The following is a 68,753-nucleotide window of genomic DNA, read 5'->3' as shown; positions in this document are numbered from 1 at the left end:
ATGCATTTAACCATGTGGGACTTCTATAGTGAAATATTGCCTTATTTGGAACACCACAGGCCACCTGTTGGTGGTTTCGTTACATAAGCAATTAGTAAGAAGCATTTGCAATGCAACAGTTCTTATAGTGATGGGAGACACCAATAGACTTGTATTAATTTTATAGCATGTGAGACAGCAACAAGAAGGGAAGTGTTGCTAACCAGCTAAAAACTGTTGATCCACAACTGGTACTGCTCATTTCATGCTGCACAGCACTAGTGAATGTGTTTATAATGACAGGTATGTAGGATGGCCTGTGTGGTTGGTGAGGTTTCAACACTATTAGTGGTGTTCCATATAAGGTAACTTTGGATTTCAGCACTGTTACCACACAACCTCATTGAATTGAAGTTTCACACTCTTTTGCACCTTTGGCGCTTATAAGCTCCTGGTGACTATCATGAGTAGTTCAGCTAGCTTATACATGTAGCTATATATGGCATACACAAGACCATGTGCTTAGTAGGATAAGTGTGCCCATGCATGAGGTACACTTAGACACTACATGTGTAGATTCTAACTCAGTAACTATGGAGTATTCTTAATAGTGTTATGTAAGGTGACTGCTCTATTAGAATATTTGACTGACTGTTCTATTACAGTATCTGGATGTTGTATCTTCTTTGGGGGGAGGGGATGGACACACGCTCCACTGTGCCAGATCTGCCATACCACTGTCATACCACAGTGATGTAGGACCTCATTACACTTGACAGACATGTAGTCAGGTGTTGTTAATAGACCACTAAGCAAAGTTTTACTGAAGTTTTGATCATTTCTATCGTCTCCAATTACGCCATGCCAGTCACTGTATTTTGGTGGTCTTAAGTAAAAGGTTGATAGTACCTGTCTATTCTGTTTTTCCATATTAATGACACATACATGTAGTACACTTATAGCCAATAACATTTCTCATATAGTACATTAATCATTGTCATTTTATTCCACACAAAGATGATCAAGGAAGCTTTGCGGACAAGAACAGAATTAGTTTACCACAACATCATGTGGTTACAGTCTTTACAAAGTGTTTATTACACAAAGTAGTAGTAGTACTTGTAGTAGTGTTCATGGGATAGTGGTGAGGAGTTTTCTTGTTTACTGCAAAGGAAGAAAACCACAAAGTAAACAAACATCCATACATATAACAATTATATACAACAACAATATCAAGACACAAGGTAGTGTGTTGTGTGGACGCTAATGCTGATATGTTACACTAATGAGTTATCAATAGGTAGAATAAACACACCAATATCCATGTAGCACGTCTGTGGTTCTTCCATGGGACTACTTTATGACATAGTGTCATTGAAATACTCTAATAGAACATACACCTACACTGATGGGTTGGTTAATCATAGAAGACCAGGGCTAAGATATGTACATCAATGTTATAAAGGATACTTGTAATAGTGGTAGGTGATTTGGGAGAGTGAATCTACCAACATAGCAAAACATGTGTTTGTTATTTATTTCAACACTTCAGGTCTAAAGGATTTCAAGTTAAGGAAGAGTCTTGGTGCACCTAGCATCCAATTCAGCATTTAATTCTGCAGAAATCTATTTTTTTCATTTTAAAAATCACCAGAACACGATTATCATAATATTTATTATGTAAAAGTTTTCGACGTATGTAATGTTCGCGGCTGCTCAACTTTCTGCAACCTTTTCATCCTTGAAAATTAACAATTGTCAAGGTAAGCTCTGTTTTCTAATAGATAACCTCAGTGAAAAACAAGTGATCCTTGAAAATAAAACCGGTGAAATTCATCGATCCACAAAAATTACATACCTCAAAAATTTATACATACACGGCATTGGTCTGCCTACTTGCCTGCCTCACTAACTACACTCACAAGGCTAGGGGTAAAATGTACAGCTACAATTTTATGCCACAGTACTTAACTCGGATCTCTTGGGGTTTCAAAGAGTGTTTGCCCTCTGTGCCTTGCCTTTCACAGTACCAGCGTTGTAAGTGGGCCGGGTCATCCGGATTATCCGGGTCATTTGAGTCGCATTTTGTGTGGGTCAAGTGGGTCTTCTCCGCTTCACTGAATATCTGGGTCTGACCCGGATGAGATCGCATGTGACTATAAGTTAACAAGCTCGATTGTATTGGTGGAAATGCAGGTACTCAAGAAACATACGTGGAGCCACGCCCGCCATTCATAATCATAATAATCATTCGGAATATACTTTTGCTGTCTGTGCAGGATATGTAGAGCCACGCCCACTTATCAGAATTGTATCAGCTGTTCTCTGTGGGTATGCATGGCATTACCGAATCTGTGTTGCTACTTGACTAACTTCTGGAAATTCTTAATTGCTGTAGCTGCATGTAGACTTACGTGGAGCCACATCCACTTGATAACACGTGTGGAGCCACACCCACTTGATAATACGTGCATGTAGAGCCACACCCACTTGATAATACGCAGCAACTTACTTTTTGCAGACAATCCTTTCTATAGTGTAGGGCTAACTATTGGAACTTGTAAACTTTCAATCTAGCCCTTAAGGCATGCCTCTATTTCAATTAAACTGGGTCAGATCCAGGTCCCATCCGGATTATTATTCGGGTCAAACGGGTCAACAATACTGACCCACTTACAACGCTGCACAGTACCTTCAATCATACTGGTCATCTTCCTCTTCTTGAAAGGAAACAATACCAAAGTGTTAATTTCCCTTATAAACAATTTCCTGAGAGAAGCATGTTTAGACCGAACTACGTACATACTTGAAACACATACACTATTGTAAGAGGGAGTCGATACCTGTAGTTGTACTTTCTGTATAAAATAATTACATAGCAACCCTCCCTTTAACAGAACACACTGCCACACCCTTAAACAACAATCAGATCATGGTAACCACATTCCCAGCTACAGTTTTTACTGTAGAAAACAAGATATGGTAACCACGCCCCTTAATCTATTGTGTAGTTCACTTGAAATGAGCAGGGAAATTAGATACTCTAATAAAGCATATACTGGCTATAGCAAAAAGTTAACAAACTAATCATCTACTCTGATAGAGCAGTGAATCTGTATGCCAATACAGTACAGCCAATAGTGTCCTGATTACCAAAATTAAACTTATGCAGTTCATGATCATGTGATCTTAACATAATGCCTCAATTATGTGAATGTCCAATCTGTAAAATCTCCCACACTTGAAAAGTTCCATACACTACACACCAATGAGCCTTATCCGAAATTACGTCACAGACATAAAAATGGCCGCTGTAGTGTGGGGACATTCGTAAAATTTGTATGGGCGACTATGGGACGAAAATTTTTAAACGGCAATATCTCAGCCAAGAAGGAAAATATCGAACTGTAACTAGCAGGTATGGCTATAAGACATTACAATAAGTACGTAAAAGCGATTTTCGGTTGATTTTCAAAACAACGCTAGATTCCTATTCTTTCAGCAAATTTATCACCATACCTGTTGGTTAGAGCTCGATATCTTCCGCCTTGGCTGAGATATTGCCGTTCAAAAATTTTCTCCCCATAGTCGCCCATACAAATGTTACGAACGTCCCCACACTACAGCGGCCATTTTTATGTCTGTGACGTAATTTCGGATAAGGCTCATAAGTGATACAACTACATACAGTATAAACACTGTATTCTATGACCTTATATGTAGTTACTTCTACAAAACTACCACTTCAGAGAGTATAGGGTTTCTTACATCATCCCATTAACATACCATCCTCAACCACAGCTTACACAACTACATCACATAATACCTTATGATAATATTATTATTATTATTATTATAGGGTTTTGTTATGTGATTTTTGTTACACTTTTGTTCTGCAGTTTCATTTTATTAGGCAACACAGTAGCCAATTATCTCAAGTTACATGATCACAGCAGAGGATGGTATGAACAGAATTAATTGCTATTAGCAAGTACTGTAGTAGTGACATCAACTAGTGTAACTGACTATAGAAACTGAACAAAATAAATAGCCGGAGTAGGACATGGTGTCATAACACAACTGATTTTTGCGTAATGTAATTGAATTTCAATGATAACTGCATGATGAAAAACTAATATACTAGCTACTTGCATCATTGTAGACACCGAAGTCGATTGCATTTACTAGTAGTGACTAAGAATACATCAAACAATAACACAGGTACCTGAAAATAAGATCAGATTTTATTCTAAATAACACTCTATTGTAAAGTTCATTGTAAAATCGCTGGAGCTCAATGAAGCTCATCACATGAAACGATTTCTACACTAGTGAATTACTATTTCTGACAATAAATCCAGCGCTAAACTTCAAAGTTTACTAGAGCTATACCATATGCTAAAAATGTACAGTACGCAAATGTCATGCAATTATTGTGACATCATGTCCTACCTCCTCTCAACTGATAAATAGTTGATAAAACTTATAATCCAGTTGTTGTCATTTGTATCATTTGTACCTGTAAGAACGGTTGGGTGGCTGATATCAATGCCAGAACAAATTGTGTGTAAACAAGTTTTGATCAGCACAACGAGTTGTACTAATAAAACTTAATCAGTTTTACAAAGTAAGCACATTCCCTTAAAGCCGATATGTGTAGTATACAATCTGAATATCTAACAAATACCCACTTAACCCCTAGGGGTTTGTATTGTGTCTATTGGGGCTCAGTAGAAAAATACCAAACACTATACAAATACAGAAATATATTTAGGTGGTGCTTAATTAAAGCATCTTCAACATGCTCAGGCAGAGTTGACACTAGGTACTGATAAGTGAGACAAAGTCAGTTCTATTGCACAACTTTTAGCAGCAACAACATAGCAATAGAAGATATTTGCACAGCCTAAATGCAGCATGTTCACTTGACCACACAGTGCTTTAATGAATTTTAAGAATTAGTCAGTTTTCATGTTGTAATAATTATAGTAGCTGCTAGAAATATTATTATCATTTCAACTAATCACACAAAATTGAATTTAAGTATCTCTGCAAATTTACTGAAAGCCAATTAAGTCGCCATATTTTGAAGTCTACAGTATACACTGTACTACCATACTTACCTCAAGTCAACCTTCACATGTGAATAAGTCACTTCTGGTACTGGTACTGACATGACTATAAGTGTCTTGTCATCAAAACCTGCCAACTCCACATAGTTGTTGTTGTGGTGTTTCTGTTAGTGACAAGAACATGTATAAACGTTAGTAGTGGTTAACTTTTGGTCAAGTAATTATAAACATCACTAACATTCAAGATGTGCACCACAGGGTCATATTGCTGGAGCTTACATAATAAAAGACACTCATTTAATACTGACCAGTTTTAGGGATGTACAGGTGATACATTTAAACTGGGTCATGTGAGCACAAAACCACAACAGAATTACACAATTACAGGTGCACAAAGTGACAATAACTTGTTCATTTTTGCATTGCTAAATTACATGTACTTATGATGGTCTGCTTTCTATGGTTGATTTTATCTTCCTAAGCAATAACCTACATAATCAATTTAGTTGTCTCTAATGTGGTGGCTATCAAGCAGTCTTGTGCACTTCTGGCTTGTAAATCACTTTGTCTATTACCTTATCTTTAACATAAAGTTATGGACCAATTTCCCATCCCATGAACAAGGTATATATAGTGAAACAGCACTTGTTGAGTAGACATCCTTGATGGATTAGACGTTTTAGGTTCTTTAGCAATGCCACGCCTACTCACGATTAGTGAAAGAGACAAGAGTTAGAGAAGGAGACAAGAGTTCATCGAAAATCCTCCTTGCTCAGGTGAATGATTCTAGGCACTTGTCAGTATTAGAGACTTGAAATCCTTGATGGATCAGACGTTTTAGACTCTATAGTGATGTCATACCCATCTACTCGCGATTATTGAAGGAGACAGAAGTTAGTAAAGGAGACAAGAGTTCATGGAAAATTGCTCAGGTGAATAATTGTTGGTTGATTTAAGCACTTGTTAATAGAGACTTGTTTACCGTTTAGATATAGTGCAACCGGGCATGTACTTCCAAAGTTAAATTTCATATTTTTGGTTATAACTTGAGACATACACCACACATCTTAATTCTGTTGTTTGCACATGGTTATACTCATGTATCTGTACATATTTGTACAAAAGTCACCATGGCAACAACCACAATTATCTCGCAAATGGTATATTTATGGTTTTTGGTTTTTCGTATCTAGTTTTATATACTTTTGAGTTTTTCAATAATTTTCTAGTAGATGAAAGGTCTCATCAAGCCCTACAGTTTGTAGAGCCAGATTTGTAAAAAAAATGTTTTAAAAGTAAGTTATGGTGATTTTTGTGATTTTCATAGGGTTTCGAAAAAATGTATCTAGTTTCACATACTTCAAAATTTTTACATATACTCATTATTTTCTGAAAGGAGATAGACATGCCTAAAATTCGTAGTTGGGGTTTTATAAATTTCTTTTTAGTTTTTGTTTTATGACATCAAGAAGTCAGATTACTGATTTTTCTGTGAAATTTGTTGAAAACCACAATTTATAAAAGTACGCTCTGAGACACTGCAAATATGCATAACCACATAAAAGCAAAAAAATATGAAATATTAATGAGCAAAGTAACACATGAAAGGATAAAAACATTACAGAATGTATCTAGTGGCATATAGAAATAAATGTGTGGGCGATGAAGTAAAATAAGTTTGGAGGTTTATGCCCGGTAGCACTATAAGGATTTCGCAGAATGAGTGGAGTTACACCATATTTGGTAAGCGTACCCACAAAGCATGGTATATCAGTTATATACCACAGTTTGCTGTGGTATATACCACAGCACGGCGCTTTTGATCTCAACCACAGGTGTGATATATTTGGCTATAAATTATGTTCCATTGTCATGTTAAGAAGCACAGAGGGTCATGGTGTATGAAGCCATGTATGTGCAATACATTATTTCTATTGGGTGATACCTGTACTTTTAACATTGAAATATTGGTTCATTTGAAGTGTTTAAAACAGGTTATTTTACCACATTTTGAAAGATTTTTTGATTTCACCTGTAAATTTGAGGTACATTTATGCTATTTAAGCAAAAACAAAAGATTTTGGATGCACTTGTATGGTTTCTCGAGTAGCTAGAAATGGGTTTATAACCTAGTTTAAAAGTTTCAAAACATGCCCTAAGGCAATGATTTTGATGTGGCACCATATCTCAAATGATTTAGTATACTTTACTCTATTTCTACATAAAATTTAGTACTTTTATCACAAAGTGAATGATTTCATCAAAATTTGTTGCTAGCTGCTCTACTAAAACAAATGCATATATCATACAGTTCTAACCATCATACAGTATGGTAGTATTATACAGTATATAGGAGATATAGGTTTGCCACAAAATGTTAACAAGAAACTAGCCTTGTAATACTTCTATGAGAGTATTACTGATCCCAAATGAACCTCATTGTTGGCTGGTTTTGTACTGTGATTATTGAAACTCATAAGATAATAATACGTAAATTATTCAATGAATCAAGTGGTGTACAGTTCATGTCCTACCTCCTCTGGGAGCAATGACCCACAATGTACTACACCACCAAATCACATACGTATAAGACAACGTTGAAACCGGGTCACTACTGCTGACCCGGATGACCCACTGACCCGGATGTGACCCGGATTAATTAAAGCCGAGACGTGTTTCGGCTAGTCTCGGGCGAACGAATGAGTCTACATTTTGAGCATTTGATTCGTGTTGAGTAAATATTGCAACTTCAGCCTAGCTGTAGGTGGAAGACCAAAAAAAAAAAAAAAAAGGGTCTTCACCTACTGACAATAGCTACCCCTCACCATAGATACCCTCAATTTCGTGCTACATACTGCACTTACTAACAAATAGGCGTGGCTGAGTATATGTTGGTAATGCGATAAGTGGGCGTGGCTCACGAAAGAGCTACGCGATAGCGTTTATAAGTTCCACGTCGTCAAATGAACAATTTCGTTTCTCACGTGATCCAATCCGGGTCAGACCCGGATAAATTGTAAACCAGGTCAGACCCGGATGACCCGGAGAAAATGTGACCCGGATGACCCGACCCGGTTTCAACGCTGGTATAAGACAGCCAGTTGTTTTGATTAACAATGTGTTGAATAGCAGGACGCAGAGCAGATCAGTGATAATCGGCAATGTGGAAAATGATTGTGGGTTCACATTTTGTGCAAGATGATGACACGATGACGTTGTACTCAACCCACGATCAATCTATCTACTAGTAGGGACCCGCCGATTATGCTGGCATAATTTTGAGCATAATAGGTACCTAAAAGCATTGAGCATAATGCCAGCATAATAGGTTAAATATTTGTACGATAGTGTAAATTCTTGCTGGAAAAATGACAATTGCAAAAAAATCGATATACTCTAATAGAGCAGTCAGTAACTCTAATAGAATAATCATCAAACTGACTGTTCTATTAGAGTATATCGATCTTTTCTCTTACATGCTGGCATGCAGCAAGAATTTATTATTTGCGTTCCAGCCACTCATTTTTTTCTTTCTATACAGTGTTAAACTAGTAGCAAAGCATATGAACTAAGGCATGAACATAGAGCATAATCGAGCATAATAGGTAAATATTGAGCATTAATTTAAGCATAATAGGTGAATTTTTGAGCAGTGCAGCATAGCATAATAGATAAAATTATGAGCATAATCGGCGGGTCCCTATCTACTAGTCCCACACCATTTTCTAAGTCAGTTAGAGGCTGCCCACTCAGAAAAATACCTTGGCTTCACCTTGGATTTTTAAAATCACAAAGATCCTCATGGTAGGTCTCTAACTGTTACATATGGTCCAGTGACTTGAATAGTACACAATCTCTACACACCAATAAGCTGAACACTGTATAGCCATGAACTTTAAAGAACAAAGGTTCTGCTTTACAAGCACACCCTCCCAAGGTATAAACAATATTTAGAACGTAGAGCTGCGTAATTAAAGCCAGCCAATAGTGTCCTGATGATCAAATTAAATTTATGCAGTTCATGATCATGTGATCTTAACATAGTGCCTCGGTTACGCAAATGTCCAATCTTTAAAATCTCCCACATAAGTTCCTTACACTATATTATAGTTAAAGCACTGTTGCACGTGTGTATGGAAAATACAGCATGAAGGGACGTGTCGAGAGTCTAATACAGCAAGATGCGAAGCCAAGTGCTGCATTTACCTCAAGGCACCCCCGAGTGCTGTATTTTCATATACACAGTATTTTCATACACACAGTATTTTCATACACACAGTATTTTCATACACACAGTATTTTCATACACACAAACATACGCGGTGCTTTAACTGTCATAGCTATTGTACTTCCTGGTCATCTGGCTCAGACCGATTTTCTCTAGTACTCAAACCGTGGCGATTTTCGGTGATCAGGATATCAATAAGTGTTGAACTAATCTATTTCTAGTCGTAGAACGAACTAATAGGATTGGTTTGGCTAGTTTTAGCGATTTACAATGTCACACACATGATCAATCATGCTGTCTTAGTAAAGTCATGTTTAAAAAGCTTCGTGATCAGACGATCAGTAAGTGTTTATACAATCTATTCCTAGCTGTAGAACAAACTCATAGGATTAGTATGGCTGGTTTTAGCGATTTACAGTGTGTTGGTTACTTAAATAAATTCTCCGCATAACTGTGCTGTATTTGCCCAATTAGCTGCATAACTGTACTGTATGACTCATACAGTACAGTTATGCAGTTGATTAGTACTGTATGGACAATACAATACGCGGCATTGCTTTGATACTCCCACACAAAGTACAATATACACCAATAAGTGATATACACAACTACATACAGTAGGTCCTATATAAACACTGTATTCTATGACCTTATATGTACTTACTTCTACATAACTACCACTTCAGAGAGTATAGGGTTTCTTACATCATCCTATTAAAATACCATCCTCAACCACAGCTTATACAACTACATCACATATTACCTTATGATAATATTATTATTATTATTATTATAGGGGTTTTTTTGTTACGCTTTTGTTCTGCAGTTTCATTTTATTAGGCAGCACAGTAGCCAATCATCTCAAGTTACATGATCACTTAAAAGCATTAAGAAGGAAGACGGAGGATGGTATGAACAGAATTAATTGCTTCTAGCAAGTACTGCAGTAGTGACATCAACTAGTGTAACTGACTATAGAAACTGAACAAAATAAATAGTCGGGGGGACATGATGTCATAACGCAAATGATTTTTGCATAATGTAATTGAATTTTAATGATAACTGCATGATGAAAACTAATATACTAGCTACTTGCATCATTGTAGACGCCGAAGTCAATTGCATTTACTACTAGTGACTAAGAAAACATGGAACAATAACACAGGTACCTGAAAATAAGATCAGATTATATTCTAAATAATGCTCTATTGTAAAGTTCATCATAAAATTGCTAGAGCTCAATGAAGCTCATCATGCACATGAAACATTTCTACACTAGTGAATTACCATTCCTGACAATAAATCCAGCGCTAAACTTCAAAGTTTACTAGCACTATACCCTATGCTAAAAATGTACAGTATGCAAACGTCATGCAATTATTGTGACAACATGTCCTACCTCCTCTCAACTGATAAATAGTTGATAAAACTTAGAATTAGTTGTACCGTGTGTTATATCCCTACTGTGCTCAAGATACCATAACAGAAATGCACAGTAGGGATATAACAGTTCTTATTGTTTTACAGTGATTTAATATCATGGACTACTCCAACTTGTTTCAGTACTTTTCATCGATGTGCTATGGTCCTACTCTAGTTGAAAATTCCAAATTTTTCGTGTACTTGTTATTACCATTTCAACCAAGAGTTCATAATATAAAGTAGTAAGCGATATATATAAACTCTTGTTTCAACTAATCGCACAAAATTGAATTTAAGTATCTCTGCAAATTTACTGAAAGCCAATTAAGTCGCCATATTTTGAAGTCTACAGTATACACTGTACTACTATACTTACCTCAAGTCAACCTTCACATGTGAATAAGTCACTTCTGGTACTGGTACTGACATCACTGTAAGTGTCTTGTCATCAAAACCTGCCAACTCCACATAGTTGCCCTTGTAGTGTTTCTGTTAGTGAAATACAAGAACATGTATAAACGTTAGTAGTGGTTAACTTCTTTTGGTCAAGTAATTACTAATGTACAAGATGTGTACCATTGGGTCACATTGCTGGAGCTAAACATAATAAAAGACACTCATTTAATACTGACCAGTTTTAGGGATGTACAAGTGTTACATTTAAACTGATCATGTGAGCACAAAACCACAATAGAATTACACAATTACAGGTACACAAAGTGACAATAACTTGTTCATTTTCGCTTTGCTAAATTACATGTACTTATCATGGTCTGCTTTCTACGGCTGATTTTATCTGCCTAAGCAGTAACCTACATAATCAATTTAATGTGGTGGCTATCAAGCAGTCTTGTGCACTTCTGGCTTGTAAATCACTTTGTCTATTATCTTATCTTTAACATAAAGTTATGGACCAATTTCCCATCCCACTAACATGCCTGAATTCAGCTTTCTACTAAACACCATAATTATAGCTCAAACAGAGTGTACAATATGTACTGTGGATGTGTCCATGAGGTCCATACACAGCTCTACTAGCTGTGTAAGTTTCATGGACTTAGCTGTACCAATTGGGAAGTTATTATAATACACTGAACATGAATTCTTACTATGCTTGTGTACACATGGTCAGTTTTGTCAGGTCCAGACTTTCACACAACAACTACTCCACATTTTAGTATACTTGTATTACTCACCTTTGTCATGTCAACTACTGTATAAGTGTCTGGTATTGTCAGCTGTATAAAATAAAATGAGTGTTACATCAAATGGTTATTGACATCCAAACATGTGGTACCATGTTCATAATAATGTAAGTACAAACCAGATAGTTGTGTGGTCCATACTAAAATTATTAAACAACTTCAATTACACAGTATGAAATTAATTATTTGAAAATAAGTAAACATTTCAGTCCAGTAATGATAAAGAATGACAGTCACAGACTTCCCATGAAGGGTTACAACAATCTTTTAATGACCATATACAATCGTTCATGACTGATATATCACTGTGAGGCTGTACCAGAAACCAGAAGTACATTTCTACAAAATACTTTTTGCTAGCACTCTGGTACTTTACATTATTTGATAAGGCCATTTCAACTAAATCTTATGTTTCTCGGGAAAAATTTAGCCAAATAAAGGTCGGTAGGTCAGTAAAATTAAAATAAAAAATATACAATTTTGCTAGCTGAAGAGTGACTTTGCAAGTCAAATGGTAACTAAGCTACATTACAGTTGCTGTATCACTTGTGAGCAGGCAGTTATATGGTAAGATATTTAGTGTTACCTACTTTTTGAGAGCTTAAAGGTAAATTTGCAACTCCTTCGTGGTTATCACTCTTTGCAAGGTGATCACGTGATTAACATCATTATTTTATGCTGAAAAATATAGGGTCGGTCAGGCCCAACAAACAAAAGATTTAGTTGAAGTGGCCATAGCATTCATATGCATGCCATACCCCCCACCCCACCTGATTGTACAGTATCTGAAGTTGAGTTTATGTGGTCATAACTCTGATAGTAGAAGCTAGTCAACCCTGGCATGTGTGCCACAAATGACCACCTGCTTGCTGTCAGGCTTTGTGTAAGGACCTGCTGATTGTGCCTTTTGTTTTACCTATTACACTTTGACCAGTGTTCAAAAAAATTTTCCTGAAAAATTAGGCCACAAAAAGTTAATTGTATGTTTCTGGTTCCCTTCCTGGTCATTTTTTTGGGGTGTAACTAATCACTGGACTGGACTACTGGACTGACATATTTTTGGTTTTTACACATTCTGAGGTTGGTTTTATTGAGTCTTGCTAGCTAAGGGCCTTCTGAAAACTTGCAGTCTGCTACTAGAATGATGAGTATGAGGAGTGGAGTAAGCAAAAACTGACTTCTCACTGCTTGTTATGCTCTACAGCATTTATACACTTCGTAGTATTGTGTTTTGGAGACTGTAATATCTAGCAATAGCTAACCAAAAATCTTTTTACTATATTTGTATTGCCTATGATACACTTGAACTAAATAGCTCAGACCCCTGGGACACAACCTATCCTTCCTAAGACAATGTATTGTAACTAAGTTTATTCCTACATGCAATATACAAACTCCTTGTACAACTGTAGGGTTCTTCTGTTATCATGATTAGTTCTTACATGTGCTGGTTGGCGTACTATAAAATGTTACCAAATTTATTACCATTGTACAAGCTTGCTACTATCTCCCAGACGTTATTGTTGGTTAACCATAACTAGCACATTCCCTGCAGCATACTGATAAGGAGTATATGTACTGTAGAAGAATATAATAAATAGAGGTGAAATCACTAAAGTCAATTTTTGCTTACTCCACTCCTCATACTCATCATTTTAGTAGCAGACTGCAAGTTTTCAGAAGGCCCTTAGCTAGCAAGACTCAATAAAACCAACCTCAGAATGTATAAAAACCAAAAATATGTCAGTCCAGTAGTCCAGTCCAGTGATTAGTTACACCCATTTTTTTGCTGGATGAATTGCACCATCACCATACAATAATTTATATTTTATATCTGTTGAAAGGTTTTCATGTCTTGTAAACACTCTTTTCTTATAAAGATACACTAACTTTATACACTGACTTGTAAGTGTACAGCTATATTGGTTACATGTCAGAGACCAGCTCCTGAATAAGTACATATACACAAGTACAGTTCATTATACAAATGGAAACAGGGACCGGGGGAATTGGTAGAACTAGAAACCTATAATTAACTTTGCATGGCCATATGCTCAACATTAATTTTATGCCTCAATTTCTAAAAATCAGGTTGAAGTGATCATAGTATTCAAGTACTCTCTAGAGTTAATGATTAAGAATACTAGCTACCTGTAGTCATACCCATTTGACATGTTTTATACTGACTTTAAGCAGTTTACAGATTTTTCAAGTAACAACAAATGAGTAAATAATAAGTGGTTGAAGTAGAGACTATAAATCTTTCCTTTGCTTGTCAAAATGCATTTCAGAGAAAATATCGATATACTCTAATAGAACAGTCAGCGGCTTGAGAGTTATTGAGTGTTCTATTAGATTATATCAATCGTTTTCTGTGATTTGTATTTAGACAAGCAAGGATTTATAAACAGTCTGCCTTTATTCTAGCATTATGCTCAATGCTTTAAGGTACCTATTATGCTGCCAGCATAATCGGCAGGTCCCTAGCTTTGTGGCCAATATAAATGATATGTAGTACGCATGTACTTGATGACTCGGTTAGAATTTTATTTGTTTCCAGCTTGATATTGAGGATGTCCGGTGTTCTAAATTGATAATCTTCCAAGTCAAGTATTAAACTCTGCAGTAACAAAGAACAACTGAGGAGCAACTGTTACAGCATAGCAGTGTGGTGTTCAAATAAGGGTATCTCTAGCTGGAGAAATAACTTTGAAATCTATACACAGTTACTATAGATCTCATGTGCAGCTTAGCACTGCAAAACATGTTTTCAATATTATATTGATGTCTATATGAAGATGAGCATGTGTATTATATGTGTTTTGTCCAGTGTCTGAACATGACAGCTATTCTACCTGTCATCTCTGCCTACAATAATGTACAGATACAGTTCTAGACATCAAGACCAACTCTCAAGCTTTATCTGTTTCCTAGGTAGTCCATCCCTTGGTGACCATAGTATATGGTACTTGTGTGACTGGAATGCAAATGTGGTTTAAAATTGTGTGCAACATATTAATAATATGTAACTGGATATGTGAAACCCGCCACAATCATCTACTCAGCCAAGTGTATCCTCAGGCAAAGTTTCAACCTCATATTCCAATAAGTTTCGGAGTTACAGCACTACAAAGTAGTAACAACAATAAGATGGATTTGTACAGCCAGTATAGGAAAAATAAATTACAAGCACTTACTAAAAATAATAAATGGAGTTGACATTTGCACCACCATGTTCACCATGAGTAGAGGAATCAATTATTGGGTACATTTTTCAACTTTCTTCACTGCATACAAAGACGAAATTTGTGAACAAATACCAATCATGTACAATCGCTTTGACATGACATAAACAAATGCTCATAACTTGCATGCCCTTCAGTCTACTGCACTATTGTTAGTCCCTTCCTTCATCAAGAAATAGACATTTATAAAATTTACGGAATGTTTTTAATAATATGGCAAACAAAGCGCCTGTAACAAAACCCATCCAAGTCTTAGTCGCCTAATGGTTACAAAAAAAACAGACCTCCGGCCCGTGCCAATTTTTTGGGGGGGTTGGTGACATGTACATGCCACCAACCCCAAAAACCAACCTAGTGACACTAACCCGGTGACATGTACATGCCACCAGGTTGCCATGGTGTCGTTAGTTTTCTTCACTGATAAAGTAGGAACTCTTTAAGACGGTAACATCACAATTGTAGTTTATGTGGTGATGTTCCTTTGTGTAACCATGGCAACAATAATAGTTGTGTGAGTGTGGTTGGTACTCACCTGTCCTGCAGCAGCTTTGATCATGTGGGTGGACACTTTGTTATAGTCAATAAATGCTTCCCTTATCCCCTTGGCAACACAGCCATTCTGAGGCTGGAGAAGTACACTGTACATGGCCCTCACAACACACACCAAGATGGTAACAACACACACCAAGATGGTAACAACACATCACCACACCCACCTTTATGGTCCATGCTACCACACTCCCACTGGGCTCTGTAGTAAGGCTTCAATTATGCTTATTTGATAGGCCTGTTACGATGGCGGAAATGTGATACAGTAGTACGCTGTTGTCATGCAAACCTTGTGTTGCAACAGCTATCACTATGGCAACATGTCACATAAATCAGGGTAGCTACATTTCGTGCTGGACTAGTTGAGGTGTCCGCAACCTTGCCTAACAATGGAGTGGCACAAATGATTGTGTGAAAAAAATCACACAACTTATCATACCAGTGTCTCTGAAGTTGTCATCATGGTGATAGTGCCGTACAATTCATCTCATTATGAAATACTACAGTCAATACCTGTGACAAGATCACATGACCTCACAAGATAATACACAAGTAACGGTTCCCCCATATCACCTTTATTTTGTACCATGTGATTTGTCACAGCAGTTGCAACAGTATCGATATGCTGCACAAAACGATTTGCTAGACAATGGCTTTGTTAGCTTACAGTATAGTTGAAAACACCCACAAAAAAATTCTTTATATCAGCCTTCCCAAATAGCACTAGTAACAAACCAACTGCTGCCACAATAAACATATCATAGGAGTGGTCATTAATACAGTACATGAGTTTTCATGTCCCAACAATGGACCAAGTTAGACACCAATTAGGACCTATATACTTGACATGGTCACTACTGTATATTGAGGTGGTCTTATAAATGAGGTCATGAAGTACATCTCAGTTGTGTTTGGGACCTATATACTTGACAAGGTCACTATAATGAAGTGGTCTTACAACTCTTGGCCTAGTGACATGACCGTAATTGTCATAGTGGGTACACTCATTATATTACAGCCACACAACACCCAAAACACTACAGCAGAACCCCTCTATACAAGATATGTGTGAGAATAATTATACTTTATAGTTTACACCAGCACAAAGGAAGAGAAGTTCCACTGTATCACACAGAAATGATAAGATCATGCACCTCTTTTTGCTGTCTAATTCAAGTCATCATCTGTTGTACCTGACTAGCTCTCTCTCTTCCTAACAACCAATCAGAATAGCTCGAAGTTTAAAGACGTCAATGCTAATTACCATTTTCTTTTGAGCTTAGTCCAGTTATTGTTGCAGATTGATCTTGTCTTCTAGTTCCTGTGATGATGTCATATAAGCTCATGTGATGTCACATGACAACAGAGTACACACCTTCTTATCTGTGTCCCCTTGTGTGATGACCACTTTTACTGCTGTCCATTGTTTGTGCACCTCTCCCTCCTCACGTACAGTGTAGCCTTGTGGTAAACAAAGTGTGACTTGCATAACCACCCACTTAAAAAGTCCACAAATTTTGACCTAAAATCAATGTCCGTTTGCCATACACTACACTGTAGTGAGGCCAGCCAAGTTAAGTTACAATAACAGATTATACTCACTGGCTTCTTCACTTACTAACTTGCTACTTCTAGTTATTCCTTTAGTGACACATTCCCCTGTACAACAACAACAAAGACAACTTCACACCGCTACAAATCTCAAGAAATGTTCCACCAACTAGTAACAGCTTTACTACTCTCCCCCTAATGACTATTTACACATTACATTAGGGTTACCGGTAGCAGGATGCTCTGGGAGCAACAATGTTTTTGAGATTAACAAGTTGTCTTGCAACATTGTAGAAAACCACTAAACACTATCTCTGTCTCACATGACTATCATCAGTCTAGCCCCACCCCCTTACACTGCAAGGTTAAGCTCGGCTATTTGGTGATACCCGTCTCGTTCCTTAGCTCCTCTTTCAGCAGTGTCATCAGATGCCTGCCTTGAAGCAGGTCTTTGCCTTCAGCTCCAGTGTCTCCTGAGTCATCTGCTCTATATCAGTGCATCCCTGTGACAATTTGAAACAATGAGCAATATTAACACACATTGTGTCATCAAATATGCCAACCACATAACAATTATTCAAATACGTGATTAGCAGCACCACTTCTAACATACAGTAATACAAGCATATAGACATGCCCGGGGTTATGATGCATGACCAATCTCCTTTAGTAAACATAAAGCTTCACCATGATTACAATACAATAATGGTATATGTTATAGCTCCCAACGGAACTGCTTCTAGAACACCTACTACTGAAATTAGTACTGCATGTGCACACTAAAAGGATTAGAAAATGGCAAGCCATAGATTATATATTCCCTAGGTGGGGAATATATAATCTATGCCTGAACAATGTGACTTCCGTAAAACAAACAAAAATGGTAAATTCACAAAATGTAAAAATTTTCTAACTCAGAAGTGGGCCCACAAAAATGATTGCTTCCCTGCCAATTCACCTGAGTAAATGATGCAAACTTAGCTGTGCTTTTTGTGGGGTCACCAAGCTGAACTCTCGGCTGAACTGGACACTGAATGACTGACATACTGGCATATCAAATGAAGATAGCTACTTATGTAGTCTCAGGAAATCCAATTAACCAACAATTGCAGTTTACACTATCATACCATATAGATATATTCAGTGTTCACTATTTCATGTTCTTATAGCCTTCATTTCCTCCACTCCCAGCAAGTTCAGCCCATGGCGAATCTGTTTCAGTCATCTCGTGTGTTGTGAGATGGCAAAGGAAATCTTCACCTAGTAAGACTATAATCGCTCCTTGACTTCGCTACATCACTTGAAAAGAAGAACCCCGAGGAACCCAGCTGGGTTGATTCGAGGGTTTTGTCCCCGAGATTCACCAACCCCCTGAGTAATGTGACTTTACGTAAAACAAACAAAAACGGTAAGTTCACCAAACGAGAAAAATTTTCTAAGTCAGAAGTGGCCCAAAAAAAAAATTGGCCCAGCCCGTCAAATTTGATCTCGCCCAAAGCAAAAATTTACCTGGCCCTACATTTTGGCCAGGACATACTGAAGCTTCACCACCTTCACTCACTTTGTAAACGTCTCGGAAGGTGCGTCTCGGGCTGTATCTTGGGATCTCATGGAGTCTGCTGAGCTGCAGGCCATTTATAGTAATTCTTCGCATTCTTGGAAATCCCTTCACCTTTTCAAGAGCTGTAGACAGATGCGTAGAGAAACAACTGGAGCGCGTTACATAGATCTATAAGCGGCCAGTTCGTGTTTTGTTGGGATATGGTTAATAAACGGTAAAGCGGCGCGAAGAGCAAAACTCAGCAAATTGCTATATTTTATGCAAAAAGTACATTAATTATGATGCATTAAGTACTCCTGGGATGAAGGTAGTACTAGATAAAGTCACCTAGTGGAAACAGATAGCATAACACATAGAGACACATATAGTAATCTGTAAGTGATGGTTATATCTCACTGTGGTATAGGAGCCATGAATCCACTGATACAAATGACAATCAAAACAAGAGATAATAAACATCTTAATGATTAAGACAAAATATACATTACAAGCATACAGGGGCCTAGACACAAGGGTACCATGTGCTGATGGATCAGTACAGGAGCCCTGGAAAGACTTACATTAACTAAAATTAAATTAAATTACAATACACCAAAAAAAATCTACATAATTATATCTATATGTAATACTTAAAGTTTACCTATAAGGTGGTCTAAAGGATCCCAGTCCAGGGAGGCTCTAGAATTAAAAATTCTGTAAGAACAGGACACAGCAATGCGAGCTGCCTGCTCAAACAAGGATCTTACGATTTTCTTTGGCACTTCACAAGCAGTAGCCATTTGAGCAATTGTTTCTAACAAAAAGTGGCCTAAACAACCAATTTCAATGGGAACAAGATTGACAGTTAACCCAGAAAGCTGAAGGTCATATTGCAAGGAGCTATATCGATCTTCCTATCTAGCTCTAGCAGCAAGAAGATGTTGCTGGGTATTAGTTGGTCAATTCGAACAAATCATTAGAAACCAATACCAAGTCAGGCCTGCTGAGGGTGGAGGAAAGATTGGTTGGGATGGTACTAGGGGGGCTGGAACTAGCTAGATAACCTGGAAGGTCTGTAACTATACAAATATGCATAGCATGAATTCATTTTGCACAACACAAGTGATAAATTACTGGAGCTCTATATCTTTAAACACTGCACACCAAAGCTATAGCAGTATATATAAGGTCATGCTAATTAAGTTTTGCATTTAATGTTGGAATGTCTGAAAAACTTCATATGGACATGGATATTTACATGCATGTTCTATTAGATTATACCCGACTGCTCTATTAGAGTATATACCTGACTGCTCTATTAGAGTATATACCTGACTGCTCTATTAGAGTATATCGATCTTTTTAACAAGTTTTGAAGAGGGCTCATGTTACCTCTGTAAATCCTTCCCTGAGAGATGAATGTAAGTTTTATCAATTGTTGTGCTGTGCCATTACACTATATTGCTCACTCATTTTGTCCTGCCACACTAAATGGTGTGTTAGAATCCTGCTTGCAGAAGTCTAAATTTTACAGGGGGTTCCTGAACCCCGGGCCGGAACCCCCTCCCTACGCCCCTGACGGTTAGCTAACAACTACCGGGTAAGTACCCGGATAACAATGCGAGAACCGGGTGCACCGGGTCTGGTATAGTTCGAATAGCAAAGTTGTTCTGACACCCTGAGCTTTTTCAGGGTGTTAATGAAACACCTGGTTAACTTTCATCACTCCACTGCGGCCGACTGGTGGCTTACTGTCAACAGAAAGGAATTTGTTAACAACCCGCAATATGACGTGGCGTGATGAAAGTTAACCAGGTGTTTCATTAACACCCTGAAAAAGCTCAGGGTGTCAGAACAGCTTTGCTATTCGAACCTCTCGCAGCTAGGCGCTTATAATTATCAATCGATAAGCGCCGCGCGAAGAATGGGTCTGGCCACGCGAGACTAGCTGCGACCCTACAGGTTTTTGCAATTGAATTCGGCGACTTTGCAATTGAATTCATCCCGTTTGCAATTGAGTTCGTCGCTTTTGCAATTGAATTTGTCCCGTTTGCAATTGAATTCGTCGGTTTTGCAATTGAATTCGTCCCGTTTGCAATCAGTTGAGTTCGTCGCTTTTGCAATTGAATTCGTCCCGTTTGCAATTGAATTCGTCGCTTTTGCAATTGAATTCGTCGCTTTTTTCGTCCGTAATAAGAATGGCAGCTGGAGGAAACACGAAAACATGATGTAGCAGCTGCTACAAGAACTTGTTCAAGTACAACAGTAGTAAACAACTCTTTATAAGGCAATAATTCTTCCTCTACAGCCTATAGACTATGTGCGATCTAGGGCGTGGCACTTATTACATCATTAAAAAATCACGTGAAGAACGCATCCGCCATTTTTTGAGGGCAAAAGCGAATGTTGAAATTATGACTTCTGAGTATTTTAAATCGTTAGATTATTTAGCACAAAGACGCTATGTTGAAAAGCTCACAATACGTGATGAAGTACTACCTGATCCATACTCTATTGGCGAGGAATCGTGGACGGATGATATGACACAGTGGCCAGATCTGGTGTATGGTGATTTATATTCATATTTAATCGAAACCAAAGGGCCTTATACCAAGGAAAAGTTGAAAGCCCACAAGTCTCTGGACGCGTACAACTATTTTTGCAACGGTCATGTCCGCACTGTCTACTGCTATGGGCATGGGAATCATGTCATCCTAAAAGCTTTGGTGAACCCCAGTCAAAAGACTCCAGATCAAGCCCATAAGGCCTGGGTCATATTGCAGAAGGCTGATGCTGAAGTTATAACAGCACATTGTACTTGCAAAGCCGGGTAAGTTCTACATGGTAGTACAGATATATTGTCATTCTTGGTTTAATATGTAGCCTGGGTGAAGTGTGCAGTCACATAGCGGCAATACTTTTCAAGGTTGAAACTGCTGTTCGATTGGGTCTTACTAAGCCATCGTGCACCTCCACAAGCTGTAATTGGAACAACTGGTATAAAGAAAATGTGAGTTATCATATTGCTGTATTTACGAATTAGGTAATAGTGTTTATAAATTTTTATCTTTCTACAGATAAATCCTGCTGAAGTCAGAAATATTAATTTTGTAAAGCCTAAACACAGTTCTAAAAGAAAACAGACTTGCAGTGAGTTTACTTCTTCAGCTAAAAAGCAGCAAAGAAATTTGTCACAAATACCACCAGAAACACTCTACAGTGCAATCAATAATTGTTTGCCCCATGCTTCTGTCTTTACTATTGTTCCAAAACCTGATGACGATTCTCAGCTATCCAAAGTGACATCGAGTGTTGGTACACCAATTGTAGCTTCTGTAACTGACTCAGGAATGATATCCTCAAGTGTTGATTCATCAATTGTCACAACACCCGTGATGGAATCATCAGTGAGTCCTGATACATCAACGGCCACTACACCCATGGTGGAATCATCATCGAGTCCTGATACATCAATGGTCACAACACCCGTGGTGGAATCATCAGTGAGTCCTGATACATCAATGGTCACAACACCCGTGATGGAATCAACAACATCCAGTGCTGATGCATCGATTTCTTCCTTGGTGACTACACAAGTAGTACCCAATATCCCAAAGCCTTTGCTTGAATTATTTGATCCCAAACACAAAAAACTGAGTAAGGAAATGTTGCTTCAGTTGTCAAAAGAAGTGTTTGTAAGCTTGTCTGTTACTGATGAGCAAGCTATGGCTATTGAATTAGCAACACGCACCCAAAGGCTAAGCAGTGACTGGTATAGTCAACGACAAGGTCGTATTACTGCTTCTTTGTTCCACGATGTCTTCACTTTCAAGGAAAAAAATAGTCCTGATAGTCTTTTAAAGAGGTTGCTATGTAATGTGGACATCAGTCACATTCCGGCCATTAAATGGGGAGTTGAAAAAGAAGACACAGCAAGGAGAGAATACATTGCCAAAATGTCATCATTACATCAAGGATTCCGGTGTACATTGACTGGGTTGGTTGTTAACCCCCAATATCCTTTTTTGGGTGCAAGCCCAGATGCATTGGTAGAATGTAGTTGCTGTGGTGGACAAGGAATTGTGGAGATTAAGTGCCCTTTTTCGGGTAAAGGTACTCACCCATCACAGCTTCACAGATTGAAAAACTCATTTTTAAATGAAACTGGGCTTCGTCAGAATCACAAATATTATACACAGATACAGGGACAGCTTGTAGTTAGCTGCAAACAGTACTGTGATTTTGTTGTATGGACACCCGAGGGAATTCTAATAGAGCGAATGGAAGTAAATTCTAACTTCACTGAAAGTTTGATTAGAAAGCTAACGAAGTTTTATGTAGAAATTATGTTACCAGAAATCCTAACTCGCAATGTATTAGATGTAAGTGAGTTGTCCAGCTCCACCACTGTAGTAGCCACCAGCAATGAAGAAGTTACATACTGTTTTTGTCAAGAAGGTGAGCATGGAAAGATGATTTGCTGTGATAATTCTGAGTGTAAGATTTCATGGTTTCACTTCAAATGTGTTGGCATAAAGCGAGCCCCTAGAGGAGATTGGTTCTGTCCTAACTGTAATATTTGATTTTCTTAATATGTGATTATGTACTATCCCATTTTATATTCTGCATCATAGTTCAGTTTTAGATTTGTGAATTCTTTATAACATACTGATGAACTAAAATGTTGTGGCGTATATAATTTCTTCACATAATTTTAAACCAAAGGTGGTTGCAAGTTACATAATGCAGCACATACAAATAAGATCTTATCAATGGTACAAAATTCTTCATCAGTAGCAGATTTCACCAGGGTGATTGGTAGAGTTGACTGTAAAATTCTGAAGTTTTTGAGCCTCCCAATGGCTCGTTCCACATGGATCCTCACCCTAGACAATTCTCTAGCTGTCTCCACTTCCCTCTGTGAGAGTTGGGGTTTTCCCTTTGTGAAAGGAGGAATTGCTAGTGAAGCACCACGAAGAGCTAAAGGTTCGGTTATATCAAAACCTCTATCAGCTAAAACCAAGTCACCGTGCATCAGCTTGTCCAAAAACCCACTGTGTGCAGTAATGTGTTTGTCACTGGCACGTCCTCCCCAACACTTAGAAACAAAGATAATTGCACCCGTGGGGCTAATAGCAATTAGAAACTTCACAGTGTTATGACTTTTGTAATTAGAATATGTCTCGGCTCTTGCTGCTAATGAAGATGGGCGTTGAATAAAGATTTCTGAACAATCAATAATACATGTTGTACGGGCATACTTTGGCTTAAAACAGTCAGGGATAGTGGTCCGGATCATTCCTCTTTCTGGCCATTTTACTAGAGGCTTTAGCTGAAAGGCCATTGTATCAATCCACTGATGAAAAATTTTAGACACTCTGGTTACATCAATTCTGAATCGATAAGCTAGATCCTGATTCGTTGTTGCCCGTCTCAGTTTCATCAAGACCATCAGAAGCTGGTCACTATGACTTATTCCTCTGTGCTCGTACGGAGGTAAAACAGTAGAAAGCAAAGCAAGTAGTGTGGTAAATGCAGAATATGATGGCAAACCAGAATAAAAATAAGTTTGTTCATCATCATCCTTCATTCGGAGAGAGGGGCTGAGTAATACAGATGCAGTCTGCAGCTCTTCTTTCACCATTTCAGTTAACTCTTTTTGTTCATCTAGACATTTTTCCAGTGACACCTTTTTATCATTAAGTGCATCAATAACGTGATGTCGTTGCTGAATAATCTGCTGCTGCTTATGAATGATCATTACAAGTGAAGGTATGTATCCCTTAAGACATTCTTCTGCTAGATGTGAAAGCGTTCAGGGCTGATGTAACACAGAAGAATCGTCAGGACCATCACAATGCTGCTCATGGTCAATCTCCATGGTCTCAACAGCACTACTTAAAATTTCATTATCCATTGTTTCAGTGCTATCAGTTATATCATTTCCTGTCGACATCAACTCCTCGGCATTTTCAACTTGTGGCACCTGATCACGAGTAGTAGTTGATTTGCACTTTCGTGATGCCTTACGTGTACTCGAGCGTGTACTTGATGCATAGCTCCTTCTCCTGTTCTGCAATCTATGACTTCTAGCCAACTTATCTTTATCTGCTTCTTCATTTCTCTCTTTAAATGAGAATATTGATGGAACATAGTCAGGATCCCATTTCAACCTGCAAGGTCTTCCTGTAAAATACAGAAAAACTTCAGTAGTGGTTGTAGTGCATTCACAAAATATTACACTTAACCAAGCAGCATTCTGATTATTTACAGTATAACTATTACACACTTTCATCCCGTGTCTACCTGAAATGAAATGCCTTCCACAGACCCGAGAATGCTGAGTTGGTTCCCAAGCTTCACGGTGAATAGCTTGTATCCACTGTCTTCTTCGCACCAGATTCTTAGGGAAGGTGTACAATGTAACTTTTCCCGCTTTACAACGATTTCGGCACTCAACAGCACAGCAACTCGACGGCATCACTTGTTCCTTTTTGCCCTCAAAAAATGGCGGATGCGTTTTTCACGTGATTTTTTAATGATGTAATAAGTGCCACGCCCTAGATCGCACATAGTCTATATCCAGTAACATTCCAAACTCTACTACGCCATTCGCGATGGGTGTGGTCACTCGCGAGCAAGTTAATTAACTTGTCAGACAGCTATCATCAGTCAACTTCGCGTACTACCAGCTCCAATTACTTTCTAGTGTCTCAAGTGTAACTCTCCAAGGCATAAATAGTTCCGTCATCTCTTAATGAACGGGTTGGTTTCTTGAAGCCGTTTTGTTTATGACGAATTGTAATGCAAACGCGACGAATTCTATTGCAAAACCGACTAATTCAACTGCAAAACCGACGAATTCAATTGCAAAACCGACGAATTCAATTGCTAATACCATACCTGTTTCACTGCCCATACAAAAGTCTCAATAGTAGCAGTGAAATTTATCCCGTATTTCACTGACAGCAGTGAAAAAGTTGTAATTGCAATTTCATTGGCTAGAATTTATGTTAACAATGTAGCGCCAATTAGTGTCGACGCGTGTTTAGTACATAGTGACAAATTGCGTACATGGCAACGCTAATGGACAGCATGCGTATATGCAGCGAGTATGGTATTAACTGGGAATAGCATGGGTAGCAGTGAAATTTGGGATAAATACCACTCGTGTTGTATTGGAAATGGTAAATTTCACTCGGCTTCGTCTCGTGAAATTTATCCCCATTTCCAATACAACACTCGTGATATTTATCCCAAATTTCACTGCTACCCATGCTATTACTAGTACAAACGGGACGAATTCAATTGCAATATCAACGAATTCAATTGCAAACGGGACGAATTCAATTGCAATATCAACGAATTCAATTGCAAACGGGACGAATTCAATTGCAATATCAACGAATTCAATCGCAAAGGCGACGAATTCAATTGCAAAAACCTGTAAGATGACCTGCAGACGTACGGCTTCAAAATTTTTAAGCGCGCCTAGTACTAGCTGTTTATTCAAAGGGTGTGCCGTGCGTTTGGTCAAAATGGCTTCTGCTCTCCTTCCTTCCGTGTCGAAGTGTCAAGTGTTGATGGAACATTTTGATAATCCAGACCAACTTCAAGATGCTATTAACTGTAGCGAAGAGTGCGTCGCTCTGTTGAAGTATCCCGCCGCCACGCCCGTTTCTGAATATTGTCCTGTTCATCTACGAAGAGAACTTTACTATGTTTGCATACAATGTGGAACTGACTTATGTAGTCATTGTTGCTCCAGTGGTCACTCAACACACCGGTATACTACCATTACAAGTGTGACTAATGAAGAAACCAGGAGACTGGGAGAAGCTGTGGATCACATGACGGGTTTACTAGAAGAGACGAAACGAGCAGTGTCCGTTGTGAAGGAAATGAGACAACGTGTTAGGGGCAGAAAGGAGCACAACATGGAGAGGACAAGGGAGATGTTTAATGCTCTTAGAAAAGTCATTGATAAACAAGAAGAACAAGTCATAGCAGATATCACCGAAGGAGCAGACAAGAGGGAGAACGCACTAAAGGTATTATTTTGTAGTTGTAACATGAGTGGTCTGTCTGATATGTCAACCCTCAGACATATGGTCCTGAGACTTCAGGTGGACTTTGTGGCTCACTTTGTGACTTTCAACAACACTACTGGCATTTTCTTTAACATACTGAAATTAGCCATTGGGATGCAAACCTAATAAGATTTCCTGATTTTAGCAGAATTCCGCATATCTACCGATATGGTAAGTTCAAAAACGTACGAGAAACCCACTAAACATTGGCTTAGAAAACATGGTGTCTGTTTATATAGGCCTACAGAGACTAGAACAAGGCTATTCTAAACTAAGTTACTCACGCGGCACTTTCTTGAAGCGGCTTTCCTTAATTTTTGTCTTTAAACTGAATGGCCCACTCGAGGGTAACAACTCTTTGTACAATTCCCTCGAATTGCTGAAGTATTATTCATGTACATAATGTTCCAGACTGTTTTTTTTTTTTTTGTTTAGACTAATTAGTTTAAGGTGAATTCCCATAGTCTTGGTAACAGGTGAATCCCACAATACATTACGCATTGGGAAAAATGACGAACCGGGTTCAGAAACAGTGCTGGGCCCACATATCCGCTGCAGCTACAGTCTTGAAAAATATTCCTTAGAATTATGTGCGTAATTAGCAGACCGTTTTTTGTTGGTATCACTACGTAATGTTATGGGCGCTTCAAAAATGCATGAAAATCAGTGTTTTTACACCATTTTATGCATTTTATGTACTTTTGGGGGGTGTCCCTTTCAATATTAATGTATTGATTATTAACCAAATAAATTCAATATGATCTGCCACACAAAAGTGTTATTGTCTCAGTGACATGATACAGTAGTTCTAATATAGATATTGTGTGACAACAAATACCAGCAAAATCATGTACACAAGATTTCGACCAATCAAATTGATTCATTTTTGAAGTTTAAACTATAATATTAATTACCGCAAATGACATGTGTTGTCAATTATAACCCCTGTACAGGTTTACATACCAAACCATATCATGTAATAGATGAACTCTGCCCACCTACCATTTAGCATTCTCTATTAGAGAAAATTAAAGCAAACACATTATTTTTCCGATGTCTTAAAGGTTTGAAACTGGCTTGAAATTGACAGTCAAAGCTAAACCACCAATGTGAATATCAGTAATTTTATGCTGCAAAGTAGTTCTTCCTGGGATTGGTAGTGGTAAAGATGTATCTCCAGTTATTGTTGTTTTTGTTTTGATATTAGCTACAGCTGGAGAGGTTGTTGTTACTATGGACACAACTACAGAATTGTCTGGAGCTATTGAAGAAAACAAGAGAGAACAAAGTGACTACCACTGAACTGGTTAGGAGGAGGAAGATACTGGAGCGACGAAAAGATCACCTGACGATAATGAAGAGGAGATCAAGACTGGAACCAGTAATGAAGGAACAAAGAGAAGTGGGGCATGAAGAAGTGGAACGTCTTTGTGAGGAGGTGACCAAGTTGGGAGAATTTGTACCTCTGGATCCCAGCAAGTGTGAAGTGACCTTCCCTACAACAATGACAGTAATGAACAACGAGACGTCACTAATGGTAACACTTAGAGATGTCAATGGTGACATTGTTGATGACAAGAGTAGTGAAGTAGAAGTGTCCGTGACCACCAAAACTGGAGAAGCCATAGTAGTGGGACCAGTCAAGGATGTTAGTGGTGGAAACTATACAGCATCCTTCACTCCCAGGACACTTGGAGATCACATGATATCAATTGTAGTTGATGGACAACACATCCCACCTCACAAGTAAGGAATAGTGTGTGTTCTATTAGAGTGTTTTGTGGATAACATGTGAGGTGTGATTGTATTACCGGATCTGCGAAAACAGGACATAATCGCATTTTTTCCGAATTCCTGTTTATTGAATATTTATAATCTATGTAGCCAAGTGTACCCACTGGCAAAATTTCAGCTTCATATGCCAAACAAGCCCTACAAAGTAGCAACAACAGAAAAATCGATTTGTACAGCAAGTATAGGGAGAATAAATTACAGGCGCCTACAAAAACAGTTGTAACTTACCAACGGATCGAGGTACAGAGCTAAACGTTTCACCATCGTGTTCGCCATGAACAGGGGAATAAATTACTGGGTAAGTTTTTCCTTTACTTGCCCTTCTTCACTGCATAAAAAGGCAAAATTCATGAAGAAAAGTCGATCGCGTACGATTGCTTCGACATGACGTAAACAAACGCTCATAACTTACGTGTTGTTGGGTCTACTGCAACAAAACAAAGATTTTCCAACTCCACTTGAGCAGGCGAATAAGATGATATCCAGGTTTTTATTGTTAGTCCCTTCCTTCACTAAAAAAGAGGGGTTAAAAACATTTACGGAATTTTTCAATAATACGCAAGTATTTCACCCAATGTATTCAATGCTTTATACTGTAAATTTAGGTTTGTGCGATTATGTCCCTTTTTCGCAGATCTGGTCACTTATACTTATTCAGTTAGTGTATACTAATGTTACACAATGACTATACATATTAACACTACTACACAGTCAGTCTATACAGTCACACTACTATACAATAGCTATACATGTATTATTTTCCCATACAATGTGTCATACATGCAAAACATACAAGAGATTATCATTCAAACTTTCCACTATAATGTTATCTCATTTCCTGTACATACAGGAAGTGACATCACCAGTATTATTAGTGTACAGTAGATCATGTGATCCTGTCATGTTACTGCAGTATATCAGTTGTACTGAGAGACTACAGCAAGATGAGAGAAGGACACTGCCAAGTGATGACTCATTATGGAGGGAACGAGTTTGGTGAACTCCTTGATGTTGCTATAGGAGTTAATAATGAAGTCATCATTGTTGATGCTACTAACAAGTGTGTAATTGTGCTGGACTGTAACTTTGCCTTATTAGCAGTGATTGGACAAGGCAGTGGTGGCAACAGATTGGTCGATCCTCACGGTGTAGCAGTCAGTAAGGATGGCATCATAGCTATCAGTGACAGCAGTAGTCATCAAGTGAAGAAGTATTCCCTACAAGGAAAACTCTTATCAATAATTGGTAACAATAGAGGGAACAACCATGGCCAGTTTAATAGACCTAGGGGACTAGTCTTCAGTAGTAATAAAATGTTGTATGTTGTAGATGGGGGGAATCACAGGGTCCAGGTATTCCAACAAGATGATAACTTTGAATTTACATTTGGCAGTTATGGGTTCGAGCCTGGGAAATTTCAGCGTCCTGTTAGAATAGCAATTGATACTGACAATAGAGTGTTAGTTAGTGACCCTGTTGGTGATCATATTAGTCTCTTCAGTCATACTGGCAGTTTTATTAGTAGGTTAGCATGTGAATCATGTGATGAACTATATGATGACCCATGTGCCATTACTGTTAGCCCTGATGGTCACATCATAGCTGGTTTTAATGGTAGAAACAATAAAATTAGAGTATTGAGCCCCACCCATCAGTTAATAGAACAGTTTGGAAGGATGGGATCTCAACAAGGAGAATTTTATGGTATTAATGGTATGGCCATGAACTATTCTACTGGTAGTGTTTATGTTGTGGAGTATAACAACAAGAGACTACAAGTTATCAGTTAAATTGTTATATTGTTTGTTTTGTATGATGTAATTTATTATTACCATGGTTACTAATTGTTTACACGATATGATAATATTCTAACTAGAGAGGTTGATTGGTACATATTAGTGTGTGAGGGATGATGGTGTGGTCGTTTTGTTACTATGTAGCCATGACAACCACACAACTACTGTTACTAGGAAGTTACCAGTAAGTGTTGGTGATGAAGAGCTGCCATACAAGTGTCTTTTCTGTACAGATGGAGAAAGTAGATGTGTACAATGAAGATCATTTGAAATGATGTCATTGGGGACTTAGCCAATCAGATTGTACTGTGTGTACAGAATAAAGTAATCAAAATGTGTACTTGACAATGTGTGAACTTTATAAATCGCCAGTGTCCTGATCATGTGATCCACCCAGTGTAGTGGCGTCTACATGAGGGATTTGTTGTGGTTGTCAAGTGATTAAATCAGACAGTTCACCTTAATAAGGTATGTGTACTACCTTATTTGTATGTGTCATTTAAATGTGTTTAATTCAGGATGTGTTACAACATGTTCTCCTATTTACCCACGGACTACTCACACACCACACCACACCTCCACACTAGGGTATAGGGTCTGGTGATATAGACCGTATTCCAAATGACGTCACAGGAATTTTCTATTTGGGGGACTCTTATTGTTATCACCAATGGCAATCGAGATTTCGAAGATTGATATAGAGGCCTAACAAACAAGATGTTGAGGTGAAACTACCAGGTTTGGTTATTACAGCAAAAAAAATAATAGTATTTCTTCTAAACTTTGAAAACCAGCTGAAAAATTCTAACCCGGCATTAGAAAATAGATTTTATACTCCTATATTGTACCTGTTAGTTTCAGGTCAATATTTTCTTCCAGTAATTTGAATCTTATTAAGCCCCATTGGAACTCTCACTTGAAACTGTTAGAATACCCTCAAATAGCCACAGCCATTTTATGTCGTGATGTCATTTGGAATACAGTCTCTTGGTTAGGATTTTTGGATCACCTGTCAATTTATTAGTTCTCCATTACTACATGTAGTAGATGATGTAATCCTAAGACATTCTGATTGGATTAATGTATTTTAAACACATCAGTGTCCAATACTGACCAATATCACCAGATCCTACTCTCCTGTAGAGGTGGGTGTGGTACTACTGTACCGATTGGACAAATGTATTAATTGAATAAATCATTTTCTTTCATGTACGTAACTATTATATGGAAACAGCCTTTATTGGATATATGACTTATGAGTAGTCTATAAACTAGTTAACTGAGGGATAGTACATTACTGATGCTACACATGATACAAAAAAAATTATCTAAGTCTCCTACCAAAATTTTGTACCATATATGGTAGTAATGAGATTTACTATACAAAAATAGATTTTTGTTGTTACCACTTTGTAGCACTGTTAACTCCAAAATTTCTTGGCTTCCAAAGCTGAAATTTCAGTTGACCATTCCTTTAGGTAAAGAAAAATGTAATTTGTAAATCCACTAACATGTGGGGTTCTTGCAGATTTGGTCACATAATATTATTAACTCTTGATACTATTCTGAATGAAAATCATACTCTAAGCAGTCTGGTAAATATCAACTACTCTAATAGAACAGTCACTTAGCTGCAGTACTAGTGGAAACCTTTCAAGTGTTGTATAATTATGTACAATATTTACTTAGTCATTATTATACTTGTTAATATACATGGTGGCTACACAATCATTGCCATTATTAATGTCACACAGACAAAAATGATTTGTAACAGTTTACCCTACCATGATCTAATGGGGACCAAGAGTCAAGTCACACTAACTTGTTATTACAATTTTTCCCAAAGTATAGTCCATTAAATACACTTCCTGTTGACATGTGACCACAAGTTTGTCTACACTGACCATGGCCATTTTTAGATAACTACACATTGTATTGTTGAACTGCCACAAACACTGACTATAATTTTAGTTGTATACTTGTATCATAGAAATCAAAATACTCCCAGCCCACACTCAACACCTAGTGGCACGTGCATATATTATTAATATTGGCTGGGCTAACAGTTTGCTAGTTACAGGGCCACATCATCTTGTGGGTAGTCTTGTAGATGTGGACTGGTGATGTATTTCATCTATTATTGGTTTATTATGAGTTTCAAGGAAACTGAATTGCCACATCGTAATAATGACACAGTTCAATGACTGATCCAATCATCCAATTAGAGCACACCATCATTTTAATACTACAACAAGACAAGGATAAGTGCAACAAAAATAATAACACATTAAACAATTGTTTAAAATTATTAACAGCTAAGCAAATGGAGGTTTCTTGTTTATATTGTAAATGAAAAAAAATTATGTAAACAAACATTCATACATGTATAGACACTGAATACACAAACAACAAGACACACAGTGGAGTGGACTGCTCCAAAGAAAGCTGGCACACCACATCAGTGTGTTTTTAACTGGGAAAACAAAAGCACAATTATTTTTCATGCGTAAGTAACTTCACAGTCACTTCTCAAAATGCGACCATTTTATAGCTTTTCTACCAAGTGGGCAGGCCAGGCTACATACCAAACTTATATAAGCCATCAACAAAGTTCATTTTCTCTCAATCCTTATAATCACCATTTAATCCAAAGATCACACAAAACTAAATAATTTATTTAGCTAGACCGGCATACAAAAAATTTTACTGAAACTTGCCAAAGTTAAAAAATGGCCACTCATTTTCCCACTTGAAGTCTACAGTATACACTGTACTACTATACTTACCTCAAGTCAACCTTCACATGTGAATAAGTCACTTCTGGTACTGACATGACTGTAAGTGTCTTGTCATCAAAACCTGCCAACTCCACAAAGTTGTCCTTGTGGTGTTTCTGTTAGTGAAATATAACAGAATGTACATAAAGAAGTAGTGTTTAACTTTGCACATGCAAACACCTCTAATGTCTACCAAATTACGGTCACATAACTGGATTAGCAAAAAGGAGATCTTTCACACACACCCAATTCCATGAACTTCAGATACCATAACTTAATACATATACCTGAACCATCCATTAAGTGATGTATATGTTGGACATGCTCACTTGCTTTTTGTAAGTTGCAATTCCGGTAGAGCGAAACTTATAAAAACCACTCATTAATCAATACTGAGCAGTTTTAGAAATGTACAAGTGATGGATGATTAATGGTGACAGTATAAAGGTGTCAATTGAGAGTATACATGTGCAATTTGGTGCACTTTATGGCTTTGCCCTTAGGTGTAATTTTGATTGGTCATAAATATTGTGTCAAACACTTGAATGAAAAGATTTTAAAATGTTTTTGGAGGGTCATGTAGTACAAATGAGTTGATTGTGTAATTCTACCAGGATTCAGCTCACAGTGGAACCTTGGTGAGACACATCTGTAGACAACTAATGTCCTCACGTAAAGGATGGAGGGGAGGGGGAGGGGGTAAAAAGCTTATTCTACCTACCTAATAATGTGGTCTTCGTATCCTGCTAATTTGTGTTGCCACATCATTACACACCTTGGATAGCCACTCAGCAGGGTTGTTTTGAAGATCATTGTGGTGAACCCCCTTGTTTACATATTATGGGGGAAACGTGTATCTGAGTTTTGTATTGTTTGTATATAGGTGTGAATATCAGAAGTAACCTCTCCAAGGTTCAAAAGGATAGCCAGCATACATAGATTATGACATTGTTGAATTAAAGGTACTCAGCATCCAAAGCACTGGATAGTGTCATGCATGAGTCAGTTCATCAAACTTCTCACTGATAATTTTATAATTTCCCATGACCATATAAACAAATCCCAGTCATTTCACCTGTAGAAATAAGTACATGTAATCTACATTATACACATGAGACATACCATGAGCATGTATATCACCTAGTGTATGTGAGTATATCATAACTGGGAAGAGCAACTGATTCACACCTACAAAATTCAGGTTGGTGGGGACAAGGTTACTATACATGTGTTAATATGAAAGGTGTCTATTACATGATATAGAAGAGAAAAGTAGCTAGCCATATAAGGACTACTCATACTCAGTCTTGTGCAACCACAGTGACTACTAGATACTAACAAATCAGATGAAATTCCATCAATAGTATTTAAACACTGTATGTGCTGCAGAAATTGCACCTATATACTCCATGTAGTGGTGTAGTTAAGGTGGGTACTGGTAGGGCACAGGCCCAACAATCAGTTCCAGTGCCCTACCAACACAGGTACTCACGGTACGTAGCTATAGCTAAATTGTGTGATACGAGGTGCAATATGAAGCCTCCTACTAATAATTATTCAAAACATTCGTACAGCTAGTGTCCTACTAGAGATGACAACTTTTAACTGCAAAATGTCACCAAATTGAATCTCAGCATTTAATTTTCAAAAATTTTCCTGGGGGGCATGCCCATGCCAGACCCCCATGCTTCGCATGCTGATTACTGCAACTTGTACGCCTACAATGGTGCCCAACCAATCCTTCTGGGCTAGCTACGCCACTGACTCCATGCATATCATCTTTACTTAATCTGTCAACTGGAACTGTTTCTATTGTGATTGTCTTACATGCAAATGTTACACCAGTTTACAAGAAGAAGGGTAATATCCCATCATGATTTGTCATAAGATCAATCTGCTTCTATTGGTCATAGTTGTGTGAAATGTGTTCTACTACTGATACTAGTTGGGCCTCACAAGAGTAACACTGCTTAAAGCCATACTGAAATTAATTTAATATTTGATAGTGTTGAGCATGTTAGTGGTAAACAATATGCTCCATAACTTTACAGCAAATTGAACTACACTAAAATGTTACAGAATACATTCTCCAATACTCACAGATTACTCAGGGCCGGAGGAAACAATTCTAAAGTGGTCAGGCCAAGGAGTAGGCACTATGAAATGCTGAGCACTTGTTGTGTGAATGCTAGGAGGGTCTGGGGGCATGCTACCCTTCTAAATTGCATGCTCTGAGATTAAATCTGAGACTATTTTCAGCTGTAAATTCCCTAGCATAGTATTGACTAACACTTGTGTTAAACTCACTACATGCGGCTACATCATGTGTTCACATTAATTTCTTACATTATACAGTTGTAACACATGTAAATACAGTATTGTTACCTGTTGTTATAGCTACAGTATATGCATGCAGCATGAGTCTAATATTTGAAACTGATAGCTAATGTAACTTACAACTAATTTTAATGAGATGAAGCCACAACTCAGTAAATGGCTAGCTAGTCACTAAACTATATGCTTAATCTTACCCTATCATGCTATGCTGCAGTGCTCAAATATTCATCCAATTATGTACACTTCCATACAAAGCTATTTATAATTTATTTCGTATTTGCAAGCTTCATAAAGTGTTTGACTAATAAATCAGTAAGTACCTGAATGCTCTATTAGGGTGGCTGTCCTATTAGAGTGTTTCGATCATCTCCATGACTGATTGTCACAGGGAAGGATTAACAGTATGATATAAATATTCTACTGGCATTATAACACAATGCTAGCATGATGCTTTAGGTACCTATCATTCCGAATAACATGCCAGCATAACCGACCAATGCCTATCAGTGACTCGGAAATATATTTTAAAAATTAATGCTGAAAGTGGTCAGGCTATGGCCTGACCGCTTCCTCCGGCCCTGTTACTTCATTAAGACCAAGGACTAGAAAATGTGAAACAGCATCCTTACCAAGTCCTCATATTAATAAAATGCCTCTATTATTTCATCAAACTTAATTGCTCTTTGTAACCAAAGCATAAATATAGCTTGACCAACATGCAAGTTCTACACGGGATCCATAATAACAATAATCAATTTTTATAAGATCCAGCCTCTACATTGGTTAATGGTTACAATTACAACTATATCATATCATCCTTGTTATATGACCTACCTTGGAATAGAGTCATAACATATCAAAACTAATCTATACATTTCGTCAAATGCAGCCATTATTGATGGTATAAATTTTTTTCACTCAATACACAGTTTTACCCTTAATTCTAATCATTAAAATGATGTAATATCTGCTTTTTTTTTCTTCCACAATCTCAGGTTGGTCAAACAAGCTGATTTTAAAAACCTTGTCATTCCCTTGTTCAATACAAAATACATGCTTTTTGCACTATACCATATAAGGGGAAACCTTGGTGGGGATAAACTTTGGCCAGTAGCAAGCTAAATTAATTTGCATTTGGTGAAATAAACTTAGGCAAATTCAACCTCAATGTTTAGCTATAAAGATGCTAATCTGAGGTGCTACAAGTACTTGACAGGTTAAATGTTGGTGAATTTGTATCAAATCGCCAAAGTTTCCCTCTATACAATATACAGAAAACACAAAGTACAAACCAGCGTTGTAAGTGGGCCGGGTTATCCGGATTATCCGGGTCATTAGGGTCACATTTTGTCCGGGTCAAGTGGGTCTTATCCACTTCACTGAATATCTGGGTCTGACCCGGATGAGATCATATAGAGAAGTACGCCAAAAAACCTTGTTTTCCCAGCATTTATTTACCCACCTGATGATGCGTAATTTACCAGAACAAGGCTCTTTTTGCCATTTCCACTTGTCTCAGAACAAAATCTAATACACCACAGGATTCACCTGACATCAAAGAATCTGATAAACTAAACTGTGTTTCTGTATACTAAAGTATGTGGAAGTTATGGCGGCTTGTTTACAAGGTACTATAATTTTCACCAAATGCGGGCAATGCCTAAAACAGAATCCAGAAAATTTGACATTAGTTTTAATATGAAAGGATGTGCCATTCCTTTATATACAAACCTATTAACAATCTTACAGGTTTGAAATTTCTCAGAAACTTCCAAACTATTTTACAAGTATTCAATGGGGATTCACCACCAATAAACTGAACAGATGCCCACATGAACATGCAGTTTTCTTCCGTGAACCATCAGAGAATCCACCCCCCCCTCCACCCACACACACGTTGTAGAATAAAATTTATTCAAATAGGTGTCTATTAAATTTGAATGCTCCTCTTGCTCGCAGGGGCTTGTACCAATTACATTTGCACATTGTATTTCGAGAATTTCACTTATGGTGTCACATGAAATTAAAGCTCAAATGATATTCATGACAGCTCAAGTGATAGTTTTGAATAATCAGGCCATACCAATTTGATCATATGTTTCATGGATTGTTTTCCCACTACTGGTAGATTGAAAAATAAATCAAAATATGTAGCTAAATTATTTGACTTATGTGGCTGCTTTATTAGAATATTTTACAGGTAAAGCACTTCTTGTGAGTGAGATAGTGCTCCATTTCACAATTACTGCTAGTAGTATTGATATTACATCATGGGTTTGCCAAAACACTGGCCTGCCACATTAAGATTAATTTGTCATGGCCTTTATTATGATCAAACATGAGTAAGGCCACTCCAACTAAATTTCCTGTTTCCCATCCTGACCTCAGGCATATTTGCATACGGGTGGGTGGTCCATTTCCATTATGAGATTGGCAGCTTTTCAAGCTTGGCACAGCTATAAAAAGCTGCACAAAAGCATGTTCCTTCCTTTTCAAGTTGGTTGCAAAAACAGTAACACAAACGTGAAGTTTGTGCCGACTTGCATTGATAGCACTACTGACACGTGAGCTAACACTGTTACAAGATGGCTTTTACTAATAAACCTGTCAGTAACTATGCAAAAATAACTGGAAAATAATGAAAGAATATGGAATATTTAGAGCTGACAGTAATCAGATGCAGGAGAGATTTTTTGGGACAAACCTAGTCTCTTGGGCAACATCAGCAGTGCTGCCTGCCCAGTATCAAACAATCAAATCTAACATAGAATATATATAATACGCGCAGGCGCTTAGAGACTTGCCTTGATTAGTAATCTAAGTGTCATCTTTGACTTCTAGTTACGGTCTGAACTTCAATGAATTGGTCCTCTCCGTAGGATAATATACATCCCCATGGTTCTCCGTAGAGCTTTCTGATTTAATAATATATTATAAGCACTCGTGGCGTTTATAAACTTAATTTCTAATTTGAGAAGCGCCACTGGGAAACTTGGTAAAGGATCTGAACTTTTGAAGGATCGTAGACGGCGGCTCGGACGGCGGTAGAGGGTCAAACACTAGTATGGCAGAGTAACAAAGCAGCAGTATGATGTGTACCGTACTAAATGACTGTAGTTTATCCCACGTGAGCGGAGATTACGTCTGTGCTGTACACGTGGTGCTGACATGTGCAAATCAGCCTGGCGGGGATTTTCTAGCGCAAACAAAAACCATGATCACCACCACCACCACACCTACTGATTTAACAGTTCCCGCGTAACACGAGGCGCAATTTGCCGAGAAGAAGAGCAGTGCAGTCTTCCGGTAGAGCTAGAAACTACCAAAGCGATGACGGAGGTTCAGCCTTGAAAGAAACCAGAGGTACGCTAGTTTTAAAAGGTTTAGTTGTCGTACAAATTGATAGATTAATAGGACATCATTATTTTTAATATTTACTAGCTCATGCCCTTTTGAAGCGTTGTGACTACCGCATTTGTCTTGAAGGCAAAGCGGTACGTTACATCGTATCGTATAGATGGGCTATTGTCTCACGCAGCCAGACCGCTTTTTCTTCTTTTGCCATTGGGTCGGATACAAAAAGGGTCTGGTGAAATGCAGTATAGCAGTTTTGTTGTGGCAATTACCCCCAGATTTTGGGAATTTTACTGCACGGCTGATAAAGGCTCACGAACGGCGAGAACTGCACACGATGGCTTCACAGTAGGTTTGGAAGCCACGTGTGTGATTCTCACCTTGCCCCTTTTCCCTACGGTGTTCTGGCTGTGCAAGACTTGTATAAGAACAGAAATGCATTTGGGACTATGCTGAAAGTGGCCACTACAATTGCAATTTGGTGGTCTTGTCTAGAAGTGATTGCTATGGTTTGTGCTTGCGTGATTGTTTCTGATCTCTGACCACACAATTTTCCTCACCACTGCTTCATTTATGAGAAAGATTGGCTATCTTTGTACAGCAAGTAGTGTGTTTAACCATGTGTAAGCATGTGTTGCCTTTGAGGGTTCTTTCCTTGGCTTTTATTTATAAACTTTATAGCACAGGACAGCCTATTGTTAGAATATGATTTTGCCTTTCACTAATAAGTGCCTCCCACCCACATGTAACTAGCTAAGCTAAGATGACACCTGCTGCAACATATTTATGGTGGTCTTGTTCCATAACATGCTCAACTTACTGTGGTGTGAATTTAAAAGTCCAAAATGTTTTAGTAAGTTTTGTGCTTTTCTGGACAACCACATCTGCTGTGGAACCATGTATTTCGCACACCTTGGCACCATGTCTGTAATAGAGACACATCTTGATTTATGAGGTCCAAATGCGTCTGGTTTCCTGAAATTGTTTTCAGTAAAGTGTGCGTGTGTGTGTGTGTGTGTGTGTGTGTGTGTGTGTGTGTGTACCTTCCAGTCTACCCGGCTGCTTAAATGGGGACCTGGTGGCCTGGTGTAAACTGGGAAAGCAAATGCCTTGTCTCGCTTAGTGGTGTTGGGGTCGTTGTGGAACTTTAGGTTCCGCGACCTCTCCATGAGACCTGGACAGTCCTCCTGCGGGTTACTAGCCTTGCCCCAGGAGGATTTGCCTGCACAAGGCTCAAGTGCCTGAGTGGTGCACAGGCATCCCAGTGCTGGTTCACTGGACGGCAATAGCTATGTTTCGCATGGCTGCCGGAGGTTTGCTTTTGTTTTAGTGTGTGTACCTACCTATCTATCTATCTACTTATGTTTGTCTGTACGCACCCACGTGAGCAAAATCATTAGCTAAATGGTAAAAGCAGCTTGCACGTAAGAAGTAAAAGCAAAATGAAGTCTGTATTAAACTTTCGCACATGTAAACTTTGTGCTGAGGTGGTTTTTTCTCGGCAGTCTGAAAAGCGGGTATGGCGACTCTTCATATACATATATTCTATTCTCGAACGAAAATGAAGGGCAGCCTCAAGGCCTTGTCTAAACAATTTGCATGAGAAAGCACGATAGACACGCTATAAAACAGTTGAGAAGATACTTCTGTGCATAATTTGCTGTTTAAAGTGGTTTGTTATAGTTATGCTTCCTTAGCAGTGCATAGCAACGTAAGTACCGAATTACAAAATAATTCATGAAATATGCTAAATTACAGTATTTACAAATCTAATTGTCTAGCTGAATTAATAATAACAATAGCATTAATATAAACTGTAATTATATACATGGTTGATTAATTGCCTATTTGGACTGCATAGGCACCTTGTTTTAGAAGTAGCTTTACATCAACTTGTTTACTCACAGGACTGTGAACAATTGACCTGATTATTTCACTGTTTCCTTATTTGTAAAGTGTCCCAATTTCAAGGGTTTAAACATGTGTACATGGGACCATGGATAGACGCCCACTGTATAACACAAATGTGCCTTATTATGAAGTTGGCTGTGATTTAGAACATCCCTTTTTGAGTTCCATTGTATAACCTTCCCACGCAAATAATATCTCCATTGTTCTTTTAAATGTTATGTGGTCTGAGGTGATTGCATATTTGCAATATGGTGCCAAAAAGTAACCGCCTAAAATAAATTGATAGTGGGTAGTTGTGTTGTTGTACAAACTGTGGTCAATAATTGTATGCAAATTGACCGATGTAAGAAACCATATATGCTTTGAAGTGGTAACTAAATACTGTAGTGTATGCTCTAACATTATGTTTGTATATAAATTTGTCCTTAGAGTTTATATAAGTGGCACCTGTTAGTGTGGACAGTGAGGCCACCTATGTAATGGATATACTGGCATTATTATGGCCCCAAAGTAAACAGTATGATGTGGGCATCTTCATAATAATCAGGACACTTTTTGTTGGTTCTGAGGCATCCGTTTTATGTAGATTCCATTGTCAAATTTATATATCTTGAAGGCAGGGCCTAACGTGACATTCCATTAATATTCTTTCACAATTACTGGAAGCTTGTTTGTGTTTACTGAGCCATTTAACCATGTACTGTACAAAGAGTATACTGTTTCATATCACTAGAAATTGGCGGTAATCTTTGCCTTGTGGTCAAATTGTGTGATCCTTCTACTGGCTTCTTCCTGTATCTGTTACAAGTTGTGTGTCCAGGTCAGTATATCTAAATCCTTCAAGGGTAATGAATAATGATCAGAACACCTGGTTTAATTGTACCTGTAAGTTGACAGTGTTTCCATTTTGAAGCTTATTTTCACCTGTACTATTAGTACTGATTAGTACAGCAATTTAATGCACTCAAGACAGTTATCTGTTACAATGATTAACACTGCTTTTATCATAATGTGTTGCTTTGTCTGAAGTTTACTGAAACATTACATACAGTTGTTATGGAGACTTTTTGGTAACTAAGTAACATGTGTAGGTGATAAAGGGTGTGTTTCACTTGCTTTCTGAACACAAGGGAACTGTTTGTTGTTAGCAGTGACGAATGTGGCACCCTTCCACTATGGGACTAGGACAAAGTGTCCTGATTGAGGTGTTCTGATTTCAGGGATCTGAATGTGTTTATTCTAGTAGCTAATACAAATGAGACCATGGACTAGTATCCTAATTATCAAGGTGTACTTGTTTCACAGTAGTTCCTTTAATATTAGTCCAGTTCCATTGCCATGTCTGAATTCTCAATTCTGGTATGACATCAATCCTGCATACCATCTGTAAACATGTTGTGAGATAGATGATGTTTGGAGTAACATGTGTCTGGTGTGGTCTCAGAGAGCAGTTGTTTCTGTGTTGGTCTCACATGTTTGTACTGAAATGTGTTTGTTTCTATTGTTGATGTTACACCTAGAGCTAATTGCACTTTCAATTACTCTTTGTGTTGAGAGATCAAAGGATGTTTGTTGCTTAAGTATGTGTGTGTGACCTTTTACATCTCACAAAAGAATTGAAAGATATTCTAACCTAAGCAATCCTAGCTGTTTGTTCTGCAACTTAACATAGACTGTCTACACACTTAACTAGACATGGCTGAAGATAAAGAGGTTTGATTTGTAGAGATAAACAAAATGACTACATGACACTACCTTGCAACACTAGACACTGTTTACTCAATTGTACATATGTGCTTTATTCAACCTTATTACAGTGTTATTATTGTAGGTCAATCCTATTAAAAAGTGTTTTGTGGCTAATTCCATGAAAATATTTTCAGCTGGAAATATTTTCACCATATGTTATATACAGAAGTTTCATAGACTGTCTGACTCATTGTTAACCACCTCACATCAGTAAACAAGCGTTTCCAGCATGTTTGCCTCATGGCTCCACTGTCATTTCTCTACCAGACAATGATATAGTCTGGTAGAAATAACAGCTTAGTGTATTGTTAATAATATTGAACAAAAAAAATATCATCTATGAATTTTAATAATTATGTGTACTAATTATTAATGTGGTTTTTCTCTGAAACTCTTAGACAACCTCATTAAAATAACTTGTCTCAACAGGGCCTCCTGCTTGAAACATTTTTACATGTTACCTTACCTATACATGTTTATTATAACATGTCAGTTACATGTGTGTTTGTGCATGTTGTGCATGTTGGACTGCTAACATCAGTATAGCAGATTATTGTTGTGAGGTCCAATTTTTTTTAAAATAGCCTCCAGCATAAATTTCTGTAATTATGAAATCTATGAAACATGAACAATTTCTCTGTAACTACAGATCTCTTGGACACTATAACATGGTAAAGTTGTGAAAACTTAAGAATGTATAGATGATTCTGCTCACTATTTTTTTTAGAAATTCAGTTTGCTAGCAGAAATTTTTGTAAGTTAAAACTTTGATTCACAAAAATAATAATAATAATTGGACCTGCTGTACACATGCATGTTGACGTTGATAGCTTGTACTTGTAGTATATTCACATTTTGAGCAGTCTCAAAGAGGAAGACCTCTAGTAAAAGGCCTAATACTCCTAAAGTGTCTTATTGTGTGTTTTATCATTTTCAGAAAATGGAGACACATTATCTACTTGTTTTGTTGTTATTGTTGATCACACTACACAACTCTGAACAACAAGGTGAATAATACACATTGTATTTTGTTATTAGAGGGTTTCACTCTAATTCATTCACTGTACTCCAATACATGTATTACAGGTCTTATTATCCACCCACCTCAAGATGTTACAATATGTGCTAGAGATGATGTTAATATCACTTGTGGACATAACTATACTGCATCGTTGACTCCTCTGTGGAGAATAAATGGACTAGCAATTTCTGGTAGTAGAATTGGGACTAACAACACATTTGAGATGACAGTGGTAGCTGATAATATTGACACAGTATTGACAGTGTATTCTGCAAATGTAATATTGAATCAAACTAAATTTCAGTGTGAATTTACATTCCTACCTCCTGTAAAGAGTTCAGTTGGCATTCTAACAGTCATGGGTAAGTTAGTAACTGAATACAATTCAACAAGCAATGATTTCTCATTTTATTATGTTGTTGTTCACATGCCTGGTTTAAAGTCTCTCTGAACATTTTGTTTATACACTTTAACTGCTTCACTCCTCACAGGTCCCCCAACCCTACCAGTTATCAAGGTATTAGAAAGGAGACTGACCTCACTGGTAATATCATGGGACACACTCAGCCATACCTCATGTGGTGATGTGACATACAATGTGACCTTATCTGATGGGACAGCAGAACTGGTGGAGGAGAGAACCACTACTAGTAATACTATCAGTTTCACTGATCTTGATAATGATACTCAATGTGAAGTGACAGTGTTGGCTATTAACAATGCTGGACCAGCAACTGTTGTTACTACTAATGTAACCACCTTAACTCCTTCAGGTTAGTGGAGTGTTTGTATATGTACTGGTGTTTGTTGGGAAATGAAAGCACAACTGAGTGGCTCATTTATCGGTGTTGGGATTGTTGTGGACTTCTGAAACTTCTCATTTAATATCCTTTCTCCATAAGACATAGTGCAGTCCTCGTGGAGGTTACTACGCTGTAGTCCATCAGGAGGGGATGACTTGCTTGCATTAGTTGGCTCTAGTATCTGAGTTGTGTACAGGTACCCCAGTGTTAGGTAGCAGTAGCAGTGCTTCGCACAGCTGCTGGAAGGTTTGCTATGCTTATGTAGACTATTGCGTAATCTTTGAAACAAGAAACACTTTGAAAATTTGTTGCATTTTGTAACAGGATTACATATTTGGGGAATTTTACATTGAAATGATCTTCATAATCCTCTGTTGACTGTGATGTGTCAATGATATGAAATACAGTATTGAAGCCTCCACAAACAAAGATTAGAAGGAGGCTACATGTTGTAACTGTCATATCACCAACAGATACATACAGGATGTTTTTGCTAGCCACAATAATTGTTTGGCTGACTATCAGTCCTCTGTATGTATCATTTATGTGTAGACTTCATTTTTCACTTAACTTTACATATAATGTATGGTATTGTTGTGTGTTATGTGTTTGTTAATCTTTAGTACCTTCTCCTCCGAGTGATTTGGCAGTAAGCTTGAAGTTTGTTGATTACAGGCCTATTGTTACCATATCTTGGAATGTGAGTGTGTGCGTGCGTGCGTGTGTCTGTGTGTACATGTGTGTGTAGTTATAGATCACTGGTCTGGTAACAAGGCCACTCTGCTAAGTGAAGTTGCTGAGCATGAAACTTTACTCAAATTGTTTACATGTGGACCAAGCCAACCTGTTATATTATTAGAAACAGTTTATCCAACTGTACTAATAAACACCTGTTAACTGTAGCTGTCAGCTGTCCATGTTTTTGGTGTGCATGCATGTTTAGGAGATGTGCAATATTTCGAGCTGGGATAGCATAGTGAGGATAGAGTCGATAGTGTTTTATCCTTAACCTTTTTCTTGTTGTACATTTTGTACACTGAATACAATGTGTATACATTACTGAATCTTATGTGTCTATAGGTATCATCATTGTCACATAACATGACTGAGGTGGAGGCCTTAAATGTCTCTTTGACTGGTGAAGATGATATAACAACAACCTTTGAAGTATCACCTAATACAACTACCTTCCAAATGTCACATAATATGACATCAGATGATAATGTTTCCAGACATCTTGATGTTGGAACAGATTACATCATTTCTGTTTGTAGTGTGAACAGTGTGGGATGTAGTGAGACAGTTAGTACTTCATTAGGTATGTACTGTACAGGGGGGTTGACTGGTGAATTACAGTGGAACCTGTCTTAGTGGCCACTTGTACATCTAAAATGGTTCATTTAAATTCCCCAAGTGAGAAGTTTATACTGTCTAACGCTACCGTACCTTAGGCCATAAAAAATTGGCCTGCAGCTTCAACAGGTTCCACTGCTATATTCCAGACACCTTAAGATGGTGTCCTTGTGTCAGGAGGTGTAAATGTGTACATCAATGCATGAATATGTGTCAAAGTCTCTTTATGAGGTGTCCAGATATAAGGGGTCTGTTTACTCTAATACGACTGAAACCTACACCCTTAGGACTAATGTCCTGGTTGTCAAGGTGTCCCTGTTTCAGGCCCTTGTACAAAAAACCATTTTACAGTAATTGCACACTTTCAGAGGTACCAGCTTTTTATAATCAGGTGGTCCCCTGGACAGTTAAAGTTCCAACATTGCATAGCATTTCATTCACTGTTATGTTTTATAAATTGTAGCTGTACGATAGCTCCAGTCAGCAATAGTCCAGTGACATCCAGATGACCAGTCCATCTATGTATCGTGTGATGTGGCTGAGTCAACTCCTAGAGTTAAATGTTTAGCAAGACTGAATTGTTCGACATGTGATGAGGTCACTTCTGAAATGTTCACCAGACATACCGAAATATCAGTCATGGCTGATACTGACTATCACATTTCTGTGCTGGTTGTTGAATCACAAAACAGTATGCCACTGGAGAATTACAGTATAGTAGAAACCATCTCGGTACCAAAACTTACACCAGAGCCGAATCCCACACATGTACCACAGCCGAGCTCAACACAACAGCCAAGCTCAACACAACAGCCAAGCTCAACACAACAGCCAAGCTCAACACAACAGCCAAGCTCAACACAACAGCCAAGCTCAACACAACAGCCAAGCTCAACACAACAGCCAAGCTCAACACAACAGCCAAGCTCAACACAACAGCCAAGCTCAACACAACAGCCAAGCTCAACACAACAGCCAAGCTCAACACAACAGCCAAGCTCAACACAACAGCCAAACTCAACACAACAGCCAAGCTCAACACAACAGCCAAGCTCAACACAACAGCCAAGCTCAACACAACAGCCAAGCTCAACACAACAGCCAAGCTCAACACAACAGCCAAGCTCAATACAACAGCCAAGCTTGACGCAACAGTTGGAACCAACAGAACAGCCAGAACCTGGAACATCCTGTAAGTTTTTAACTAGCTTGAACTGGTTAGAAGCTACACAGTTACACTGTACTGTATGTAGCTAACTGAATGGTTTTGCTTATAAACTTACCATATTTACATACTGCTGTAATTTTTAATAGTAATTGTGGGGTCTACATCATGGTCTTAAATTTACAGGTGGGATGTGTTGTGCAATTCTTTATTGAATTCATGTAGTGATGGTAAATTAGATACAGTGGCACTATGCTTAACCCTTTGTTACCATGGACGCATGTCTATTGAAATCCATTCGTAGTGCCTTCGGTCCAGGGATTACAGGGCTGATTCCATTGTCATTTTATTCAGGAGGGGGGGGGCATTTTGAATTGTGTATCATGTGTAGCCAAGAAAACCATCCAGGGAACGAACATCATTTAGAATAAACACAAGAAGTATATAACACACATAATATTTACATACCTATGAAAAAAAGGCCATAACTTTCATCTCGGTGGTGGTACACTATTCTAATATAGATTAATTGATTCCTCGCGTGATGGCGATTCGATTGGTATATAGTATGATATCATCACACTTAGCAACAAAATGGTGGGACAACTTTTATTTCGTGTGACGAAGAAGAAGCAGCCCTATTCCATTTGCTTCACAGCGTGTGAGTTCTGTGTGTTAGTGTGAAACTTTTTAGATGTACAGCTATATAAATAGGGTAAAGAGGTACGTAATGAAGATAAAATCCTTCGAATAGTGCCTTACTGTGGTATTATTCGAGGGTGCACTACTAACACTTTAAACCACTACTATAGCTAGTTTTATGAAACAATCACAACACGTTGCTACTAACTTCTATACAAGACCTTTCTTTCACTCAAGTCCTTGTAGCACAACCATGTCACGCCTCGTGCTACGTGGTCAATTTACTAAAGGGAATTTCGATTATGTGACAGCCGTTTAAGTTTTACCAGGACAATGCCTTTCTTATATCAAGATGGAGATTAATACTAAAGTTATGAGAGCACTAGTAAAGAGTAATTACAAAAGTATGGTGTGGTACTATTCAAGGGCGCGGCACAACAAATCAAGTGATTATGGTATATTGCTATTATTTATTCAGCTAGTTAAATATACTGTGATTTAGTGTATTTCATGATTCATGAATAATTCGTTGATTACGTTGCTATACACTGCTAAGGAAGCATAATACAAACCATTTTGAACTGCAAATTATGCACAGAAGTATCTCAATTGAAGGGGTCAGCTGCAAAATGGGACAAGCACCATTTGAAAATTTAGGCGACCATGGTGGTGGGCCATTAAACAAAATTTTGGTACATAATTGAATTAGAATGTTTGCTTAAAATTATTTTGATACTGCCATGAACTTTTAAGTTTTATTGTTTACTTAGTGACAACATTATTCACATAGCTAAATCAAGCCATTCCAATGTTGAAGAAATTAAAAATGTAAAGTGGCACATGTGTCCCTTATTTCCATGACCCCTTCAACTGTTTTATAGTGTGTCTATCATGTTTTCTCATGCGAATTGTTTAGAAAAGGCCTCAAGGCTGTCCTTCATTTTTGTTCACATAAGCACGAGTAATGCCTCCCTTTCAACTTGAAGGATACGATATCTCTGGTAGCCTAAGGCCTTCAGTGTTGTTTTAAAAACTGTTAAACCTCTATAAAACCAAAAGGGAAGACCATTCACAAAGTATATGAAGAGTCACAATACCTGTATTTCAGACCGCCAAAAAGAAACCGTCTCGGAGCAAAATTTATGAGTGTGGAAGTTTAATACAGACTTAATTATGAAATTAATTTCAGTAAACCAGGCACACGCCCACAACCTGCTGAAACAAAAGGCGAATAGAATTATATAAAACATCATTTCATTTTAATGCACATCACAATGGGGAATGCCTCACATGTCCAGTACTGCCAACTAGTGTCCAGTGTGATTTGAATACCTGGGATTACTAACATTAAAAGACTATTTGACAAAAGATTTATAATTTCAATGAATATACTAGTATGAATGGTCATTACATTTTAAATTTAAGTTGCTTACATTTTAAAGTTACAGTGGGTTCCCTGTTATCTGAACACCTTGTGCCGGTTCAATTACAAACGTGTTCAGATAAGTGAATTTGTCTGGAGTTAAGTGAATCTCATTCATTTTTATGCACAGTTTTGTTTAACTACTCTAATAGAACATACAGTAACTGTCAAAATACTCTAATAGAACATACGGTGAATGTCAAAATACTCTAATAGAACATACGGTAAATGTTAGAATACTCTAATAGAACAGTTATTCGTACTGTTTTGGATGATCGAGAGTCTGGATATTTGAGTGTCTGGATAATTGAATACTTACTGTAATTCGCTCATAGCAGCCCTGTGTTACAGACTGTAGCCTTCTTGTGGTTCTGTAATGATATAGTACCAACATAGCCTTTTGCTGGTGAAAAATCATTGTGTTTTAAAGTGTGGTTAAATTGCTAGAGTAAGTTTCATACTAAAAGGATAGAATATGTGACCATCTCAGCAATAACCCGTCTAGTTCGCACAACTTCCAAATTTCTTTTTATTTTCTCAACATTATCTGCATTGTTCAAGGAATGGTCCACCAAAGTTTCAGTCGATTATGGTGAGTAGTTTTGGAATTACATCACTAGACAGTAGGAAGAGTAAAGAAATCGATTTGTACAGTAATTATACTAAAAATATACTACAGATGCTTACATTCACAGTCATAACTTCCGTTTGGATTAGTCTACAGGTTTGGGATTTGGCTTACAATGTTCACCATGGGTTGGCAGATCGACCAAGGTTTAGTTTTTGCCCAGCAGTTACTTCCGCATAGGCATATGAAGGCAGTTTTATTGAAGAAATGGCAACGGTTTCGCTTACGTCTATCGCATCATAAACGAACGCATGTGACACGCAAACCATTGGAGTTACAGAAATTTAACAAGGATTTTCAAACTCCCCAGGAGTAGGCGAATAAGATGGTATAATAGGTTTAATCAATTTGAGTCTTCCTTCACTGAGTAATGGCTCAATTAAAACTTACATAAAAGTTTCTTTGTAACACACATTATTTCACCAATTTTTTTAAATTTCATTTTTCTCAAAATGCATACTTGTGTGAACTAGACAGGTTTTTACTGAGATGGTCACATATATTTGCAAAGAAAGTTATGGGGTTTAACTCTTAAACCCGCATAATCCAGGAAACTGGATTTAAAAATAAATACGCACGCCTTTCACAAAGTGCTGTAACTTTTGAAACGTCCATCCTATGGCTACGCAATTTACATCATTCTACTTTTGATGTAACAATAATTAAACAGTACCTAGGGGTTTACCCTAACACTAAATGGTGAGGCCAAAACTGGCCATGAAAATAACTTTTCGCTAAGGAAACACACAAATCCTTTACATACCTTTATAAAATGGTCAATAACTCGATGGCGGTTGCTCCTATCACCTTGCAACAACTTCCATTTGATTCGCTGATAAATTTTCTATTAGGCCATATACAGCTCACATGAGTAAACAGAATTATACATGTGGCAAGAATTTTGAAACACGGAGACGCAACTCACAGTTGTTCATTGCTTCATAACAAGTAAGTTACAGTGTTCATTTAACCTTCTCTAAGTAGTCCAGTGAACATACCTTTAATAAATGTGTAGTTGTAGGCTGTAAGAATTCAGTTCCCCCAACTAGTGTCACCATGTGTTCCCATATTGTGCAAACATGCATTCCCCAAAAGTTCTCTGTGAGTTTAAGGGTTAAAGTAAGCCATTTTTTTTCTTATTTTATTGTACATGTAACTTCCTTGAGGGTTGGTACCATCCTAGTTCCTTCAATCACTTATTTGAGTTCATTGTAATGAAGTTTCACAATCGTTGGTTACAAAATCCTGTCATTACAACAATTTGTTTCTTGTTGATACAAGCATAGCAAGTGCAACCAGTATGTTTGTGATGTAATACAATGTACATGAATTCCAATAGAAATGTGCATATTTAGTGACATCACATTATTACATTTCTTATCCTGTTATGTACTCTATTATCTATGCCGAAACATACAGCTCTTGGCAAACCTCAGTTTAATTAGGGTCAGTGGGTCATTCAGTGACCTGGTTTCAATAACACCATACATAAATATGCAGTAAAGTGATGATGAGCATAAGTGTACACTGTATATCATATTGTATCATGATATACAATTCTATATTGTGGCATCACTAAATTACACATGTGTCTTAAAATGATTCATTCTTTATTGTAGATGCCAACGTATACTGAAGTTGTATACTTGAAAAACCAGTAAGTAATTTTGATCTATGTAACCATACATTGTAGAATTAACTACTGGTGTTTTGGTTATAGAAAAAGAAATTTTTCTGAAAGCACATATGAGGTACGTGTGTATATGTGCATAGTGTACATTTAAATATGTACGTTAGAGATGGCATAAAGTTTGCCTCCTTTTTTCAAACTCATAACTGTATGGAATTGTGCTCTTCAGAAAGATATTGATGTTTGGTTGTCCAACTATTTTTCTGTAGATACCAACATACAATGAAGTTTCAGAATTCAAAAGCCCGGTAAGTAATTGATTGGCACATATTGACTCAGTGCATGTACTGTACTCTTGGAATTTTAGTTTTTAAATATATGTCTTGATTTGTTAAATAGTACACTATATCAAATCTTTGAATGTATTTTTTTATGTGTGTTTAGTTGTCGACGTACAGTGAAGTTGCAGACTTCAAATGTATTTGATGATATTTATATTTGTGACCGTCTCAGCAAAAACCTGCCCACCTACCATGCTTTTTGAGAAAACCAAATTCTCATGCTACAAAGAAAACAATGTACAAGTTTTAGACTCACGGAAGGTAAATTTCAAATCAATTACACCTATACACCATTTTATATTCACATGTTCTTGGAGATAGTTTCGTTTCTTTAACCTCAATCATATTATGTATTTCACATGTGATGCAGTAGACATATGCAAAATAGTTGTCATTTCTTATTTAAAATGCCTTCATACATCTACATATGTCAAAGGCTAAAAACTTATCTTAATTGATTTGCCAGTTCATGGTGATCATTTTTAAGCCAAATTCCAACTCTGTAGACCAATGCAAATGATGTGAGTTTGATTTATTTTTCAGTGTAGTCATCATACAAATTAATTTCTTTGTTGTTCATACTGACTAATATAATTCCTAAACTGCTCACCACAATAGGCTCACCCATTGCTTCTACACTGAGAACTGAGAGAAAAAATTGGTTATGCAAACTTGCTGAGATGGTCACATTTGCTGTTGAATTTATAATATCTTTTTGTGTGTGATAACACATGTCATATAACCTTTATTGTACATACTACATCAAGCCTTATAGGGTTTATTGTGTTGTATTGTACAGTTTCCTTTCATTGAATATACACTGTATAGGGAGAAAAATCACCGACAAGAACTTTTAGTGAATCAACAGAACCACAAAATGTACTTGTGTTCAGTGTGTTGTATTGTTACACGAACACTACACACATGTACACTACACACATGTACACTACACACATGTACACCACACACACATACACAGTATTACACACACCAGAAGGGGTAGGATATGCGTTGCATGCCACTTGATTAAATTGTTTACTACCATCACGTGAGTCTCAATATTCACAGTACAAAACAAACCAACAAAGGGGGGAGGGGCTTCGTGGATATTTAGTTAGCACTTTGCATAAACATCAAGGTCATCTACTTTGTTTTGTAAGGGCCTCTGAATTTATTAGTGAAATAGAGTAAAATCACTGTTTCATGTGCCTACGCCATGCACACAAGCGCACACACACACTACATTCCGGTGGTTTAAGAGGACAGGTTTACAATTCTCATTACTCCAACATCATGACATATGCAGCAATAGTTATAGTACATAAATTGGTATTGTATGCATGTATTATTCACTAACTTATTTTCACTTTATTTTATACAGCCAGCAATGCCAGATACTTATGCAGTAGTTGACATGACAAAGGTCAGTGATACAGTTAGATACCGATATGGGTTTTTGGCATGTACCAATATCCGGTATAGATACCACCAAAAGAAGCCGATGACCGATAGTTGATCTGATAGTTGATCCGATATTTGCATTACAAACAAAAGTCATAGTTAATCTATGCAAAGTGTACATTTACCTACTCTACAACAACATGTGGACATATTCATTGCTCACTCCATGCCATGGTGATATTGGCTTGGGTTTCTATTGTGCACTCCAGACAATTAGGCACCCACAGACATTTTTATACATACTCCCACAGAGCCTTAAATGGATATTTCTGCATTACTCTGCATTTTATTGGTTTGTATGAAGGCTGGTACAGTAGGTTTCCTTGGTTATCCTGTGACTGTTCTTTGTAATAGTTAGACACTCGCAATAGGTGTCTTCGAGGAATTAAAAACCTGAGGTGACGACGACGTCAATAATTACCTCGGCTGCGCCTCGGTAATTATTGACGTCACCGATGGTTTTTAAATCCTCGAAGACGCCTATTGTGAGTGTCTAAGTGTTTTAGACAATGGCGTAGAAGCAGTGAGTTGGTATAGAGAGTTCCCATTGTAAACACCTAGGGTATTTCAGCGAGCAAAAGATGTGAGGTCGCGCAAGCTCGCGCGCAAGCCATGAAGCGCGAATAACTGAAGGTTTGTAAAGTCGATACTGAAAAAGTATGTTTGAGGCATTATAGATACGTGTGAATGGCAGCAAATGGGAATAGCCAGTGCCAACATAGCTGTCTTGCATGGTCTACAGAGTGTGCTTTAATATGGCGAAGGCCACAAACTGAATTAATGGCTTGTACCATGATGGTCTATAAATCCGCTGAGCTACTCACGATAACAGCGTACCTGAGTGTAATTTCTTTGTAATAACCTGCTCGCAATCGCTTGGTGTTTACTGATGTGCGGAATACTAATTGTCCACAAAAGGCTAATTGCATTACTGTAGGCCACATTATGGTTGTAAACAACTGTGGGGTGTCTTACCAGTAAGACACCTGATACCAGGTTTCTTCGCAAATAAGAGACCTCCACACATCAAACGAAACGCTGCATACCATTGTCTAATATATTATAAAGGTACTATATGCAAATATATAACTGCTTCTTTTATTTAAGACTGATAAACTTTCCAGCAACGAACACTAGAATTGTGTGTATTTGTATGGCTTTTCATAGCACTTGCTGTAGAGGCACTGCCACTAAACAGCCACATGGATAACATAGAAAACCAATATTTTAATCTGTTTATGTACAAAACTATTGCTGTATAAATATCGGTAGCGATATTGGTCCTCCTACTGTTCTGTACCGATACCAATGTTGGTAAAGAAAATGCCATATCGGTGGCCGATATTTTGGCCGATCCGATTATCGGTACACCTCTAGATACAGTTACTACAATTACATGTACAGGCTATAATGTGAAGTAGTTTTTGCTTATTGTGTAATTTTATTATGACTGGTCATGTGTACACAATCACAATAAGTTGTAAATCAAAACTTATAGTGATGGACTAACTAGAATCATTCATTTGTAGTTGATAGAACTCGACTTGTGCCATTTATCACCACAATGAATTTGCATTGCAATCTGCATATCTTTATTGTCACATTTTCCTATCTTCAGCAATAAACTCCTCTTAACCCTTAAACCCACACAGGCCAGAAAACTGGTCCTAATACACATACCTAAGACAAAGTGCTGTAATTTTCCTATTGCTATGCAATTTATGCTATTCTACTTGTTCTGTAATAATCAGTAAAATGGTACCCAGGGTTTTACCCTAACATGAAACTGTAGAGCCAAAACCTGCCATGTAAGCAGCTTTTCGGTAGAGAAACACACAAAACGTTACATACTGTACCTTTACAAAATTATTTATTACTTAACAATGGTTGCTCCTATCAACTTGCAATTTGTGTCATTGAATTCTCCATCAGGGCATCTATTACTTGTGTGATTAAACCCACAATCAAAACTATACATGTGGCAAGAACACGCAATGATGGACTAGTGCATTGGAATCCTTTGACAGTTTTCATAGCAAATAAGCCTTTGTAGCTGCAGTGTTCATTTAAACTTCTCCAAGTAGCCCAGTTAACAGAGTTTTAACCAATGTTAAGTTTTAACCACAAAGAGTTAAGTTTCTCCTTTTTAAGTCACCAAGCATGCCAGTAATATGTAAACACACATTCTGCTAAAGTTCTTTACAGGTTTAAAGGTTAAAACTTCCATTTAGTGCAACTGGTTTACAGCCACACGCTGCCTAGCTATGGCCCACAGGTTATTACATGAAATTGGAAGTATCAGAAATCTTCTTAGAGTATATGTGACCGGATCTGCGAAAACCCAACACAATTGTGCAAGCCTAAATTTACAGTATAAAGCATTGATTACAATGAGAGAAATACTTGCGTATTATTGAAAAATCCATAAATATTTGAGCGTCTCTTTCTTAGTGAAGGAAGGGACTAACAATAACAACCTGGATATCATCTTATTCGCCTGCTCAAGACGAGTTGGAAAATATTTGTTTTGTTGCAGTAGACCCAAGGATACTCAAGTTATGAGCGTTTGTTTATGTTACGTCGAAGCGATCATACACAATTGATTTTTCTTCACCAATTTCTCCTTTGTATGCAGTGCAAAAAGACAAGTAAAGGACAAACTTACCCAGTAAAGAAGAAAGTGTTGAACTAATTCAACATTCATACCTCTTAATATTCTAAAGGTCAAAATTGTATATCCATACCAGAGCATCCCAGCATCCTTACAAACCTTCTCACTGCTTTCCTAGCTGCTAAACAAGCCTTAACACCTAGAACAATGCTTGGTTGCATAATTTTACCTCGTAGGCTTATAACGCATGACCATCCTCCTCTGGGTTAATCCACAAATTGCTTAGTTGGAGCCATTTGAGTGCAAAAAAGGTCCATGGGGACCCCAAATTTGACCTTTAGCCTTAACTCGTCATCCAACTCCATTTTGTGTTTCAATATAAAACCCACTAATCTCACTACCTGCATAAAATAGTTGTCAAATTCATTGGCATGTTTGTTTATCTTTTATAATTCACTCACAGAAACACAACAAGAGCAACTATGTGGAGTTGGAACGCTTTGATGACCAGAGACTCACAGTCATGCTTGTACCAGTACCAGAAGTGACTTATTTAGATGTGAAAATTGACTTGAGGTAGGTACACTGTAGGGTTCTAAATAAAGGTGGAAATGTGAGTAGCCATTGTTAGAACATTGGCTAGTCACTCACTGAATGCTAGTATAGTAAATGTACATGACTACCTTATATCAGTGTCATGTGTCAGAAGATATCATGGAGCCCCATGTGTATTGTGGACATGTTGGGACCACTCACATATAGTACATAATGATTATCATCAAAAATGACTGTTCAGTTAGACAATGCTATAGATTACCTAAAATTTTGGTGCCTCACTTGTCCCTAGCAATTAATGTAAACAATGAATTTACAAAAATAATTGGTGAGTTATGAAATACATTAAATTTTAATAACTTACCAGTAATTTACATGTATTATTACTAGTGCATAAATCGATGTCGATTTTATGCTTCAAAGATTTGAATGCAATATTCGAAGGATTGATGAATATTTAGCTACTATTATGTAGGTGGAATAATTTTGAGTGTATTGTACTATTGTAGCTAATTCCACTTTTTTGTTTTGGCTCCCTTTGACAAGTGGAATTTCTCACGTTGACAATATTACTTGTCTGTTTAACAGGATATAGCAGCTGGAGAAAACACAAAACAAAATGTATAGCTGCTGCTATAAGACCTTACAGTAGTACACAACTCACCAATATTCTTCCTCTACAGCTTGTCCCAACTACACTTCATGATTAGCGGTGGGTGTGGCCACTCGTGGTGTGAGCTAATTAACTTGTCAAACACCTAGCACAACCACCTTCCATTGCTTTCTAGTGTCTCAAGTGTAACTGCCCACGGTGAAATTATTCATGACGTGTTGAGCAGTTGGATTCTTACGTTCTTCTGCTCACTAATATGGCCAGGTTGCGCTTGTGCAAAATTTGAACTTCACTTTTGCCATTTGAATGATGTACCCTTCGAACCATTGAACGAATGCAGTAGATTCGTTTATGCACTAATTATTACAATAATTAATATTATGCTATACTTTTCAAATGTCCAGAACAGCAACTATTGGTACATACTGTAATGTAAGAACCTGGTATTGTGTTTGTGGTTAGCCCATAATTATATGGATGAGCTTATTGTGGTTAGGTGGTATAATATAGCAGGGAGACTTGTAATGTTGTGTGTCATAGTATGGCTCTGTAGCTTTAGAAAGAGTTGGTGCCCGGTTAACACGTGGTTTATTATAGGTAGCACAGCATCAAAGGTGTCCTGATCATGTGATCCACCCAGTGTAGTGACATCTACTGAAGTAAAAGATTTGTTGTGGTTGTCAAGTGATCACATGAGGGACTTCCCCTGATAAGGTACGTGTATTACCTAATATGGATCTGTCACTTAAACATTTTTTTATTTAGGAGGCATTGCAACATTATCTCCACAGACTACTCACACCCACACCACACCTCCACACTAGGGTATAAGGTCTGGTGACATTGGTTAGGATCATCTGTCTATAATCCAGTCCACATGTCTAAGACATGTTTAATGTATTTTAAACACATCCAAGAATACTGACTAATATCACCAGATCCTCATCTCCTGTAGAGGTGGATGTGGTCACTACTGTACTAATTGGCCATGGACAACTGTATTATAATTTCTGTGTAAATTAAAACAACAATCATATAACACAACTTAATGTGTAAATGACAGCTAACCCTTTGTGGTATTGTGACCTTATTAACATATCTTCATACAGTAGGACTGAGGTTTTGTATAGTGTACAACACTTCACTTGAGTGAATTCAGGGTTGGGCAAGGTGGGTAGTAGACACAGGAAGTTTGGGGGTGCAAAGCTTTCAGATTTTAACGTAGATTGAATTGCTTTAATTATGCAAAAAAAAAAATCTAAATCATACTGCTTTGTAAGTGAGAGTTGCACAGGGATAAGTGACTACAGGAGCTTATAAGTGCCGAAGGAGTGTGAAATGAATGCATTTAACCATGTGGGACTTCTATAGTGAAATATTGCCTTATTTGGAACACCACAGGCCACCTGTTGGTGGTTTCGTTACATAAGCAATTAGTAAGAAGCATTTGCAATGCAACAGTTCTTATAGTGATGGGAGACACCAATAGACTTGTATTAATTTTATAGCATGTGAGACAGCAACAAGAAGGGAAGTGTTGCTAACCAGCTAAAAACTGTTGATCCACAACTGGTACTGCTCATTTCATGCTGCACAGCACTAGTGAATGTGTTTATAATGACAGGTATGTAGGATGGCCTGTGTGGTTGGTGAGGTTTCAACACTATTAGTGGTGTTCCATATAAGGTAACTTTGGATTTCAGCACTGTTACCACACAACCTCATTGAATTGAAGTTTCACACTCTTTTGCACCTTTGGCGCTTATAAGCTCCTGGTGACTATCATGAGTAGTTCAGCTAGCTTATACATGTAGCTATATATGGCATACACAAGACCATGTGCTTAGTAGGATAAGTGTGCCCATGCATGAGGTACACTTAGACACTACATGTGTAGATTCTAACTCAGTAACTATGGAGTATTCTTAATAGTGTTATGTAAGGTGACTGTTCTATTAGAATATTTGACTGACTGTTCTATTACAGTATCTGGATGTTGTATCTTCTTTGGGGGGAGGGGATGGACACACGCTCCACTGTGCCAGATCTGCCATACCACTGTCATACCACAGTGATGTAGGACCTCATTACACTTGACAGACATGTAGTCAGGTGTTGTTAATAGACCACTAAGCAAAGTTTTACTGAAGTTTTGATCATTTCTATCGTCTCCAATTACGCCATGCCAGTCACTGTATTTTGGTGGTCTTAAGTAAAAGGTTGATAGTACCTGTCTATTCTGTTTTTCCATATTAGTGACACATACATGTAGTACACTTATAGCCAATAACATTTCTCATATAGTACATTAATCATTGTCATTTTATTCCACACAAAGATGATCAAGGAAGCTTTGCGGACAAGAACAGAATTAGTTTACCACAACATCATGTGGTTACAGTCTTTACAAAGTGTTTATTACACAAAGTAGTAGTAGTACTTGTAGTAGTGTTCATGGGATAGTGGTGAGGAGTTTTCTTGTTTACTGCAAAGGAAGAAAACCACAAAGTAAACAAACATCCATACATATAACAATTATATACAACAACAATATCAAGACACAAGGTAGTGTGTTGTGTGGACGCTAATGCTGACATGTTACACTAATGAGTTATCAATAGGTAGAATAAACACACCAATATCCATGTAGCACGTCTGTGGTTCTTCCATGGGACTACTTTATGACATAGTGTCATTGAAATACTCTAATAGAACATACACCTACACTGATGGGTTGGTTAATCATAGAAGACCAGGGCTAAGATATGTACATCAATGTTATAAAGGATACTTGTAATAGTGGTAGGTGATTTGGGAGAGTGAATCTACCAACATAGCAAAACATGTGTTTGTTATTTATTTCAACACTTCAGGTCTAAAGGATTTCAAGTTAAGGAAGAGTCTTGGTGCACCTAGCATCCAATTCAGCATTTAATTCTGCAGAAATCTATTTTTTCAAAAATCACCAGAACACGATTATCATAATATTTATTATGTAAAAGTTTTTGACGTATGTAATGTTCGCGGCTGCTCAACTTTCTGCAACCTTTTCATCCTTGAAAATTAACAATTGTCAAGGTAAGCTCTGTTTTCTAATAGATAACCTCAGTGAAAAACAAGTGATCCTTGAAAATAAAACCGGTGAAATTCATCGATCCACAAAAATTACATACCTCAAAAATTTATACATACACGGCATTGGTCTGCCTACTTGCCTGCCTCACTAACTACACTCACAAGGCTAGGGGTAAAATGTACAGCTACAATTTTATGCCACGGTACTTAACTCGGATCTCTTGGGGTTTCAAAGAGTGTTTGCCCTCTGTGCCTTGCCTTTCACAGTACCAGCGTTGTAAGTGGGCCGGGTCATCCGGATTATCCGGGTCATTTGAGTCGCATTTTGTGTGGGTCAAGTGGGTCTTCTCCGCTTCACTGAATATCTGGGTCTGACCCGGATGAGATCGCATGTGACTATAAGTTAACAAGCTCGATTGTATTGGTGGAAATGCAGGTACTCAAGAAACATACGTGGAGCCACGCCCGCCATTCATAATCATAATAATCATTCGGAATATACTTTTGCTGTCTGTGCAGGATATGTAGAGCCACGCCCACTTATCAGAATTGTATCAGCTGTTCTCTGTGGGTATGCATGGCATTACCGAATCTGTGTTGCTACTTGACTAACTTCTGGAAATTCTTAATTGCTGTAGCTGCATGTAGACTTACGTGGAGCCACATCCACTTGATAACACGTGTGGAGCCACACCCACTTGATAATACGTGCATGTAGAGCCACACCCACTTGATAATACGCAGCAACTTACTTTTTGCAGACAATCCTTTCTATAGTGTAGGGCTAACTATTGGAACTTGTAAACTTTCAATCTAGCCCTTAAGGCATGCCTCTATTTCAATTAAACTGGGTCAGATCCAGGTCCCATCCGGATTATTATTCGGGTCAAACGGGTCAACAATACTGACCCACTTACAACGCTGCACAGTACCTTCAATCATACTGGTCATCTTCCTCTTCTTGAAAGGAAACAATACCAAAGTGTTAATTTCCCTTATAAACAATTTCCTGAGAGAAGCATGTTTAGACCGAACTACGTACATACTTGAAACACATACACTATTGTAAGAGGGAGTCGATACCTGTAGTTGTACTTTCTGTATAAAATAATTACATAGCAACCCTCCCTTTAACAGAACACACTGCCACACCCTTAAACAACAATCAGATCATGGTAACCACATTCCCAGCTACAGTTTTTACTGTAGAAAACAAGATATGGTAACCACGCCCCTTAATCTATTGTGTAGTTCACTTGAAATGAGCAGGGAAATTAGATACTCTAATAAAGCATATACTGGCTATAGCAAAAAGTTAACAAACTAATCATCTACTCTGATAGAGCAGTGAATCTGTATGCCAATACAGTACAGCCAATAGTGTCCTGATTACCAAAATTAAACTTATGCAGTTCATGATCATGTGATCTTAACATAATGCCTCAATTATGTGAATGTCCAATCTGTAAAATCTCCCACACTTGAAAAGTTCCATACACTACACACCAATGAGTCTTATCCGAAATTACGTCACAGACATAAAAATGGCCGCTGTAGTGTGGGGACATTCGTAAAATTTGTATGGGCGACTATGGGACGAAAATTTTTAAACGGCAATATCTCAGCCAAGAAAGAAAATATCGAACTGTAACTAGCAGGTATGGCTATAAGACATTACAATAAGTACGTAAAAGCGATTTTCGGTTGATTTTCAAAACAACGCTAGATTCCTATTCTTTCAGCAAATTTATCACCATACCTGTTGGTTAGAGCTCGATATCTTCCGCCTTGGCTGAGATATTGCCGTTCAAAAATTTTCTCCCCATAGTCGCCCATACAAATGTTACGAACGTCCCCACACTACAGCGGCCATTTTTATGTCTGTGACGTAATTTCGGATAAGGCTCATAAGTAATACAACTACATACAGTATAAACACTGTATTCTATGACCTTATATGTACTTACTTCTACATAACTACCACTTCAGAGAGTATAGGGTTTCTTACATCATCCCATTAACATACCATCCTCAACCACAGCTTACACAACTACATCACATAATACCTTATGATAATACTATAGGGTTTTGTTATGTGATTTTTGTTACACTTTTGTTCTGCAGTTTCATTTTATTAGGCAACACAGTAGCCAATCATCTCAAGTTACATGATCACAGCAGAGGATGGTATGAACAGAATTAATTGCTATTAGCAAGTACTGTAGTAGTGACATCAACTAGTGTAACTGACTATAGAAACTGAACAAAATAAATAGCCGGGGTAGGACATGGTGTCATAACACAACTGATTTTTGCGTAATGTAATTGAATTTCAATGATAACTGCATGATGAAAAACTAATATACTAGCTACTTGCATCATTGTAGACACCGAAGTCGATTGCATTTACTAGTAGTGACTAAGAATACATCAAACAATAACACAGGTACCTGAAAATAAGATCAGATTTTATTCTAAATAACACTCTATTGTAAAGTTCATTGTAAAATCGCTGGAGCTCAATGAAGCTCATCACATGAAACGATTTCTACACTAGTGAATTACTATTTCTGACAATAAATCCAGCGCTAAACTTCAAAGTTTACTAGAGCTATACCATATGCTAAAAATGTACAGTACGCAAATGTCATGCAATTATTGTGACATCATGTCCTACCTCCTCTCAACTGATAAATAGTTGATAAAACTTATAATCCAGTTGTTGTCATTTGTATCATTTGTACCTGTAAGAACGGTTGGGTGGCTGATATCAATGCCAGAACAAATTGTGTGTAAACAAGTTTTGATCAGCACAACGAGTTGTACTAATAAAACTTAATCAGTTTTACAAAGTAAGCACATTCCCTTAAAGCCGATATGTGTAGTATACAATCTGAATATCTAACAAATACCCACTTAACCCCTAGGGGTTTGTATTGTGTCTATTGGGGCTCAGTAGAAAAATACCAAACACTATACAAATACAGAAATATATTTAGGTGGTGCTTAATTAAAGCATCTTCAACATGCTCAGGCAGAGTTGACACTAGATACTGATAAGTGAGACAAAGTCAGTTCTATTGCACAACTTTTAGCAGCAACAACATAGCAATAGAAGATATTTGCACAGCCTAAATGCAGCATGTTCACTTGACCACACAGTGCTTTAATGAATTTTAAGAATTAGTCAGTTTTCATGTTGTAATAATTATAGTAGCTGCTAGAAATATTATTATCATTTCAACTAATCACACAAAATTGAATTTAAGTATCTCTGCAAATTTACTGAAAGCCAATTAAGTCGCCATATTTTGAAGTCTACAGTATACACTGTACTACCATACTTACCTCAAGTCAACCTTCACATGTGAATAAGTCACTTCTGGTACTGGTACTGACATGACTATAAGTGTCTTGTCATCAAAACCTGCCAACTCCACATAGTTGTTGTTGTGGTGTTTCTGTTAGTGACAAGAACATGTATAAACGTTAGTAGTGGTTAACTTTTGGTCAAGTAATTATAAACATCACTAACATTCAAGATGTGCACCACTGGGTCATATTGCTGGAGCTTACATAATAAAAGACACTCATTTAATACTGACCAGTTTTAGGGATGTACAGGTGATACATTTAAACTGGGTCATGTGAGCACAAAACCACAACAGAATTACACAATTACAGGTGCACAAAGTGACAATAACTTGTTCATTTTTGCATTGCTAAATTACATGTACTTATGATGGTCTGCTTTCTATGGTTGATTTTATCTTCCTAAGCAGTAACCTACATAATCAATTTAGTTGTCTCTAATGTGGTGGCTATCAAGCAGTCTTGTGCACTTCTGGCTTGTAAATCACTTTGTCTATTACCTTATCTTTAACATAAAGTTATGGACCAATTTCCCATCCCATGAACAAGGTATATATAGTGAAACAGCACTTGTTGAGTAGACATCCTTGATGGATTAGACGTTTTAGGTTCTTTAGCAATGCCACGCCTACTCACGATTAGTGAAAGAGACAAGAGTTAGAGAAGGAGACAAGAGTTCATCGAAAATCCTCCTTGCTCAGGTGAATGATTCTAGGCACTTGTCAGTATTAGAGACTTGAAATCCTTGATGGATCAGACGTTTTAGACTCTATAGTGATGTCATACCCATCTACTCGCGATTATTGAAGGAGACAGAAGTTAGTAAAGGAGACAAGAGTTCATGGAAAATTGCTCAGGTGAATAATTGTTGGTTGATTTAAGCACTTGTTAATAGAGACTTGTTTACCGTTTAGATATAGTGCAACCGGGCATGTACTTCCAAAGTTAAATTTCATATTTTTGGTTATAACTTGAGACATACACCACACATCTTAATTCTGTTGTTTGCACATGGTTATACTCATGTATCTGTACATATTTGTACAAAAGTCACCATGGCAACAACCACAATTATCTCGCAAATGGTATATTTATGGTTTTTGGTTTTTCGTATCTAGTTTTATATACTTTTGAGTTTTTCAATAATTTTCTAGTAGATGAAAGGTCTCATCAAGCCCTACAGTTTGTAGAGCCAGATTTGTAAAAAAAATGTTTTAAAAGTAAGTTATGGTGATTTTTGTGATTTTCATAGGGTTTCGAAAAAATGTATCTAGTTTCACATACTTCAAAATTTTTACATATACTCATTATTTTCTGAAAGGAGATAGACATGCCTAAAATTCGTAGTTGGGGTTTTATAAATTTCTTTTTAGTTTTTGTTTTATGACATCAAGAAGTCAGATTACTGATTTTTCTGTGAAATTTGTTGAAAACCACAATTTATAAAAGTACGCTCTGAGACACTGCAAATATGCATAACCACATAAAAGCAAAAAAATATGAAATATTAATGAGCAAAGTAACACATGAAAGGATAAAAACATTACAGAATGTATCTAGTGGCATATAGAAATAAATGTGTGGGCGATGAAGTAAAATAAGTTTGGAGGTTTATGCCCGGTAGCACTATAAGGATTTCGCAGAATGAGTGGAGTTACACCATATTTGGTAAGCGTACCCACAAAGCATGGTATATCAGTTATATACCACAGTTTGCTGTGGTATATACCACAGCACGGCGCTTTTGATCTCAACCACAGGTGTGATATATTTGGCTATAAATTATGTTCCATTGTCATGTTAAGAAGCACAGAGGGTCATGGTGTATGAAGCCATGTATGTGCAATACATTATTTCTATTGGGTGATACCTGTACTTTTAACATTGAAATATTGGTTCATTTGAAGTGTTTAAAACAGGTTATTTTACCACATTTTGAAAGATTTTTTGATTTCACCTGTAAATTTGAGGTACATTTATGCTATTTAAGCAAAAACAAAAGATTTTGGATGCACTTGTATGGTTTCCCGAGTAGCCAGAAATGGGCTTATAACCTAGTTTAAAAGTTTCAAAACATGCCCTAAGGCAATGATTTTGATGTGGCACCATATCTCAAATGATTTAGTATACTTTACTCTATTTCTACATAAAATTTAGTACTTTTATCACAAACCGAATGATTTCATCAAAATTTGTTGCTAGCCGCTCTACTAAAACAAATGCATATATCATACAGTTCTAACCATCATACAGTATGGTAGTATTATACAGTATATAGGAGATATAGGTTTGCCACAAAATGTTAACAAGAAACTAGCCTTGTAATACTTCTATGAGAGTATTACTGATCCCAAATGAACCTCATTGTTGGCTGGTTTTGTACTGTGATTATTGAAACTCATAAGATAATAATACGTAAATTATTCAATGAATCAAGTGGTGTACAGTTCATGTCCTACCTCCTCTGGGAGCAATGACCCACAATGTACTACACCACCAAATCACATACGTATAAGACAACGTTGAAACCGGGTCACTACTGCTGACCCAGATGACCCACTGACCCGGATGTGACCCGGATTAATTAAAGCCGAGACGTGTTTCGGCTAGTCTCGGGCGAACGAATGAGTCTACATTTTGAGCATTTGATTCGTGTTGAGTAAATATTGCAACTTCAGCCTAGCTGTAGGTGGAAGACCAAAAAAAAAAAAAAAAAGGGTCTTCACCTACTGACAATAGCTACCCCTCACCATAGATACCCTCAATTTCGTGCTACATACTGCACTTACTAACAAATAGGCGTGGCTGAATATATGTTGGTAATGCGATAAGTGGGCGTGGCTCACGAAAGAGCTACGCGATAGCGTTTATAAGTTCCACGTCGTCAAATGAACAATTTCGTTTCTCACGTGATCCAATCCGGGTCAGACCCGGATAAATTGTAAACCAGGTCAGACCCGGATGACCCGGAGAAAATGTGACCCGGATGACCCGACCCGGTTTCAACGCTGGTATAAGACAGCCAGTTGTTTTGATTAACAATGTGTTGAATAGCAGGACGCAGAGCAGATCAGTGATAATCGGCAATGTGGAAAATGATTGTGGGTTCACATTTTGTGCAAGATGATGACACGATGACGTTGTACTCAACCCACGATCAATCTATCTACTAGTAGGGACCCGCCGATTATGCTGGCATAATTTTGAGCATAATAGGTACCTAAAAGCATTGAGCATAATGCCAGCATAATAGGTTAAATATTTGTACGATAGTGTAAATTCTTGCTGGAAAAATGACAATTGCAAAAAAATCGATATACTCTAATAGAGCAGTCAGTAACTCTAATAGAATAATCATCAAACTGACTGTTCTATTAGAGTATATCGATCTTTTCTCTTACATGCTGGCATGCAGCAAGAATTTATTATTTGCGTTCCAGCCACTCATTTTTTTCTTTCTATACAGTGTTAAACTAGTAGCAAAGCATATGAACTAAGGCATGAACATAGAGCATAATTGAGCATAATAGGTAAATATTGAGCATTAATTTAAGCATAATAGGTGAATTTTTGAGCAGTGCAGCATAGCATAATAGATAAAATTATGAGCATAATCAGCGGGTCCCTATCTACTAGTCCCACACCATTTTCTAAGTCAGTTAGAGGCTGCCCACTCAGAAAAATACCTTGGCTTCACCTTGGATTTTTAAAATCACAAAGATCCTCATGGTAGGTCTCTAACTGTTACATATGGTCCAGTGACTTGAATAGTACACAATCTCTACACACCAATAAGCTGAACACTGTATAGCCATGAACTTTAAAGAACAAAGGTTCTGCTTTACAAGCACACCCTCCCAAGGTATAAACAATATTTAGAACGTAGAGCTGCGTAATTAAAGCCAGCCAATAGTGTCCTGATGATCAAATTAAATTTATGCAGTTCATGATCATGTGATCTTAACATAGTGCCTCGGTTACGCAAATGTCCAATCTTTAAAATCTCCCACATAAGTTCCTTACACTATATTATAGTTAAAGCACTGTTGCACGTGTGTATGGAAAATACAGCATGAAGGGACGTGTCGAGAGTCTAATACAGCAAGATGCGAAGCCAAGTGCTGCATTTACCTCAAGGCACCCCCGAGTGCTGTATTTTCATATACACAGTATTTTCATACACACAGTATTTTCATACACACAGTATTTTCATACACACAAACATACGCGGTGCTTTAACTGTCATAGCTATTGTACTTCCTGGTCATCTGGCTCAGACCAATTTTCTCTAGTACTCAAACCGTGGCGATTTTCGGTGATCAGGATATCAATAAGTGTTGAACTAATCTATTTCTAGTCGTAGAACGAACTAATAGGATTGGTTTGGCTAGTTTTAGCGATTTACAATGTCACACACATGATCAATCATGCTGTCTTAGTAAAGTCATGTTTAAAAAGCTTCGTGATCAGACGATCAGTAAGTGTTTATACAATCTATTCCTAGCTGTAGAACAAACTCATAGGATTAGTATGGCTGGTTTTAGCGATTTACAGTGTGTTGGTTACTTAAATAAATTCTCCGCATAACTGTGCTGTATTTGCCCAATTAGCTGCATAACTGTACTGTATGACTCATACAGTACAGTTATGCAGTTGATTAGTACTGTATGGACAATACAATACGCGGCATTGCTTTGATACTCCCACACAAAGTACAATATACACCAATAAGTGATATACACAACTACATACAGTAGGTCCTATATAAACACTGCATTCTATGACCTTATATGTACTTACTTCTACATAACTACCACTTCAGAGAGTATAGGGTTTCTTACATCATCCTATTAAAATACCATCCTCAACCACAGCTTACACAACTACATCACATATTACCTTATGATAATATTATTATTATTATTATTATAGGGGTTTTTTTGTTACGCTTTTGTTCTGCAGTTTCATTTTATTAGGCAGCACAGTAGCCAATCATCTCAAGTTACATGATCACTTAAAAGCATTAAGAAGGAAGACGGAGGATGGTATGAACAGAATTAATTGCTTCTAGCAAGTACTGCAGTAGTGACATCAACTAGTGTAACTGACTATAGAAACTGAACAAAATAAATAGTCGGGGGGGACATGATGTCATAACGCAAACAATTTTTGCATAATGTAATTGAATTTCAATGATAACTGCATGATGAAAACTAATGTACTAGCTACTTGCATCATTGTAGACACCGAAGTCGACTGCATTTACTACTAGTGACTAAGAACACATGGAACAATAACACAGGTACCTGAAAATAAGATCAGATTATATTCTAAATAATGCTCTATTGTAAAGTTCATCATAAAATTGCTAGAGCTCAATGAAGCTCAAAAGGGTTTGGATAATCAAAAGTTTGGGTAATTAAGGTCTCACTGTCCACAGCTGATGTCTTTCTAAACAAAC

General features: G+C 37.5%; 6 protein-coding genes and 2 long non-coding RNA genes across 14 annotated transcripts; 4 read left to right on the top strand and 4 right to left on the bottom strand.

Annotated features, from left to right (window-relative positions):
• The first annotated feature begins 21,164 nt into the window (after positions 1-21,164).
• LOC136266587 (uncharacterized) lies at positions 21,165-23,457 on the top strand. Its single transcript, XM_066061589.1, has 3 exons — positions 21,165-21,621; positions 21,675-21,801; positions 21,869-23,457. The coding sequence occupies exons 1-3, from the start codon at positions 21,206-21,208 to the stop codon at positions 23,372-23,374; spliced, it is 2,049 nt and encodes a 682-aa protein (XP_065917661.1). The 5' UTR covers positions 21,165-21,205; the 3' UTR covers positions 23,375-23,457.
• Positions 23,458-23,468: 11 nt separating this feature from the next.
• On the bottom strand, positions 23,469-25,272 carry LOC136266812 (peroxynitrite isomerase THAP4-like). Its single transcript, XM_066061837.1, has 2 exons — positions 25,098-25,272; positions 23,469-24,977 (listed from the first exon to the last, which is right to left on the bottom strand). Exons 1-2 carry the CDS (start codon positions 25,270-25,272, stop codon positions 24,607-24,609), a joined length of 546 nt encoding a protein of 181 aa, XP_065917909.1. The 3' UTR covers positions 23,469-24,606.
• Positions 23,506-24,552, bottom strand: LOC136247175 (uncharacterized). The gene has a single exon (XM_066038811.1). It carries the CDS (start codon positions 24,550-24,552, stop codon positions 23,506-23,508), a length of 1,047 nt encoding a protein of 348 aa, XP_065894883.1.
• An 806-nt stretch (positions 25,273-26,078) lies between the features above and the next one.
• Positions 26,079-31,723, top strand: LOC136266595 (E3 ubiquitin-protein ligase TRIM71-like). Its single transcript, XM_066061598.1, has 6 exons — positions 26,079-26,842; positions 28,089-28,627; positions 29,589-30,655; positions 30,705-30,795; positions 30,844-30,939; positions 30,990-31,723. The coding sequence occupies exons 1-3, from the start codon at positions 26,243-26,245 to the stop codon at positions 30,463-30,465; spliced, it is 2,016 nt and encodes a 671-aa protein (XP_065917670.1). The 5' UTR covers positions 26,079-26,242; the 3' UTR covers positions 30,466-30,655; positions 30,705-30,795; positions 30,844-30,939; positions 30,990-31,723.
• A 442-nt stretch (positions 31,724-32,165) lies between these two features.
• LOC136267007 (uncharacterized) lies at positions 32,166-38,790 on the bottom strand. Of its 2 annotated transcripts, XR_010706456.1 has the most exons (4): positions 38,690-38,745; positions 38,390-38,644; positions 33,258-33,364; positions 32,166-32,716 (listed from the first exon to the last, which is right to left on the bottom strand). It is a non-coding gene; the product is annotated as an uncharacterized lncRNA (long non-coding RNA). The 2 variants fall into 2 exon arrangements; XR_010706455.1 differs by having other exon boundaries at positions 38,390-38,790.
• LOC136266756 (uncharacterized) lies at positions 38,556-47,201 on the top strand. The gene is made up of 7 exons (XM_066061781.1): positions 38,556-38,948; positions 43,537-43,606; positions 43,686-43,982; positions 44,112-44,393; positions 45,047-45,123; positions 45,504-45,741; positions 46,240-47,201. Exons 2-7 carry the CDS (start codon positions 43,540-43,542, stop codon positions 46,248-46,250), a joined length of 972 nt encoding a protein of 323 aa, XP_065917853.1. The 5' UTR covers positions 38,556-38,948; positions 43,537-43,539; the 3' UTR covers positions 46,251-47,201.
• On the top strand, positions 46,832-57,959 carry LOC136266836 (uncharacterized). 6 transcript variants are annotated; one of them, XM_066061869.1, is made up of 10 exons: positions 46,840-46,968; positions 47,466-47,602; positions 51,254-51,291; positions 51,355-51,385; positions 51,534-51,572; positions 52,434-52,484; positions 52,987-53,028; positions 56,141-56,257; positions 57,447-57,559; positions 57,611-57,959. In XM_066061869.1, the coding sequence occupies exons 3-8, from the start codon at positions 51,254-51,256 to the stop codon at positions 56,255-56,257; spliced, it is 318 nt and encodes a 105-aa protein (XP_065917941.1). In that variant the 5' UTR covers positions 46,840-46,968; positions 47,466-47,602; the 3' UTR covers positions 57,447-57,559; positions 57,611-57,959. The 6 variants fall into 6 exon arrangements, 3 of the variants coding, with proteins under 3 accessions (XP_065917946.1, XP_065917941.1, XP_065917933.1); XM_066061874.1 differs by lacking the exons at positions 47,466-47,602; positions 52,434-52,484 and having other exon boundaries at positions 46,832-46,968; XM_066061861.1 differs by lacking the exons at positions 46,840-46,968; positions 47,466-47,602; positions 51,254-51,291 and adding an exon at positions 51,709-51,866.
• Positions 57,960-59,053: 1,094 nt separating this feature from the next.
• LOC136266965 (uncharacterized) lies at positions 59,054-61,874 on the bottom strand. Its single transcript, XR_010706410.1, has 2 exons — positions 61,680-61,874; positions 59,054-59,330 (listed from the first exon to the last, which is right to left on the bottom strand). It is a non-coding gene; the product is annotated as an uncharacterized lncRNA (long non-coding RNA).
• Positions 61,875-68,753: the final 6,879 nt, after the last annotated feature.

This window comes from Dysidea avara, chromosome 1, assembly GCF_963678975.1.
Source record: "Dysidea avara chromosome 1, odDysAvar1.4, whole genome shotgun sequence".
NCBI classification, from domain to species: domain Eukaryota; kingdom Metazoa; phylum Porifera; class Demospongiae; order Dictyoceratida; family Dysideidae; genus Dysidea; species Dysidea avara.
This window is presented reverse-complemented; position numbering and strand designations above follow the sequence as displayed.

Excerpts from the sequence above, each read along its gene's own strand:
- LOC136266836 (XM_066061861.1), top strand. The coding sequence starts at position 51,741 with ATGTATTTGATGATATTTATATTTGTGACCGTCTCAGCAAAAACCTGC. Across the intron at positions 51,867-52,433 it reads AAGTTTTAGACTCACGGAAG|GGAGAAAAATCACCGACAAG; the intron begins GTAAATTTCAAA and ends TACACTGTATAG. Across the intron at positions 53,029-56,140 it reads CAGTAGTTGACATGACAAAG|AAACACAACAAGAGCAACTA; the intron begins GTCAGTGATACA and ends ATTCACTCACAG.
- LOC136266595 (XM_066061598.1), top strand. The coding sequence starts at position 26,243 with ATGACCTGCAGACGTACGGCTTCAAAATTTTTAAGCGCGCCTAGTACT. Across the intron at positions 26,843-28,088 it reads AGAGGGAGAACGCACTAAAG|CTACAGCTGGAGAGGTTGTT; the intron begins GTATTATTTTGT and ends TTTTGATATTAG. Across the intron at positions 28,628-29,588 it reads CAACACATCCCACCTCACAA|TATATCAGTTGTACTGAGAG; the intron begins GTAAGGAATAGT and ends ATGTTACTGCAG.
- LOC136266812 (XM_066061837.1), bottom strand. The coding sequence starts at position 25,272 with ATGCCGTCGAGTTGCTGTGCTGTTGAGTGCCGAAATCGTTGTAAAGCG. Across the intron at positions 24,978-25,097 it reads TGGAAGGCATTTCATTTCAG|GAAGACCTTGCAGGTTGAAA; the intron begins GTAGACACGGGA and ends TGTATTTTACAG.
- LOC136266756 (XM_066061781.1), top strand. The coding sequence starts at position 43,540 with ATGGAGACACATTATCTACTTGTTTTGTTGTTATTGTTGATCACACTA. Across the intron at positions 44,394-45,046 it reads AACCACCTTAACTCCTTCAG|TACCTTCTCCTCCGAGTGAT; the intron begins GTTAGTGGAGTG and ends GTTAATCTTTAG. Across the intron at positions 45,124-45,503 it reads TTGTTACCATATCTTGGAAT|GTATCATCATTGTCACATAA; the intron begins GTGAGTGTGTGC and ends ATGTGTCTATAG.
- LOC136266587 (XM_066061589.1), top strand. The coding sequence starts at position 21,206 with ATGACTTCTGAGTATTTTAAATCGTTAGATTATTTAGCACAAAGACGC. Across the intron at positions 21,622-21,674 it reads CATTGTACTTGCAAAGCCGG|CCTGGGTGAAGTGTGCAGTC; the intron begins GTAAGTTCTACA and ends TTTAATATGTAG. Across the intron at positions 21,802-21,868 it reads ACAACTGGTATAAAGAAAAT|ATAAATCCTGCTGAAGTCAG; the intron begins GTGAGTTATCAT and ends ATCTTTCTACAG.
- LOC136247175 (XM_066038811.1), bottom strand. The coding sequence starts at position 24,552 with ATGATCATTCATAAGCAGCAGCAGATTATTCAGCAACGACATCACGTT.